Here is a 57,067-nt window from a genome sequence, read left to right as displayed (position 1 = left end):
CTTACCTGTGCCTGTGTAGTATGTAATTTATACCAATAACGTGTGCTTGGAGAACCTCTGTCAGCTAAGCAGTACTCAAGCAGCATAGCTTAGCAAAAGATGCTTGCGGACCTTAGCTTTCAAATTCTAAAGCCTTGTTGCCCAATTCAAAGTTTTTGCAGACTCTCTGTGACATCACAGCAGGTAAGCTAATGGTATTAAGAGAGTGGGCAGAGAGAACATAGAGGTTGAGTCAGCCACTGACTATAAAAACACTGCTACTACAGGCTCCAAAGACTGTGTGAATGAGCCCAAATTCAAACGAATTTCATAGTCACTGGTTCTCAGCTAGGGAACTCACAGCCTATCTGTATTCTCACAAAACTATTGTCTGCAGAATTTTGGGGGGAGAGCAGAACTTTGATCGTTGAACAGCTTTAAACTGAAGTATATGGCTATGGTTTAATCATAGAATCACAGAATTGCAGAGTTGGAAGGGACCATGAGGGTCATCTAGTCCAACCCCCAGCAATGCAAAAATCCAGTTGCCCAACATTGCTCATTTAAGAATTGTAAGGCATGAGAAAACCAGAGCAAGAGAGAAAGCAAGTACAGGCTCCTCTTCCTAGCAATTAAACACGTCAGGATAGACAGTGAGAGAAAATCCTTGCCCTAGTCTTGAGCATTAATTTGCTTTTGGCAAGGGGATTACTGCCTCTTTTCCTTTTGGTGGTTTTAATACCTGCCTGGCACTGAGAAGTTCAACAGATTTAGATTTTTCTTAGGAAAACAGCACTTGTTGAATTCCTCACCACCATGCAGCTGGTAAATGCATAGAAATCTTCATCAGGAAATGCACTTCATATTACAAAAACAACAACTATGCCAAGCCAATATAGTTTCTGTCTGCCACAACTGTGTGGGCAAGGATAATGTAATAGATCTTGAGGAAAGCAAGCTGTTTACATCGTTCCACTTGATGTACTTAAGCGTCAACTAAAGGAACACGGTTTGGAAGGTGTTATAATGCAGCTCAGCTGGTTGGAAAGCCACACCCAAACAGGTAATGAAGCAGCGTCTGGTTGGGAGGAGTTACCTGGTCCTGAGTTCAATGACCTTCAACATATACACTGATGGATGAGCTTCTGAACGATTGGGAGGGATTTACTCACCCACTTGAACGTGACATAAAACTGTAAACATTTAGAAGACAGGATTAGAATTCAAACCAACCTCACTTAAACCAGAGCTTTGGGCAGTAAATCATAAAGGGAAATTTATGGAAGTCAAAAGTGAAGTACACTACAATATGTGCTTTTTTTTCAAAGCTAGAATGAAACTGTCTAGAACCTGTGCCCTCCAGATGTTGTTTGACTTCCGTCCCCATCACCCCTGACCATTGGCAATGCTGGCAGGTACTGATGGGAGCTCTAGTCCAGGCATAGGCAAACTCGGCCCTCCAGATGTTTTGAGACTACAATTCCCATCATCACTGACCACTGGTCCTGTTAGCTAGGGATGATGGGAGTTGTCCCAAAACATCTGGAGGGCTGAGTTTGCCCATGCCTGCTGTAGTCTAACATCATCAGGAGGGCCACAGGTCTAGACTAAAGACCCAGCCAATGGGATCTTCAGGCAATGCTAATAATAAAGAATTAGTGGTACAAGGCAGCAACATGTCACTGTTGCAAAAGGGACAGGTTACTGTCAACAACGCTGTGTGCAGGATATGGGATACAACTGAAATGACTCAGAAATTAAGCTCACTTTTCTTGCAGTACCTTAAAAACTAGCAAGTCTGTTATGGTATAAGCTTCAGGAGATTCAAACCCACTTCATCGGATGAATGAACTGAATTCTTAAATGGCAACTCCATTCCTGTTAGTGTAGTTGCAAGGCCTTGATTTCTGGTGGGCATCAAGAAGTGGGGATGCTCTGGCACCACAGCAGTCCTGCCCCACTGGTATTCTGCATCTGCCATCCTAATTCTGCTGAAGGTGAACTCGCCACCAGCTTTTGAGGAAGCACCATAGCCCAGCAGTGGAATATATGCTCTGCACATGAAAGGTCCCAGATTCAACCCCTGGCTTCTCAGGTAGATCTGGAGCCTGGGAAGCTGCTGCCAGTCAAGTGTCAACAGCTAGATGGAGTGGCAGTCTGACTTCAGATAAGGCAGCTTTCTCCGCTGCACTCATGCCAGGCTGAGGCTCTTACTCTTGACCAGTGGCTATGAAGGCTGGGCAACTAAAGGACGAAGGCAAGGTAGCACTAATAAGTGGCCAGGCCAGAAAGAAAACATAAGCCTTTGGTAACTGTTTGCATACTTCCCTAAACAACTCGACTGCGTGCCTGTAATCATGCCTTTTCTACTGCTGTATTTTACTGGCATTGGCAAGGAGCCCAGGCATGTGATGATAATCTCAATGTGTCGAAGCCAAGTTTATGTGTACTGTGTAAATTAACCTTCCAAAGAAAAGAGTTTCAAAGGAGACTATTCTTCAGCAGGTCCCTACCTGCTACACCTCAGTATATCTACACAGAAAACAAGAGCCAGGGAGGTGTGGTGGTTTGAGTGATGGACTGTGGCTCAGTGCTAGAGCATCTGCTCCAGGTTCAATCCCCAACATCTCCAAGCCCAGCAGGCAGAGACCTATGCCTGCAACCCTGGAGAGCTGCTCTCAGTCAGAGCTAGATGGAGCAACAGTCTGGTTCGGCTTCCTGTGTTCCTATGACCCGCAGGTTCAAATCCTCACTCAACTACAAAGTTCACTTGTAAGCCAACAAGCACTATCTCTCATTGTAATCTATCTCACGGGGTCGCTCTGTAGATAAAATTGTGGGTGTGGGTAAGAACTCTGCATGCTCCTTGGAGGAAAGCCTGGCTATAAATGGAATAAGTAAATCTATATTTATTTGTGGGACACTGATGTTTTCAAAGGGGAAAACAGCAAAACAAGACCCTGTCCCCCTTCCAACTGACACAAACTTTCTGGCCCAGTTGCCTAATGGTAATTCCCACGTGACTAATATGATAAGCCAAGCAGCCATATTGGATGTAAAAGGCTTGGTGTACAGTGGTACCTCGGGTTAAGTACTTAATTCGTTCCGGAGGTCCGTTCTTAACCTGAAATTGTTCTTAACCTGAAGCACCACTTTAGCTAATGGGGCCTCCTGCTGCTGCTGTGCCGCTGGAGCACGATTTCTGTTCTCATCCTGAAGCAAAGTTCTTAACCCGAGGTACTATTTCTGGGTTAGTGGAGTCTGTAACCTGAAGCGTATGGAACCCGAGGTACCACTGTATTTAAAAGCTGTTTGGCTGGTCAAAATGTGACTGGGTGGCAGCTTTCAGGATGGACTACTCTGCATTGTCAAGGCCTTAACTGGAACAAACTGGAATATGATGCTAAGTTTTGATTGCCACACTTAAAGGACAACACAGACACAGTGGATTAGCGTGGGGGGTGCAGGGGGGGCTGGCCGCACCGGGCGCAACATCTGGGGGTTAGGGTTAGGGTGCGCAAATCCACGGGTTAGGGGGCACAAATTACTTGCCTTGCCCCGGGTGCTGACAACCCATGCTACGCCACTGCACAGACAACGTGGAGATCTAGAGTGTTTCCAAACAGGAGCCTTATATTACAAGAGCTAAGCTCCTAATAATTTATTTTTTCTGGGTATGTTACACTTGGTATGTTAGAGCACTTTCGGACTGTCAGCATTTTGGGGTGGGATTCAGTCACAGACCAGCAAACTGAGGCTGGCAGTTAAAGCTGGAACTCTTGCGAAAGAAACCCGCTTGCCTGAAAGATTGGGAAATGAGGAAAGTGACAGGAAAAATGCGCTGGAAAGTGTGGGATAACGCAATTGCTTGACGCATTGGCTAATCTATCCTCAAACAAATCAAGATGAGTGCTCATTAAATAGCTAACATTGTCTAATCTGTCTACAAACAAATCAGGATGAATGCTCATTCAAACAGGTCTGGAAGTAACCTTAGTTTCCACAAACACTTGATGTCCCCCCCCCCCGTCATGGATATTCCTTGCTATTCCATTGCTTGTCATCCACACCAGTGGCCAAACCATGACAGGATGTTACCTGGGTGGTATCATTTGTCCTTCTCATTCACTCATTTCCTGCCCTCTGCTACTTTTTCCCATGCTGAACTTGTTCACATGTATTTATGTACCTATGCTTGCACACACTATATATATATATATCTATATATAGATATCACAGGAAGTGTACAAAAGCAGATGTTACCTACCCTAGCTATCAAAGTTCACAGTGGCCAAGAAGGAGGCTGGTGGTTTTAGTGGAGAACAATATCCATTTCCTTTTTTAAAAAAAATACTGAGGTTTGCACAAGAGCAATATTTACATGAATTATATAAGACTTGTCCAAGAGTGAGAGGTCTTGCATAAGACATCTGTATTAATTTTTTTTAAAAGACTGATCTTGTGTTCGTACGATCACAGTCTCTGAGGTAATCCCTCACATGTGCTTGAGGTAACAGTTTCTACAATCCGAGTTGTTGAAATTTGGATGTGGCTTCAACATGCTGCAGTCAATGTAGATTGACACATGTACAGTGGTGCCCCGCAAGACGAATGCCTCGCAAGACGGAAAACCCGCTAGACGAAAGGGTTTTCCATTTTGGAGGTGCTTCGCAAAACGAATTTCCTATGGGCTTGCTTTGCAAGACGACAATGTCTTGCGAGTTCCTGCTGGTTCCCCCCCCTTTTCTAAGCCGCTAAGCCGCTTATCAGCTGATCCGATCAGCAGATAAGCCGCTAAAAGCCGCTAATAGCGCTAATCCGCTAATCCGTCAATGGGCTTGCTTCGCAAGACGAAAAAACCGCTAGACGAAGAGAATCACAGAACGGATTCTTTTCGTCTTGCGAGGCACCACTGTATACCATTTGGGCCACTTGAAACAAAGTGTCTTGCGCTCAGAATCAAACCGAGGAGCAAACAGAAGTAAGGGTTTGAGAGACAAACTGCCCTCCCCTCCAAGATATGTGTTAATGAGCTCCCACGCCAGTGGTATCGTTGGATGTATAACAGCTTATTTTTACTTATTGGATTTTCTGCATTAAAGGGAAAGAGATTAAATGCAAACAAAGTGCATGCTAGCAATTTGATGACATTGTGTGGTTGCTGTGAAAAACATTTGTGCATGAGCGGCACAGATTCCACAATAAATTCCTATCTGGAAGCACCCCTGGTAAGGATGGAGCAGGGTTTGACACACACACACACACAAAGTGGTTAAAAGGAACCAGGCATATTTAGCTTAAAGAGAAAAGAAAACGAAGCAGGGATAGGACGGCAGTTTTCAAGAATCTGAAAAGCAGGTTGTGTAGCTTTGCATGCCAAGAACGACTAAATCATGTGCCAAGGAAAACTAAGCTAGAAAGCGCATGCTGCATATTAAAGCTCAATTAAACAAAATGTAGGACATTTCCCCTCACCGATCATTCTTAGCACAGCCTTTGGAAAAAAAAAAAAAGAGTCAACAAAAAGACGACTGTCATGAAGAGGGTATATTTGCTACAGCACTGAATAGAGATAGAAAGTCCATTAAAGTGACAGGGGCATTGTGAAGCAGGTTGGGGAGGGCAAACAAGAGGTATTTTGAGCCGGGCCCTAGATTTTCTGCTGCTTTCCTTCTCTTTTTAAAACATTTAAAAAAACCAAAAACTTTGCTGGCAGGGGATCTGGGCTCAGAGTGCTGTTGAGACCCCAGCAATGTCTGTGATGACTGACCTTGTTGCCCCTCAAACAGAAGACAAAGTTCACCACCTGCATACTGTGGCCTGGCCAGGAGCCAAACAGATTCATGTGACTTGCAGGCCTGGTCTATGCACAGCTTTTATAAAAGTAGACAAACTTGTCTTTTTTTCTTTTTCTTTTTTGAGAGAGGGGAAAACCTGTTTTTGAAAACAGCAAATAAAGAGAGCAATGGTTTCTCAGGGTCACAGACAGAACAAGGATCAGCCGGTCCAACTGACAAGAAAGTAGCTCATTAGGCTGCAAGTTGGGTCACACTCACTTGGAACTGGGTGAGACTCTGAGGAAACATGCATAGGCGCAGGCCTTGAAAACTGGGACGGCTGAAGTCTGGGGAGGCCCATTATTGAATACATTTGGAGCAGATAACTCTTGAAAGTATAGATCCTTGGTATTTAAGACAAGAGGTGCCAGAGTCTTCCGAGCAATTCTCTGTAACATGCCATGTAACATCCCTCTGCAAAAAAACTCCCCGGCCTCCTAGGAACTAGCAAAAGCAGTCACTTCATGTGAAGAGCTTTGGCTAGGCCTTCAGCCTTCAGCTGATGTGCTGAGATCTGCTACTGGGCTGCAGTCTGGTGGGGAGAGGCTGTAGCTCAACGGCAGACCATCTGCTTTGCCTGCCTGCAGAAGGTCTCAAATTCAATCTCCAGGGAGAGCTGGGAGAATCCTGTCTGAAACCCAAGAGAGCCACCAGGAGTGTAGATATTACAGTACTGAGCTAGGCAGGCCAATGGTCTGACTCAGTGCAAGACAGCTTGCTGTGTTTCTCAGTACCAAAGTCATCAACATCACCATGGGGGGACGGGACCATACAATATGTATGTTGTGGTTAAAGCTGGACTGAAGACTGCTGAAGGAAGCCCACCAGAATGCAGAACTGAGGAAACCACTGGGCAGCTTAGGATTTTCACGAGGCATCCTCACTAATAAAATATTCCAGGCGTGTGCACTTGAAGGGTGTCCAACTCCTGTTTTGCACTGTGCCTTTCAGCCATGAGCCATAAATAAGGCCAAGGAAAATCACTCTGCTTGTGACACTGAGCAGCTCAGATGGTCCATGTAGGATAGCTATGTGGTCCTACTTAACAAAGGACCGTCCTCTATTTGAAAGGGTGCCTGGTCCAAGTCTGGTATAAAGATACACAAACCATGTGGGGATCTTGAAGTTGCCAATCAACAATTAGCTCCTGAGTAGCAGAAACGAGGCCACCTGGTCAGTCATCTGTATTTCTATTTGAATTATAGTAATTATTTATAAATCTGCCTTCTCTATTTATATTTATGCAAATATTTTCCTTTTATTACTGATGCATTTTCACTTTTCTGGAGAGGTACAAGTGGCCACCCTAGTAGGTTGGCTGCATACAGCAGAGAACAGAATTCCCACACCTTAATAACCATTGTGCAGGAGAGGGGATTTAAGCAGGAGTCGCTGGCATGACAAACTACATTTGCTGAAATTCCCTCTCCTACCCACTATAAAAGGAGCAGGAGGCCTGCCTTCTGCATTTAGCCACCTTAGGGTACAACTACATTACGTGGGCTCACAAGTTACTGAAATTATCTTGTCCTCAGGGAAGGCATTTTATTTGATCTCCCACACTCAAATTCTTTGACCAGCTTAAGCGAGCTTTGGCAAAGTTTTCCTCCTATCAGCTGTGTGGAGGAACTGCCCGTGAAATGTGGCACCCAATTGCAGTAGGAGTTTCAGGTAGGAATCCCATTCTGGTTGCTTTCACAGTTGTTTGATTAGGAAATCAGCCCTGAGTGCTCACTGGAAGGACAGATCGTGAAGCTGAGGCTCCAATCCTTTGGCCACCTCATGAGAAGAGAAGTCTCCCTGAAAAAGACCCTGATGTTGGGAAAGATGGAGAAGGGGACGACAGAGGATGAGATGGTTGGATAGTGTTCTCGAAGCTACCAGCATGAGTTTGACCAAACTGCGGGAGGCAGTGCAAGACAGAAGTGCCTGGCGTGCTCTGGTCCATGGGGTCACGAAGAGTTGGACACGACTAAATGACTAAACAACAACAACAATTGTGGAGGAACAGAAGAGGGAACACAAGGGGATATAGAATATATAGATCTTAAGGAACTTGGAGAAGGGTGGGAGGAATGGGGTGCAAGGAAAGCTAACACATAAACTTCCCATTCAACCTGCTGAGTACTGGACCACGCTGGATGTATGCACAAATGGTTGGGCTTGTTTTTCTCTTAAGTTCTGGTATCTCAAGAGTTGGTTATGCAAAGTATTCCTGTTCATGCCCAGGACACTTTAACAGCTACATCTTTCTGTCTTCATATACTTGTGATCCCCGTGTTCTCCAGGCACAGAGTGCCATCTGGTGGTCCAAGCAATGCTTGCCTGCTTGGCATACAATTTATTCTAGCCCGATCAATTCAGCGGTCTCTGTGCGGAAAAAGTTTGCTTGACAAAAAAGCATAAGAGGAAGTTATACCTTTCAATATGACCCAGTTCCAGTCCTTGGTAAGAGTAAAATTAGAACAAAATACCATCACAGGTTGATGGCGAGACTTTGCTCTGTCTGAATCCATCTCAATTTACAGACAGGGTCATGCTACAGCTACACCATCTATTACAAACCAGCCCCATTCTGCAAAACAGCTCTGCTCAGCTGAAAAGATACAAAGTATCTGCTTATCTGTAAATCACACTACAGGATTTGTCAATTGCTTGCAGATACTTTCAGTCAGTCCCTTTCCCCTCAATGAAAGCTTTGTCTGTTGACAGCAGAGCCTGAACATGGGAATACCTGCATCACTGGGCAATTACCCTTTCCCCAATTTGCAAACTTAAAATTGAAAGGTTACAAAATGCAGATCAAAAACTCAAAACTCAAAAGACTGTAACAGTACAAGAAAACATTATAGGTGTCAAAAAGACCATAATGCAAATGGTAGGCAAATCCCTCGGAGGACACTTCATAATCAGGGCATCACCACTGAAAAGGCTCTCTCTGGCCATCATCTGTCTTGCCTCATTAGGTGGGGAAACCTGGAGAAAGGGTTCTCTGATGACCTTAAGGACTAGGCACATAGAGCTACAGAAGACAGTCCTTCAGGTAACCTGGCCCAAATCCATTTGGGGCTTTAAAGGTTAATGACAGCACTTTAATTGGGCTTGGAAACTGACTGAGCTGCTTCATATGTAACACTAAGTCGAACTATGGCTGGCCATGAGGATTTCTGGGGAGATGGCAGCTGCTGATCTGTCCTGCTGCTGTGAGCTAAGTAATGGTTTGGGGCTCAGCAGGTCATTCAAACATGCTGCTGTGAATTAAGCCATGGTTTAGGTCAGTGGGTTGTTCAAATGTGGCCTCATGGTTTGTCTCGCCCCAGACCAACCGCAAGCTGTTACTCTAAGGTTGATCTCAGTTTAGTAGCTCGTGGTTTGTTTGAAGAAGAGAGACTATGTGCTTGGGCTTGGACAACACACTAAGCCAAATCAGAACTCAGAACAGTGTAGCAGCAGCAGCAGGAGTGTAGCAGCCACAATTTCCTCTCCAGGAACTCTCACATTCCCACTTACATGTTGAAGAGAATTGTTGCTTCCACAATGAATGACTTTCAGCACCCACCTATACAACATTCATTCTCTTTTTTTAAAATTAATTTTTATTGAGTTTTCCATATTTATCATAATCACATTTTGTTACATACAACAATAACCTTAAACATTGCTCAAATGAGCACAGACTTCCTTCCCTCCCTCCTTCTGACTTCCGAACATCTTTACTAAATTCTTAGCATCTCTATAACCCCCTTTTTACTTTCTGACTTCCTATTAACATTTCACACAGCTTGGGATTGATGACACCCTAGTGGGAATACAGCTGGGTACACTTGGAGGGGGGGGGGGAGAAGAGTGAAGCAGAAACTTCAGTTTTAAAAGGCACAGAGAGAAAATTGCAGAGAGAAACTCAGATTTCAAAAACGTCCGGGCTCACACCACTTCCAAGCATTGCATTGCCGGCCTTTACACACTCAGCCAGCTGAGGCCCTGCAGACAAACAAATAAGCAGTTAGCTAGGATTAATCAGTGCCACTCACCTCACTGCAGCCTGTGCACAAGTAGCTTTCAAACAGGCCTGTTCATTTCTCTCCATTCTATGCCCTCCCCATGATGGAAAAGTGGGGACATATCCACCTCCGAGCTGGAGATGAAGAGTGTGTGCCATGCTAATGGTACCACTGCCTTCTGCATTAGCATTTGTTTGGAGAAAATCTCTATGGTGGGAGCTAGGGAGTAGCAAGTTATGCTGCCCAGACTGGAGCTCTAGTGGTGGGGCAAGATTTTTTCTTTTTAGTGTGGATGCTAAATTCACAAGAAAGAGGATCGGGCTGGACCCAAGTAGGGATCAAATAAAAGTTTAAATGAAGCATTGGTTGGACTGGGGAACAGAAGTGCTGTCTCATCTTCAAGCTTCAGCCTCTCCATCATTCTTCCTCACACCATCCTAAGCCCGCCCGCATCCAGCTGCCCACAACTCACCTGTGGTTGCATGGAGCCAACTGAGAGCTTTTGCTTCCAGTAACTCCCACTCATCCTTCTGCTCCATGGCATTGATGTGGAGCCATAGGATGGCCAGCACTGTCGCCCATGCGTTTGGGGCCACCTGGTAGCGAGAATCAGGAGTCAAAAGAGAGAAACATTGGACCCTGGTCACTCACTGGTCCTGCACATGCATGGCAATGCTTAAGCAAAATAAAACCATGGTTAAGTGTGACATGTTGGAACTATGGTTACAATTTAGCGACAACCCAGGTTATGAAGCTATGGTTTGAAGCAGGTTTGAAAACCATCGTTTACCTTACTGCTCATTCAAACATCATTTCTATGGAGGAAGCCATAGTTAAGGCAGTTTCTCCAACCTTTCTGCTTATAAGATGAGAAATAAGCCTCTCCTGCATCTCATTCTACATGATCTCTATAGAGGGGCTTTTGCCTGGCAATCTAAACCCTATAGCTTCATATGTATTTATGTATGTATGTGTGGCAGAAAATTATGGTTAGTGCTACCACATCCCCTTGTTACACGCCCCAAAATCATGGGTGGCCATTTATATCCATGGACATCCAGTCAGATTGCTGTTGCCACTCTGCTCCCAGTAGATGCCACTGGTTCTGCCACAAAACCTACCTGGGCAGGTGATTTGCTTGAGATCTCAGCCTCACTCAGGCCTAGGATGCTGGCCAGGTCAGAATCAAGTGGCCAGGAGCCATCAGCATTCTGCAGAGATACCAGGTTCAAGAAAGGGGATTCCTCTTTCTTGGGGGTGGGCTCAATGTCCTCTGCAAAAGAGCCATTAAAAATATGATCAACTTTAAGGCAGCTAGTTTCAAAGTGAGTCGGCTGAATGCAATCTCCCTTGAACAGCTGACACTGAGGAATAAAGAACAAGGGAGCTCCATTGCACTCGGTACCCCGTTTGAAAGTTTTGTGAAACTCTCTGGCTGGAAGCAGAATGCTGGACATTTCATCTGACACAGAAGTGTTACTAAGGGCTTGATGGGTTGACCACTTGGGCTTGCATGCTTGCTGGAACAAGCACAGTTGCAGTATACTATGTTCTCATTATGTCCAATTTCTATCAAAAGATGGGAGGAGGTATTCTGTACCAGCTGAAGCTTCTCAGCTCCTGTACAAAAGGCAGCCCCACAGTGTGTAGAGAAGGCTTCAATCTCAAGGTTGCTGAGAAAAGCGTGGATGGTACTTCCTTCATTGCACTGGCAGGACAAGTGCATTCCTTTCCATCAGTATACATAGGACAATAAATAGCTGAGCCAATGGGCATATTGTTTCTGAGAGCTCATCCACACCTTGTTCTTCTTGCTGCTTTCCTCTGGGAAAACCCATGGTTTAGTACTGAATCAGAACAAATGGAAACTGAGTTTTCCATGGATTGCTGTTTGTTCCGATTTACCACTAGAGAGTGGGTTTTCTGGGGAAAAGTGGCAGAACTGTTGCCTTTGTAGGAAGCACAGGACAAGCAGAAAACCGCTCAGACTCATGTTTTCTGGGCATGGGGCAAGCAGGAGTGTGGATGAACACTGACTCTCCCTCCTAACTGGACACCTTATCACCACCTGACAGAGAAGCCCTCGTCCTGCGTTTAAGGAAATTCATCAACATCGAGACTTCCGATATGTGTTGCCACATATCCAGATTTTCCCAACTTTCAAGTGATTCCCATCCAGACACTGCTTTAGACGGCCGAATCCTGGCAATGTTCAGGAAATTCCAGATGTATGGCAACCCTAACATAGCTTGTCTATTACAGGGGTGGCCAACTCCCGAGGGACTGCAATCTACTTTCAGAATTAAAACCTGACAGTGATCTCTGGTCAAAGTTGTTGAGCTTTTTTTGGAAGTATGAGATAGCCCATTTTATAGGGCTTTTTTTTTTTGGGGGGGGGACTTTTAAGGGATTAGTTGCTCACCAAAACAATGCTATGAAAGCACTTTTCCATTACAGATATCAGGAGAAAATCCAGGCAGGGGAGAGGGGGCGGGGCTGGGTGCTCTTAGGCAAAAGCAAAGGGAAATGAGCCCGCAATCAACAGCCATCGACTGCAACCTCCCGGGGATCGACCTGTTGGACATCCCTGGTCATTAGTTTGACAGATGTTTCCAGTTTCCACTGTTTCCAGTATCTGCCCTGCATCCATTACATGAGGACTGACCGCAAAGAGACTCCGAACATAAGATGTCTTCACTCTCATTCATGCAAACACCAGAGCAAGGGACGGGAGGACTTGGCATACTGCACATCATATACATAGGTGCTCCTCCTCCTACTAGTCTTCTGCTCATGCTGCTCATGCCAACTGAATGTATCATAGCAGGTCCACCAGGTGCTGAAAAGGGCAATAGATCTAGCAGGAAAAGAAAAGACATAGCTCATGTGATTTTTTTGGTTGCTACCTTCCAGGATATAGCAAGTTTATTTGTATCCTCCCAGTCTTCCAACAAGCTCAGGGTTGTCTAGACCTTGACAGCAACTGCAATGAAAGCCCACCTCTCTTACAATAAGTGTGCGGTGGGGACGCTGGAAAAAGTTCCAAAAGAATAGTTCAGACTTCACAACAGAAGATTTGTTATCTATCTACTCCTATCTTTACACTGGCCTAGGAGCACACTCCTCCATCTCTTGAACATCTATATCTTACTATCTGCATTAAAATGTAAGGCCGTCACCATGCAGTCCCCATTAGAGGATTCGCAGTGCCTCATCACAATCCTGGATTTGCATGGAGTCAGGGTGGGGTAGGGGAGCAAAGGAGAAGACAGGATAAGCAACACCAGTGGCTATTGCACAGGGGCGAGAAGGCATGAATACTAACAGGGGGAAAGTGGTTCTAAATAACAGAGGTTTGAGTAAAGCAGGGATGGAGAATAACTGAAAGGAAAAAGGTTATTTTAAACAATGGCAGAGGTTTGAGTAGCATGAAGGGGAGTAAGCTGCAGTTTAAAACAAGGTTTGAGTACAGTGAGAAGGGGCAGAAGGGAGAAGAGAAAGGCTCTGTTCTGTATAGAACCCATCTGTTATTTCTTCTTGTTAAAACTTAAAAAAAATTAAAACCCTCAGTGCTCCTCCATCCCTGCTTTACTCAAATATCTAAGGGAGGTATGAAGGGTGGTGGCCTTTTCAATGGTGGCCCCCCTCATTTATTGAATGCTCTCCCCAGGGAGGCATAACTATCACTAGCTGTTTGTAGGTGCCAGAGAAAAACATTCTTATTCATTGAGGCCAACAGATCTTAATTTTAGTGAGGTGTATGGTAGAGTTGGGTGTGAATTTTTAGCTGTATTGTTCTTGTTTTTAAAGTTGCTTTGAGTTTCATGTTTGGAGAAAAACAGCTGATAAATAATGATAATAACGATGATAATTTTATGTGCAAAATGCTAAACAACTGATGATTTGAAAGGGAACTGATTTGAAACTGATCACAGTACAGTGGTACCTCGGGTTAAGAACTTAATTCGTTCTGGAGGTCCGTTCTTAACCTGAAACTGTTCTTAAGCTGAGGTACCACTTTAGCTAATGGGGCCTCCCGCTGCCGCCCTGCGATTTCTGTTCTCATCCTGAAGTACCTCTTAACCCGAGGTACTATTTCTAGGTTAGCAGAGTCTGTAACCTGAAGCGTCTGTAACCCGAGGTACCACTGTATTTGAAATGAGCTCCCTGAAAGCACAATCAAATCAGCTCCTAGTCATCTGGACAGGTTCTGCTAGATGGCACTAAATAGATGTGATGGCATTCAACCAAACTCTCCCTTAGTGACCAGGGCTCTCCCACAATACATCTCCTTGAACTTACACGGATGGGGAACGTCTCGGCGGGTGAGAGGCCCTTGAAGTGGCGTGCCCAGCTCTGTGTTAATTCCCACATAGGCGGTCTGTGAACACACCACGCCTGAACTCAGGCTCGTCTCCAGAGCCAGGCGTTGTTTTTCCTTTTCCTTCTCCCCGACCCCCTCCAGTTCCTGCAGGAGGGCCTGAGCTGCCAGACGGTGAACAGGGAGCCTGCAGAGAGGGAAAACAGGGAGCATGGAGAGAAATGCTGGGACCATTTGGCATGCTGTAACCCCCTTAATATATTCTATAATCCAGATTTGCCAATGGACAGGGAAGACTGGATTTGGATGGCCAACTCGCTTGTGAATCAGAGGAGAGCATTCCACAAACTGGGGGCCACAGAAGAAAAGGTCTGTTCTCGTGTTGCCACCTTCTGGATCTCTCATGAAGGAGGCACATAAAAAAGGGTGTCAGAAGATAATCTCAGAGTCCAGGCCGGTTCATATGGAAAGCGGAGGTCCTTGAGGTATTGTGGTCCTGAGCTGCTTAAAGCTTTATAGGTCAAAATCAGCACTTTGAATTGGGCCTGGGAAGTAAATTGGTAGCCAGTGCAGTAAGACCAGAATCGGTGTAATAATAATAATAATAATAAGAATAAGGATAATAATAATTTATTATTATTTGTACCCCGCCCATCTGGCTGGGTTTCCCCAGCCACTCTGGGCGGCTTCCATAGAAACCAAAAATACACTAAAATATTACACATTAAAAACTTCCCTGAACAGGGCTGCCTTAAGATGTCTTCTGAATGTCAGGTAGTTGTTTATCGCTTTGACATCTGTTGGGAGGGCGTTCCACAGGGTGGGCGCCACTACCGAGAAGGCCCTCTGCCTGGTTCCCTGTAGCTTTGCTTCTCGCAATGAGGGAACCGCCAGAAGGCCCTCGGCGCTGGACCTCAGCGTCCGGGCAGAACGATGGGGGTGGAGACGCTCCTTTAGGTATACTGGGCCGAGGCCGTTTAGGGCTTTAAAGGTCAACACCAGCACTTTGAATTGTGCTCGGAAACGTACTGGGAGCCAATGTAGGTCTTTCAAGACCGGTGTTATGTGGTCTCGGCGGCCGCCCCCAGTCACCAGTCCAGCTGCCGCATTCTGGATTAGTTGTAGTTTCCGAGTGACCTTCAAAGATAGCCCCATGTAGAGCGCATTGCAGTAGTCCAAGCGGGAGATAACTAGAGCATGCACCACTCTGGCGAGACAGTCTGCGGGCAGGTAGGGTCTCAGCCTGCGTACCAGGTGGAGTTGGTAGACAGCTGCCCTGGATACAGAATTGACCTGCGCCTCCATGGACAGCTGTGAGTCCAAAATGACTCCCAGGCTGTGCCCCTGGTCCTTCAGGGGCACAGTTACCCCATTCAGGACCAGAGAGTCCTCCACACCAGCCCGCCCCCTGTCCCCCAAAAACAGTACTTCTGTCTTGTCAGGATTCAACCTCAATCCATTAGCCACCATCCATCCTCCAACCGCCTCCAGGCACTCACACAGGACCTTCACCGCCTTCACTGGTTCTGATTTGAAAGAGAGGTAGAGCTGGGTATCATCTGCATATTGATGGACACCCAGTCCAACCCCCCTGATGATCTCTCCCAGCGGCTTCATATAGATGTTAAAAAGCATGGGGGAGAGGACGGAACCCTGAGGCACCCCACAAGTGAGGGCCCAGGGGTCTGAACACTCATCCCCCCCACCACTTTCTGAACACGGCCCAGGAGGAAGGAGCGAAACCACTGTATAACAGTGCCCCCAGCTCCCAGCCCCTCTAGACTGTCCAGAAGGATGTTACGGTCGATTGTATCAAAGGCCGCTGAGAGATCCAGCAGAACTAGGAAACAACTCTCACCTTTATCCCTAGCTTGCCGGAGATCATCAACCAGTGCGACCAAGGCAGTTTCAGTCCCATGATGAGGCCTGAAGGGATCCAAATGGTCCGCATCCTCCAGGCATGCCTGGAGTTGTTCAGCAACCACATGCTCAATCACCTTGCCCAAGAATGGAAGATTTGAGACTGGGCGATAGTTGGCCATACTGGCCGGGTCTAAAGATGGTTTTTTAAGAAGCGGTTTAATGACCGCCTCTTTCAGCGGATATGGGAATGTTCCCTCACGGAGGGAAGCATTCACCACCCCGCAGAGCCCATCGCCCAGCCCTTGCCGGCTTGCTTTTATTAGCCAGGATGGGCAAGGATCAAGGAGACAGGTGGTTGGTTTCACGCGTCCAAGCAGCCTGTCCACATCCTCGGGGGTAACAGATTGAAATTGATTCCATGCAACTTGACCAGACAGGGCTCTAGAACTCTCCTGCCCCGGCCCTGCTCCCACGGTGGTGTCTAGCTCCTTCCGAATATGAGTGATTTTATCTGCAAAAAACTTTGCAAAATCGTTGCAGGAGATCTTGGGGTCTTTACAAGGCCCCGGTGGTAAAGGTGGTTCCGTTAAATTGCGGACCACCTGAAAGAGTCTCCTGCTGCTATTTTCTGCAGATGCAATAGAGGTGGTGAAGAAAGTCTTCTTCGCCATCGCTATCGCCACTTGGTAGGCTCGACGTTGAGCTCTAACCTGTGTCCGGTCAGATTCGGAGTGAGTTTTCTGCCACCAACGCTCTAGCCGTCTCAACGATTGTTTCATCGCCCTCAGCTCCGAAGAAAACCACGGGGCTGTCCGGGCTCCATGCAATCGGAGAGGGCGCTTCGGAGCCAGACAGTCGATAGCCCTGGTTAACTCCGCATTCCAGCGGGCCACCAGGGAATCAGCTGAAAGGCCATCAACATGGGATAAAGCATCCCCTACCACTCTCTGGAAACCATTTGGATCCATTAAGTGGCGGGGGCGGACCATCCGAATTGGTCCCACCTCCCTGCAGAGGGGAAGGGTCGCGGAGAAGTCCAGTTGCACCAGGAAGTGATCTGACCATGGCACTTCTTTTGTTTCACTATTACTTGGTGTCAGATCACCCACGTCACTAGAGGTGAACACCAGGTCTAAGGCATGTCCATGACTATGAGTTGGGCCAAACTTATTCAGGGACAGCCCCATGGAGGCCATGCTTTCCACGAAGTCCCAAGCGGCCCCTTGTAAGGTCGTGTCGGCATGGATGTTAAAATCCCCTAGGACAACCAAACTAGGTGTCTCCAGGAGAACATCCGCCACGACCAGAAGCAGCTCGGACAGGGAATCCTTGGTGCAGCGGGGAGGTCGGTACACCAAAAGGAATCCTGTACTGCCCCCTATTGCCCAACTTCTAGAACATGCACTCAGAAAACTGGATCTTCCCAGTAGGACACCTGATGCAAGCTAATGACTTCCTAAAAATCACTGCAACCCCCCCTCCCCGCCCACATGACCTGGGTTGCTGTGCATAAGAGAAACCTGGTGGGCAAGGAGCGGCAAGGACAGGCCCATCTGCTTCCTCCAACCAGGTCTCTGTCACACATGCCAGGTCAAATCCTCCATCCACAATCAGGTCGTCGACGGCAGTGGTTTTATTCATAATTGACCTGGCATTACACAGCAACACCTTCAGGTCATGTGGGTTTCCCCTGTTGATTCCAGTATCCATCCAGTCAAGGCCAGACCCGGAGGCAGGGATAGTCCTCAAACGACTAAATCTGCCTCCTCAGTAATGACATGGTCTGGTCTTAGCGTAACTCCTCCTCCTGCCCATGATCACTGAGATCGGGTGTCCCAGTGCTTCCCCCCCTGTGGAACTTGTCCCAGCCATCGTGTGGTCAAACCGTCTTGCCATGGTGAATTCTGCACTAGCTGATTTTTAAAACTGTGTCTGTTTTAAAGTAAGGCTGTGAAATTTTCTTGGTTTTCTTGTTTTATCTTTTGTAAACTGCTTGGAGGGTTGCTGTTGTTTTTGTTTTTTACAATCAAGTAGTGTATAAATTAAATTAAGCAAGCAAACAAATAGTAAGATGAGAGCTTTCCAAGTCAGCCTGTAATTACACAAAGCACATCGTGTTTGTCAAAAGCTATGGAGTGGAGGGCAGAGGCAATATAATAGGAGAAGTCTTACCTGTCACTCTCCTGAGCCTGGAGTGAGAACTTCATTGTTTCTTTGAAAGTCTGGTCTTGGAACTGGTACTGAAGAACAACAGTCCCTTCATTGGAGCCTGAAGACTGGAGCAGAAGAGAAAGCATCAGAACTGGGAAAGGGCGAGAAGCCTTCGGAACAATACCTTCTGACATTAAAAACCACAAATAAAGCCAAGTTTTGGTATTCAGGATAGGAGAGAGGCATTATTCAGTAGTTAAGGTCCTGGTGGTCATTGCTTACCTGATGCTGCCCACGGATCTGGGCATAAATGAGGCAGCGCTGGCCCTGGAAGATGACCTGTGGGCCTGACCCCACAAGCTCAGCCTTCAGACCAGGAGGCAAGTCCCAGCTCAGAGAGATCCTGGTCACGGCTGGCTGCAGGGCCTTCTTCAAAGACTGCAGGGCCTATGGGAAAGCAAGAATTTTGCAATGACATTAAGAGAATATCAAAGTTCCTGTTCAACTATCGCTTAAAAATAAGTTTCTATGTGAAATTGTTTTGAAACTGTGTGAACAGTGCTTGCAAAGGAGTCAGGAGAGGGGCTGGTGAAGATGCCATCTTGGTTTCTCCAAAAGCCACTGAACATAGAATAGAAACCCACTGGACAGACTCTGAGCAATGCAATGACCCTGCCACATAGGGGACGCTAAAAAAGAACGGAATTGATAAGGAGACAAGAGATGCTATGAGAAACCAATTTCTTTATTCCAGAAAAACTATGGCATTGAGATGGTGTGATGGACAGGAATTGGGTCTACTTGTGACCCAACGACCAGTGTCAGTTGGGGAGTAGATCAGCCAATTGGGAGAGAGAAATAATGGAATTTAAGTCTGAAACTGACAGTTACTGTCAGGACTGTCAGAAATTGCTCAGGTAGGGATTGCCTAAGGGTTAGATAGGGACCTGGGTTTAGAGATTAGGGTCTTTCTGTCTGGGTGGGCAGAAGGGGTTTCTGGCTCTCTGAGCAGGCTCACCATAGGGCTTGTCTGTTAGAGAGAACAGATTGCTTTCAGTAGCTTTCAGTTATAATTAAGAGATTGAACCTTCTCTGCCCACAGACAATCTATGTGATGGGCAGGGTATAAATAACAAAATTATTATTGTTGTTATTATGGATAGGGGAAAACAATGGCCAACCTAGAAATGATTACTCTGTCCAGTGACAGATTGAAAGTGTTAAGGCAGTTATTAACCATCTTTGAAACAAAGTACTGTACCTTGCAAAGGAAACCACTAAGCTACAACAACCCCTTTGCATAGAAACCACTAGGCCCTTCTACACTCGCCATTTTGTGGGTAGATTCAGCAGCATACTGGCAGATTCAGGTTGCACAATTGTGGTTGATTTGTGTAACAAACTCACTTCCTCCCTAAATGATTGGATTTCTTGCAATAAGGAAAACAACAGGAAAATGCACTGGGAAGCGTGAAGTAGCAATGGCTTGATGCAACGGTCATCCAACCTCCCCATTAACAAAGCAGAAGGAAGGTTCAACCAAAAAGGAATCTGGAGGCAACCTATGTTGCTTTTTCACAATGTGTTTTCCAAATGTCCCATAAAGAAACTCCAGCTGTAACTCTAGCTGGGCGCTGCTAGCTGTGTAAGGTTTCAACATGCAGTCTAGGAGGAGAGTAGAAGGCTGAGCAAATGATCAATCCAAGGGTGCAGCCCTTATGACAACGCCTTATGAATCTGGGCTTCATGGATGCTTTGCAGAAGTAAGAAAATGTGCTATTTTGGTGAGGAGGGAGCTGAGATTCCATGCTCTGATGGCAGGGAGGGATCTAGCAGTGTCCCTGCCTGGTAAGGACAGGCAGAAGAGGAATGTGGAGCTCCTGAGCCTCACCTTGGCCTGCATGCGCTCCTTGCCTGTGATGAATTCAGCACTGCCTCCGGCTGCACGGGCAATTCCTTTGATGAGGGCTGTGGAGGCCCCTTCACCAATGCCAAAGGAGAAGCACCTGTCAGAGAAAGAGGAGGTGAACCTAGGCCAGGTGCAGAGAGCTGCGAAAAGCTGCTTTCCCTCTCCCTTGCCTTACCTGTGGGAGGTGCTGTGACGTCGAACTTCAGCAATGACCTCATCTGTATTAAACACCTCTCCATCCGTGAACACAAAGAGCTAGAGAGAGAGAGAGGGGGAGGGAGGGAGGACAGAGAGGTATCAGAACCTATCCTATTCCCCTTTTGAAGTCCATTTTCAGGGCCCGGTTGGATTCAAATCCTACATGTAAACAGGGAAAACCAGCCTCACTAACAGCGACCCCCTCCATAGTGCAGCTGACCCTAGTAGCGCACACCATTGGTGCCAACCAACTGCTTGCAATGAAACAATCAGGGGCTCCTGGTAGCTTCTATGTAGCTACATCTTATATGATGTCAGATATGGGGCAGTTGGGCATGATATTGGGGGTGAAATGGCCTTGGGAGCCAAATTATGGCAATGCTGGGTGGAATGAGATGCACCGGTTGAGGGTTCCTTCACCCCTGCCATAAAGGAAACTTCTGAGATCCGGCAAAAGAAATCTCATTTCAGTAACTCTATTCCCAGGCCAGCCCTGAATACAGGAGAACAATGCCAATAACTACAGGACTCAATACCTGGCGAGGATACCCTTCTCGGCATGGCTGACTGTAAATGGCCTGCAGCGGCTGCAGAATCTCTGTACCCCCCAGATCGGCTTGCAGCTCCTTCACCCGTTGGAGGGACTTGGACATGGTCTCCTGGGTGTATTCTACACTCTGCCTGTAGAGAGTTTCAGAGAGTCAAGGAGGCAAAGGACCTATTTTCCTCCCAAGCTCAGCCAGTTCCCCACCAGGCTTTTTTTTTTACCTCCCACAACACTCCACGTTTCCACCAGAACCAGCTGTTTAATTGCTCCCCTAAAACTCACCCACTCAGATGCATACCCTTCCTCTCATCAGTCAGTACTCAGACTGTGCTATGCCTCATCAAAGTTAGAGAAAAGCTATGTTTACTCTGCAGCTAGCACGGAGGAAGAGAAACAGCAGGACTTGGAAGGTACACATGGGGAAGAGGAAGATTTGAGGTAGCCAGAGAGGAGGACAGAATTTCTAGGGGTCCAGGATGTACTGCTTTGCAGATGAAGTTTAGAAGGCAGCTTGCGAAAACATCCCTTCTGGTTGGGAGAATTTTTTTCAATTCCTTGGTTAAATCTTTTGGGGTGCACATGTGCACACACATTGACATCAAAGGTCAAGTAATGTATCTAGCACCTTGTTTTATTCTTTACCAGTGACCAAACATATAAACAGGTGGAGAAGTCGGAAAGTAAAAGGTCTGTGACAGTACACTCACGGGTAGAAGGAGTCATAGGTGGATCCAAAGCCATAGATGTTGAAGTAACATCCCAGAGGGAGACTCTTCAGCAGGAGAATCAGGGTCTCCTAAAATAAGGTAAAAGATGAAGCTACGGGGATATCCCAACCCACCCTTTGCAAAGGGCTGGACTAGATGACCCTCAGGGTCCCTGCCAACTCTCCAATTCTATTTTTTTATATAATCTTTATTTATAGTTTTCAGTTATGTGAGTGTTTCTACAACTCATGAATTCCAAAACTTTAAACATTAAATCCCAGGAGACACTGTCAAATGCCAACTTTATAATTCTATAATTATAGGCCTTCCCACAAGGATCCTCCCACCTCCAGGCTTCCATTACCCTGCCTTCTCCAAAGCACAGCACCGTCCCTCCCTATGCATCCAAACATGTGGGTACCTTGGCGCTCTGAATGCGCATAGGTGAATCAGGTGAATCAGAGCTATACTCGGTGTTGCACTCCATGCTGCCAGAGCGATCCAGCAGGAAGAGGAATTCTCCAGTTGCCTTCTGGCTTGGCTTTGGGGCAGGGGCGCTGGGGTACAGAGTAAGCAGGAGAGCCGGGTCCCCCATCAGCGAGGCTGTGTTTCATTGGAAAACAGTAGATCCAGTAGGTACTTGGCAATATCCCCTCTTTCTTTCTTTTTTAATATAATTTTTATTTGCATTTTTAATAAAGAAACAAAAACACACACATCCTAACCCCCTTCCCTCCACCCACCAATTATACAACTTTCATATCAATCACAACATACACCTAAATACAGTGGTACCTCGCAAGACGAATGCCTCGCAAGACAAAAAACGCGCAAGACGAAAGAGTTTTCTGCAAGACAAATTTCCCCATGGGCTTGCTTCGCAAGACGAAACGTCTTGCGTGTTCTTGCGAGTTTGTTTCCTTTTTCTTAAAGCCGCTAAGCCGTTAATAGCCGTGCTTTGCAAGATGAAAAAACCGCAAGACGAAGAGACTCGCGGAACGGATTAATTTCGTCTTGCGAGGCACCACTGTACCTAATGACTCTCTCTTCTACCCTTTTCCTGGTTTATTTACTTTTCTACTAAATCATGTATTATTCCAAATTTTTAATGTTCAAATTTCTTTCTCTGTTAATTTCTATTAGCTCCTATTCTGCTGGATTTACTCAAAACCTGCTAGGTTATTTACTTGTTTATACTGTTTCTTAAAATATTCAATAAACATTTTCCAATCCTCCTTATTTATCATCCTTTTATCCTAACCTGTCCGTTATACCTGCAAATTCAGCATATTCAAGCAGTTTAATCTGCCACTCTTCCCTAGTGGGTACCGTACTTGATCTCCACCTTTGTGACAATAAGATTCTAGCCGCAGTGGTGGCATATTGTAATAAATTCTTTTGTTTTTTAGGGACTTCTGTTGTTACAATTCCCAAGAGGAATGTCTCAGGCTTTTTAGGGAAGGTTTTTTTTTAATACCTTATTTAATTAATTGTAAATTACTTCCCAGAATCCCCTGATTACTTTACAGGACAACCACATGTGGAAAAAAGATCCCTCTACTTCATTGCATTTACAACATTTGCCTTTTTCATTTTTAAACATTTTTGCTAGTTTGGCAGGTGTTAAGTACCATCTATGGGTCATTTTTGTCGTATTTTCTTTTAATGCTTAACACGCCGTACGGTTCATATTTACTGTCCATAAATTCTCCCATAGAACATAATTAATATTATGACTCACATCCAGTCCTTTCACCTCTCAGCACCCTTTTGAGTTTCTGACCCCACGTCCTCTGTTGCCTTAGGCTTTGCTCACCTGGGGCAGCCCCAGGCTTCCCAGCCTCTAGGAGGGCGCTGGGCTTGTGAACATCCTCGTAATATACCAGCAGCTCCACATCTCTGTCAAATTGGTGCCCTTCAGCCAAGGAGACCTTTGGGGTGGCAAAAAGAAGCAGAGCTTGAATGCTGGGCAGAGTTTAAACCACTCCCCTCTAAAGAGCTCCCACATATATTTATGTGTGCAACGCAACACATTTTAAAATATTGTTACCGATTGAGATCTTTAATTCTAAAATAGTGTGTCATGAGAGATCACTGAGGTTACAATAATCTATTAAAGAACAGATGGTGGAATAAGTATTGGGTAGAGACAGCTGCCTGCTTTTACTCATGCACAGAAAGCTCTTGTTTCCTTTACTTTCAAATCTTCTTCTCAATGTTGGTTTCAAAGGGACCATTCAGTAACTCCCACTACAGACACAGAGTAAAAAAAAACCTTTCCCATCCTAAGGGGAATTCTGGGACTTCTTGTTTTTGGTGAGTTTGGCTCTTCAGGTTGACAGTGAAGGCCAGAACCTAGGCTAAAGAGGAAGACCAACTTGTGAGGAAGTGGGGAATACAGAAGGATGTATTCCTTCAAGTTTGGGAGACAACATGGGAGTAGCAGAGCAGGCAAAAGTGGCCAAGGCAGCCATTGTGAACTTCTCTTTGTACATTAGGAAGCAAAGCTAGAGATCTCACAATATATATATATGCACGTATGTGTGCACAAAGATGTATCCATCACAAACTTAAGTAAGATTAGGTTTGTAAAGTAGAACTAGAAAAAAGTAATATATTAAGAATGAAACACCAAAGATGCAATGTTAATAAGAACTCAAAGATTAAGGGATGACGAGTATTGGGGGAGGGAAGTCACATGGGTGTATTATTTGTTTTCTTTGTATCATTATTTTGTGTTTTGCATTTTTGATTAATCAGTGTACTGTATATCTTTGGAATTACACACACACACACACACACACACACACACACAGATGTATCCATCACAGTTCAAGGGCATAGTTCATCCAGGCAAAAGCACACAAAATGGTCACCAAACTGCAGTTCCCAGTCCGCTTTCAAAGCTTGTAACATGGGTTGCAGGGGAAGATGCCTACAGCTTGTATTCTTAAGCCACAGGAATGCACTCAAGGATCAGACCTTTTCTCCTCCTTCTATTTGCACTGTAAGGCTTGTGTTCCATCCCGTGGTTACACTACAGTGAAGTTTGCTCATGCATATAGCAAGTTAACGTTTGCATCCACTGAGGTTATCACCCCATGACACAGTAAGTGTGGGTGGGGATTTCTGCTTAAAGACAAGTGGCCAGACTTACTGAGCTAGCCTTGTCACATGACAATGAAAGAAAGGGCTACACTGATCCCACCATAGCATGGCCCACCTGATCCAGATCTCCTCATCCTGCCCTCAAGAGCACCATACCATGTTATGTATTTTCATGTTTTTATTCATTAAAATTCTATCCTACCCTTTCCCCCAAAAGGAGCTGAGGGCATGAAATGAAGCAACAATGCAATATTAGAAAAATAAAGAACACTTAAAAGCATTAACAGCATCTAAAACCAGTTATATATCCCCGTAGCAAGGAACCCTAAATGTTAATCGCAAGGAAGTCGTGATGCACCTCACCAGAGAGGAAATTCTATAAATGGGGAACCACCACCCAAAACACTTTGTCATGGGTCAGGGCCCACCAGGCAGTACTCAGTGATGATGTCACCAACAGGGCCGACAGCAGCGCCTGAGGTAGTCCATATTGGGCAAGATGCTCTTTTAGGTACATGGGTCCTAAGCTGTGAAGAACTTTGTATGCTAATATTGACACTTTGAATTAGGCTTGGGGGCTCACTGGCAGTCAGTGACTCACACATTATTATTAAAAGGTGCACTTATAGTACATATATTCAGATTATAGGTTCATCATGAGCTCATTCAGGATTCAAGGCCGCACCAGACATGGCATTATAAACATTGTTTAAAAATCAAACCAGCCATGCAAGGCCAAAGAAAGAGCCAGTGGTGTTGAAGGAAAGCCATATTCAGACAAACAAAAACAATACTGTTTCCTGCCAAATGGTGGTCTCAGTTAGAATTGCCCCCTGCCCACAGCTCCCACCTCACAAACTGCAAGGATGGGGAGCAAGATTCCAAACAGGGCTTGTAGTGGTGTGGCAAGGCCACCTGAAGAAGGTATAACAGGTATACCATTGTGCCTCATATGCTACCATGTCCCTTAATAATGCTTAATGTGAATGCTAAGAGTGCCCAAATGCTAATAATCAATTGCTGTGTCTCTCTCTTGCTGCTGTGCCTGCAGAAAGCAGAAAGCTGCGTTTGCAATCTGTAAAGAACATTCCTCGTGCTCATGCGATGGTCACCATGACCTGACAAAGCAGGATGTCCGAAGTTGGATACTTTCCATTTTACGCAGATGACTGATAACAAAAGGGGGGATTTTGGCTTTGCCTGCCAAAAGGGAATTTTTTAGCTCGCTTGCTGATAATAAGGTAGAAGCAATTAGTAACATCCTGAGTACATATATGGAAAAAGCAGAATGATCTTTAAATGGATCTTTAAAAGCAGTGATCTTTAAATGGACATAGGAGAATTTAGGAAGGGTTGTGTCCAAGCTCATTGGTTTGATTTTGCTGCAATTTATGAATATGTAATGCTTAATGATGTTTGGAAAAAGGTATATAAACCCAAAGCCCCAGAGCTCCACACCCAGTCTTTGGAAACCATTCCGCTGGGTCTTACTGCTGCCAGCAATAAAACTTTACTTTCTTTTTCTCTATTGCTGTGTTTGTGATTTTTGAGCACACCTTGAAGGTATCAGGTATTCATTTAACCCTTCACAACAGTGGTTGCGAGAGTCAAATGCTCCCTTTCACAAGCCATGGCCCCAATCCACCTTAGCCTTCCCTTCCCTTCTTTTTGTTTACAAAAGAAAACCTGTCGTGCGAGGCTACGTATGTACAATGGCACATCTACGTCAGCCATTCGACCTAACCACAGATTTCTTGTACAGTTTCCAGTGGAGAATGAAAGGAAACAAATACACCCCTTTCAGAAGCTGTTCCATTCACTATCGCACCTGGGCAATCGTACGGTCTTCTGCCCTGTAGCGCAAGGGTTCAAGGGTGCATTTGGACTCCACACGGTTGATGCCATAAGGCGACTCCAGCGTAGCACTGAGGCTGAGGGTGTAAGGAAGTGTCCCCTTGGGCACTCGTGGTATGCTCTTGGTGACATTGGCCCCTCCTGAACCTGCAGACGAGAGAACGAGAGTGTCATGGGTTATGGAACACAGTGGGCAAGCTCTCATGAGGAAAATGTTGCAAAAACAACATTAGCTACCATTACATGATATGGTGCTATAGCACACAAGGGAGGAAGAATTAGGCTGCTGGAAGTGTCACCATGAAGTGGGAACACAGCCGGGATAAGAGTGACACTACACTTTGGCTTAGTCTACATATGCAGCAGAATGAAGATTCAGAATCCTGAGTGTGTACTGTATAACTTCAGGCAGCCAATCTGAATGTTCTTCCCCATTTATCTATCATCTATCTATCAATCAATCTATCTATCTATCTATCTATCTATCATCTATCTATCATCTATCATAATTTTTAAGAGGCTTGTACATGAAAGAGAAAGGTTGACAGATGAAGCCCAGCTGGGGATGAAGTACAAATTTTACTATATGGTCAAAGGCCTGGTAAAACAACTTAAAACACCGAAATCATGCAGCTTCTAAAACACAGAGTTAAACTATATGGTGACCTCTATAAACCAAGACACAAGTACAGTGGTACCTCAGGTAAAGTACTTAATTCGTTCCGGAGGTCTGTTCCTAACCTGAAGCACCACTTTAGCTAATGAGGCCTCCTGCTGCTGCTGTGCTGCCGGAGCCCGATTTCTGTTCTTATCCTGAAGCAAAGTTCTTAACCTGAAGCACTATTTCTGGGTTAGATGAGTGTGTAACCTGAAGCGTATGTAACCTGAAGCGTATGTAACCCGAGGTACCACTGTAATTGTAACAAAACACATTCATGGGTCTTTCCAGCAGGAAAGAGGAATCTAGCATGTTTCTGTTATTATTTTGTTTGTGTCAGCCAATAAGGAGGTCAAACCCAATTCAAAAGTCTTTCCTGAGTAATTTGGTAGGATGGGAGTAAAAAATAACTAATCTCATGCTTATATAAGTTGCATACAAAGCAGCATATTAGTATTCCTAATGTTCCAAATCCACAGAGCTTAGGTATAACAAAACAGCATTGCAAGAGGCTTGTATGTGGGGCTAGTTAGTGTGTTTGGGGGTGCAGGAGCTTACCCTGAGGTGCATAGCGGGGGTTGAGGACAGCGGGCAGGACAAAGCGGATGGCCCCGTCAGGCTCTGGAGCCAAGGCCTGGACATAGGAGAGTTTCAGCGTGGCCTCCCCATCTGGAGGGAGGTTACCCAGGCTGCAGGTGAAAATGTCACTGGTGTTTTCTTCTCTTTCAAGCAGGAAAGCCTGCTGGCCTTCACTCAAGGCATCCTCATATTCCTGCTCTGCCTGCATTGGGTGGTGAAGAGAAGAGAAGAACATCAGGAGTGAGGAAGGCAAGGACACAAGCAGGTGTGGTCCCAAGAAAGGATTCCCGTTTTAAAAACAGCTGTCAACCAATTGGTTACCTACCAGCGAAGCTTCCATGCTTTTGTAACTTTACCTTGTGAAAGTAAACTATAAGCACTGTAGTATCTACACTGTGACTTTAGAATTCATGCATTAGGTTAAAATTACACCAAGCTGCAGTAGAGGAAGCCAGGAAGCCAGGCTCCCCACTACAGCAACTGGGTGTTGTTAGGCACTCATGTGAGTTTCTTGACACAAAATCTGCTTGTAGGCACAGAGTCCTCTCTAGGGAAGTCTCTGCCTCCCTTCTCAAACTGGCCACCCAATGCCAAAGGCCCTGATTCTCCTCAGACCTTCCATACCTGTTTCTTCTCTCGGATCTGGGCCTCAATCCGCGTCCCACCAATCAGGCCCTCGAAGGCATATACGGCGGCTTCATCATCCAGAGGGAAGACAAACACAACCTCCACTGGAGACTTCTCCTCATTGTGGTAGCGAAGCTCAGACACTACGTCAGCCACAAAGCCACGGACCACCACATCCACAGAGATGCTCTTCAAGGGCACTGGGGCAAGGAGAGAACAAGGAAGGCTCAATGTCTGGCCCTGTGTATACTTTGGAGAAACCCTCTCCAGTCATCTTGGCTCCCACTGCCAGGCCAGCCAGTTATTTAGGATACCTGAACCTACATCATCACATACCCTAAACTAGAAAGCTGTACATTGGCTATTTAGACTTCTTACTGCTTTGCACCAGCTTAGCTGAATAACCAAATGCAGGTAACTTACCAGGTTCCTCAGACTTTGTGACAAGGCCACAGATAATCATGACTGATGACGATGATGATCTTTGTGAAAGAATTGGTTTCCCAACAATTCAGCACAACTGTAGAAAACAAAGAATTTTTGGCTAAAGCGACGGAGAGGTCAAGTGAGCGAAGCTGACCCTCTATCAGAAAATTGCTGGGTGTAATTAGGAAAAACGGATTAATAAGCAATGAAGATATGATAGAATACAGGTTGCCAAGGTTAAAGAGCGGGTGGGAGCTGAGTGTTTATCTCGACGAACTAAAGACGGAAAGAGTTCAAGTGAGCGAAGTGGACCCTCTTATTATTTCAATATGGCCATTTTTATACTGTACCAGCAGAAAATACCTGGCATTGCTCAAAAATTGTACGGGAACTTAAAACATTATAATGCTGTTGGATGAAAGAGAATGCTGTATACAGTTCTGGGAAAAAATGGTAAAAATGTTTAGCCTTTAGTGGTACACAAAGGCTTTCATTGTGAATTCATTACTTGGGAATAAGAACTCTTGTTGGTTCTTGCAAACGCTATCTCATCATCTGTCCTAACACTAATCTTGTTTCTCAAGACTCTGGTCCTTCCTTATGTAGCCAAAATGGGACCCCCTGTGCTCAAAAGGGAGGTGTCAACAGACCCAAGGGAAGCTCAAGGTTTGCAGAAGTTCAAAACACCAGTACAGAACCTACGACACACACTGAAGTGAAACCAACCTCCAACAGCACTCAGGAAGGAAGAGATAATACAGTACAGACTTCCTTTCTCACGTTCTCTTAGACACTCACATGATGTATACAATCATAGTACCACTCGCTGGAGCAGCTGGGATAGATAAAAATCCTAACGGCTTCCAGGCCATGTGGCCAGCATGACTAAGCCACTTCTGGCAAATCACAGCAGTGCACGGAAACGCTGGGGCGGTACCTATTTATCTACTTGCACTTTGACATGCTTTTGAACTGCTAGGTTGGCAGGAGCTGGGACCGAGCAACGGAAGCTCACCTCACTGCGGAGATTCGAACCGCCTACCTTCTGATCGGCAAGCCCTAGGCTCAGTGGTTTAGACACAGCACCACCCACGTTCTCATTTACCTCTCTTTAAACACAGGACTGTGAGTCTAGGGAAGGTTAAAGGACCTCAAGGGGTTACAGTGAAATTCTGTGTTTACTGAGATTTCTTGCCTGCTCCCTGGAGGGGCCAGCAGCATTAGCACTGGATTACAGCGAGTGTTGGGAAATGCCTTCGAATTTCCACTGCACAAGGAAGGGTAGGGCTTGGGGTCAGCTACGGAACAATGCAAATCACTACTCCAAATAACTACTCCATAATGCAAAACCACAGGCACGCCTCATGAATACTGAGTCACTCTTGACATCAATATGACAGAATTAACTGTTCCATAGAAGAGCTGGTCAAAAGTGTTTGGGTTCCTGGGTGGAGCTGCAACAAACACTCCCCACCCTTAGTCAAGATGTGCTATTGCCCAGGCAAGGTACTGTGGCACCCAAAGGAGAAAACCGCATAAGCAGAAATAGGTGCAGCTGCAGTCTCTCCCTGGCCATTTTTTTTAAAAAAACTAACAACTTGCTGTCTTTCTATGGCACACAAATCCAGCTGCCTGAGGTGCCTGCCTCACTCTGCCTAATGGTAGGGCCACTCTGCAACTTTCCCCCCACCCACTGCAGGGCACAGGTGTCTAACCCTAGTTGTACCACAGGAAAAACATCCACAAGCTTAGGAGAGGAAGAAGAGGCCATGAAGAACTTATGAAGTTCTGAAGTCTCACCCGACTACATCACAGTCCCAAAACATCTCTTCAGAACAGCAGCAGCAGCAACAAAGAATGCACCTCTGAGCACATGCAGAGTGCCCGTTGGTGCAACCAGCTTTCTCAGGCTCCGGAATTAGGATGCAGAGTTTTAGGATGAGATTACCAGGCTTCTAGGCAGAGTTGTCCACACACGCTACATTTAGAAAATAAAACGGGAGGAGAGAGAGGAGGGAGGAGACCTACCAACCACTTTGGTACCTCCCTAGGAAGGGAGGTTCCTAGTAGCAGAACGAAATCGCTGGCTGTAATAAGGCAAAATGGCCCAACAAGCAATAAAGATATGATAGAATATTGATCGCCAGGGTTAAAGAGCGGGTGAGTGGTGAGTGTTTATTCAGAGGGAACAAAGATGCGGGAAGTTGGGAAGCAAAAGGGGATTTGAGTCCCAAACAGATCCAGACGCAAATACTTAACGTAACGGTGATCCAGATAATCTAGTCGGGGCTGCATTTTTGTTTACAGGAAAGAGAGAGCGAGAGAGCGATGCTATGAAGATGCGGCAGAGACGAGCCCATTCAGAAATCAAACGCAGTAAATCATTTTCTTACCTCAAAGCGCCAGCAGACCTCAATGGACGTCCTTCCTCCTCGCCTTGCTCTGCAAACAGCGGAGCTAAACCGAAAGTAAACCTTTCTGAGCTGAATGCAGAGGGACTTCCCGTTACTCCCGCCCCCAGCCAGGGAGTGTCCACAAATTCCTTACTAGATACTGGTGCGAATTTTTCCATTCCATCTTTAAGCCATTAATCTTAAAGTCATGGTGTCCTCTTGTTTTTGTTGTAATCAAAAACTGCTACCTTTCCCTTATGGGGTACACATCAGCCCTGTCCTTTGTAGGTTCTCCTTCGGAAGGAGAAAATAAGAGAGGCCAACCAGAGAATATTGAGAAGCAAAGCAGCTAGTAAGCCTGATCTTTATTAAAGCTGTTGCAACAGGGTGCTCCTCTCATACGTAGGAGAGAGGAGGAGGACTTGCTATATTAGAACGTGGAGTCGCTAGAGGAAGCATCGATTTGAGCTCTGCGTCAGTTGTGTGGTTTTTATCAGTTTTATCAGCTTTTTATTAGCTTTGATCAATTCTAGAATTTTATCGCTCGGTATCTTTTTCTTAATTATTATAAACACAAGTTTAAGCTAAAAGTTTTAGAGAAAGCCCTGGAAAGTCTCGGAGAAAGCCTTAATTAGCTCCAGGTTGACTCAATCTACCAACTACTTATCAGCAGGAGAGGAGATCAAACGCCCTAACCCAGGGGTCTGCAACCTTTAAGACAAAAAGAGCCACTTGGACCCGTTTCCGAAGGGAAAAAAACTGGGAGCCGCAAAACCATTGCGACATTTAAAGCATGCACGCCACTGCCCTCCGATCTGATAGCGGGCGGGAAGGTGACGTCGGGACGGTGCGTGACTAACGCACGCAACGCCCCCATGCGACGTCACAGCCAGTACAGCACCCGCCACAGTGGGGAGTGTCGGGGTGCACAATGCGCCTCCTCCCCTCGCTAGTATCCGCCCTGGAGCCATGGCAAAGGTGTAAAAGAGCCACATGCGGCTCCGGAGCCGCGGGTTGCAGACCCCTGCCCTAACCTAATCGTGGAAGGACACTAGTAGCTGCTGCATCTCCGTGAAAATGTCTTAAGAAAAAGAAGTGATCAGCTTCATCTCCACAAGTGAGCCCACAGCAGAAGTGCAAGCAAAGCAAACTGGATGATTTTGTCCAGAATCCAGAACCTACCACATCAAACAGAGTTCATTCCCATGTGGGGACGCTTAATGGGTGGAGACCACCCAGGGGAGAACGCTGAGATGAGCGCCCATGAACCATCTCATGAACTACTATCCGAGAGGGCACCACTCTATGTGGAAATACTCGCGGACCACTGCCTGCTGACTGCAAGAACAGTGGAGGAAATTAACACCAAACTAGAAAAGGTAACATCACTCCTGGCTGAGTTGGTGCTTTTGGCGGCCAGAAATAGCACCCTCAATACTAAAGAGACTGACCGTAGCGTTGCCCTCCAAGACCACTGTGCACAGGGGTGTAACTGGTCTGGATCTGACAACTGAGAGACTACTAATAGCCTTTCACTTTGCTGCATAGCCACCACATATGGTAGAAGTCGTCTTCTACCTCTCCACATTTCCAGCACCTTTTATTTTTCAGCCTGTACATCTTAGCCAGCTTCACTGGCGTGTGGTACCACCTGTAAATCATTTTCCACAGATTTTCCTTTAGTGCCATACACGCCGTGAACTTCATATTGGTATTCCACAATTCCAGCCACCTCTCAAAGTTGATGTTATAGCCATTGTCTATCGCCCATTTGGTCATAGCCTCCTCCACCTCCTCATCTATTGTATGCCACTCCAGTAAAATATCATATATTCTAGACAGTATTTTGTTCTTACCTTCTATAATTTCCACGTTAAATTTGGATTTTTTATCTTCAAATTCTAATTTCTTTTTATCTTCTTTTAGCAAATCATTTACCTGGTGGTATTGCAGCCACCCTGTAAATGAGTTTTTTATCTCTTCATATGGTCTAAGTTTTATGCCTTGATCAGTTTTCCATGTAAGCTCTTCATAGGTGGCATTCTTCCCTTCCATGTTAATTTTTTTAACAGTTAATACCTCTATTGGTGAAATCCACCAAGGGGTCTTCCTTTCCAATAGATTTTTATTTCTTTCCCATGCTTGGAATAGTGGTCCTCTAAAAATATGGTTTAGAAAGCCTCTGTGTACTTTCACCTTTTCATACCACAGGTACGAGTGCCACCTGTACCTGTTATCAAAGCCCTCCAAGTCCAAGATATCCTTATTCTCCAATCTTATCCACTCTCTCAACCACAGTATACACGCCGCTTCATAATATAAACTTAAATCCGGTAGGGAAAAGCCCCCTCTTTCTTTTTTATCTACCAGTACTTTCATTTTTATTCGCGGTCTTTTTCCCTGCCAGATATACCTCGCCAAGGCTCTTTGCCATTCTTTACACTGCTTTAACCCTTTAAGTACAGGGATGGTTTGGAATAAGAATAGCATTCTGGGCAGGACATTCATTTTAATAACCGCAATCCTCCCCAAGAAGGATAGTCTCATTCTCTCCCAGATTTCTAAATCTTTTTTGATATCCTTCCAGGTAGTCTCATAGTTATCCTTGTATAAGTTGATATTTTAAGGTGTAATCCACACTCCGAGATACTTCACTTTCTTTGCTATCATAATTCCCATCTTTTCTCTATCTTTTCTCTATCTTTCTCTATCATGTCTTCTTTAGTTAAATTTTTAGTTAGCATTTTGGTCTTATTCTTATTGATTTTAAGGCCTGACACAGCACCAAACTCTTCAAATTTTTGTAAGGCTTCTTTTACGCTGTATTTTGGATCCTCTAGTGTTAATACAATATCATCCGCAAAAGCTTTGATTTTGTGTTCCTTAGTTCCTACCTTGACTCCTTTAACTTCTGCTGTTTCCCTCAGTTTCTTAGTAAATACTTCCAATACTGTTATAAACAACAAAGGAGACAAGGGACATCCTTGTCTAGTCCCTTTAGATATGTCAAGGAATTCTGATGTGGTATTATTTATTACCAACTTTGCTTTTTGCTCATGAGATAGCTTCGATGCCTTTTCTGAATCTTTCTCTGAAATTGTTCTTAACCTGAAGCACCACTTTAGCTAATGGGGCCTCCTGCTGTTGTCGTGCCGCTGGAGCACGATTTCTGTTCTCATCCTGAAGCAAAGTTCTTAACCTGAAGCACTCTTTCTGGGTTAGTGGAGTCTGTAACCTGAAGCGTATGTAACCTGAAGCATATCTAACCTGAGGTACCACTGTAGTCAATTATTGAATCCAGGTCACAGGTCACAGGCTCACTCTATTCATATCTTAACTGTGCCCTTGAGACAGGATTTGTGAGTAGAGAAAATGAGGAGGCTTCCCATTTCCTTTGACCTTGCAGAGAAATATTTGAGGTCAATTTGGAAGAGACAAATGGTTTCACGACTTTTTCTGTGGGTCTCAGACATGTGGTTTATACATTTATGTATGTGCTTGCTTGGTACATTTATGAACATCTATTTTAAAATTCTTATAACATTTTTATTAACACTGTTGGAACACTTGATGACCCCACTGGCCATCTATTTTATGTGATTCCCAGGAAACCAAATTTAATATGGGTCTAGCAGAGAAATACTCAGCTAGTGTTTTCCCAGTCCTACCATTCTTGAGATTATCATTTGAGCATGCAGGCAGTGTTGGTGGCCAAGCTATTTTGATTGCTAGGCAAGGCTACTTTTTAAAAGATGTGACTATAATATTTAAAATTAACTGCCACACACACACACACAACCTTCAATCAACTCTATAATCCATTTCATATATATATTTATTCAAAATTGAACCAAGTGACACACCCAAGAATTCTCTTAAAAGCAGTTTTATTTCTTGCTCCAGCAGAATATAGCAAGCAATCAGAGAAGGCAATCAGAGGCTGAACCCTGATCCCCAATTACACAGATATAAACCATAAAGCCACAAAGATAGGTCAAACCTAGGTCAGACCAACCAGAAACCTGTTATGGTCTACCTGTCAGCCTGCCAGCAAGGCATACATTTCCTGTTTTGCACTTGTTTATAAAGGTCATGGCTAAAGACACTTTCAGTTTTTTCCTTTACTCCGTTTGTGATTTGTACCATCTCTGTCATGATGCTGAAATGCAAACTTAAGAGAGGAACAATGAGAATACGTGATCAAGTATTCCAAAAGGACTGGAGTAAATTTATATGATATATATATATGATATATATGACATTTATATGATATGAAAGATTATTGTATGCAATTAACATCACTAGCAGGGGTGCCTGAAGACTTGTAATGAAAATTTTTTTACCTTTCTATATTTATTTAAATTTTGAGCTATTTTGTAATGAGTAATTAGAATTGGAAAATGTACAAAATGCAATGATACAAATGTTAATTTTGAAGGCCTGGGGCAGGAGGGAAGAAAGTCAATAGAGTCTTAAGAGCCAGGGAGGTAAAGTAGATAATAATGCTGTGAATGTATATTATTAAATGGAAAATAAAAATTATATAAAATAATATAAAATACATGATTATGGTGTCAGCCATCTGCACAAACCTTTCTTCTTAGGATTGCTGCTCTGAAGGCAAAACAGTCCACTTTTTTCAAAGGTGTAGGGGGACCTGTCCCCTAAAAAATAGTTAATGGGACACTCAACAGATCTCTCAGCTGAGAGTTTTAAATCTTTGAACAAGACTGCTCTTAAGTCCTTGTAGACTGGACAAACCAGTAGGCAGTAGGGTAAATCCTCAGGCACATTGGCAAACTCTCTCTTCATAAGGAATCTGGTGATAGCATCCTTCAGCTTTGGCAGAGTGCATAGACTAGAACTGCAGAGCTATAAAGGCTTTTATCCATCTGAGCTTTTAAAGGTCTGGAACACTGAAGAGAAATGTGGCTTTCCACTAAAAGACATATTCAGTACCCACCTGTCCAGTATTAACTCTCAAACTATTTGCTCCCCTTTTCTGCTGACAGCATGCATTTGGATGTAGGTGGATTATAAACTATTGTTTTAATCTGCTGGAACAAACAGTATAGAGAACAGATTGTGTTCAAAATTTAGGTAGTAATTTGGGTTTCTGGTTAAAGCAGAAAAGTGGCCAAACCTGGTTTGTAATAAAATTTCATTTAAGTATTGAATGGTTGTTTATTTTGTAGTTTGTAATTCCTTTCAGTGTTGTTGGGTTGTTGTTTTTTTTGCTCCCTCACTAGCACAGCGTGCTGGCTTAAAGCACAGCAGACCAATATAAGGCATCTCCATATGAGAGGAAACTCCAGCACTTCTTGCAGTGAAGACATGGAGGAATCAGAAGGAACTGCTCAGCTCAGGGACTGACAAGAGCTTTATGAGATGGCAGCCAGCTATACTTTGGCAGGAGAAGAAAAGAAGAGTGCAGCAGAAACTCCTGTTTTAAAAAGCACAAGGCTACAGAGCCAAACTCAGATCCCAAAAGCCTCTGGGCTCACGCTGCTACCCAGCATCTCATTGCCAGCTTTCACACACTGAGCCAGCTGGGACCCTGCAGACAAACAAAGAGGCAGAGTTAGGATCTACCAGCACCAAATATCACTTTTCAGCCTGCGCCCAACTCTTTTTCCAGGGCCAATAACTGATCACTCCATCTATGTGCGATGGGGAGGAAGACAGAAGGCTGCTGTTCATTCCATCTTTTACTCATTTTTTAAAGCGAAGTCTGAGTGTGCTCCAACACATTTTTTTCCAAAGGCCTGGAAGGGGAAACCAATCGCAAATCATACAAAAGGGCAACATTTTGAAGTGCAATTAACTGAATGGCAGAAAGGCAATCAGAGACCACTGGATGGTGCAGAAATGAATATTTTTTTTTGGGGGGGGGACACTGTTCTTATTTCAAAGCACAAATGTTCCTCATAGTGATTGCAAGCAGGAAGCGCTGCCTTCTGAATTGTTTAGGCAAGATCCAAGCAGGTGTGCTCTTTGCCCTGCAAGTCACCCTCATTCTACGCTCTCCTAGTTGGAACGATAGAGGAATAACCATCTTCCCCAGCCAAAATCTGAAGAAATCTCTAATGCAGGACCTGGAGACAGTTGTGCCTCCCAGTTTAACAGACTGGAACCCCTGTGGTGAGCCAGGATTATTTTATTTTTTAATGTACACTGTAAATTGTTGGGAAAGTGGATTGGTCTGAGATCAAGTAGGGGTGGAAAAACCCCAGCACCTCAAATGAAATACAGCATAGTTTAGACTGCTGTTGGAGACTCATCTTCAAACTCCAGCCTCTGTCTAGACTCCTTCATTCTTCCTCAGCTTACTGGGATCCAGCTGCCTAAAACTTTCTGCCTCCAGGAGAGCTGGGAAGCAGAGTTCATTCTTATCAGCTTTTCCCAAAGCCCTGCTCCATCAGGCACGTTCAACCCCTAAGCAGTGCCAGCTGGTCATTATCAGAACAACAGTTTAGGAAATGGTGTCAGTTTGATTCCTCCCTTTTTCTCTCCCTGTCCCTTTCCCCCTTGTGTTGTTGTTGTTTTAAGATTGTAAGCCTGCAGGTAAGCACTGTCTCGCTTTACCTGACTGTATTTAAGTCGCACTGAAGAGTGACTTATATACAGTCACTCTTTACTGAAGAGTGGAGTAAAGGTAAAGGGACCCCTGACCGTTAGGTCCAGTCACAGACGGCTCTGGGGTTGCAGCACTCATCTCGCTTTACTGGCCAAGGGAGCCGGCGTACATCTTCCGGGTCACGTGGCCAGCATGACTAAGCCGCTTCTGGTGAACCAGAGCAGCGCACGGAAACACTGTTTACCTTCCCGCTGGAGCGGTACCTATTTATCTACTGCACTATGACATGCTTTTGAACTGCTAGATTGGCAGGAGCACGGACTAAGCAACGGGAGCTCACCCTGTCACGGGGATTCAAACTGCTGACCTTCTGATCGGCAAGCCCTAGGCTCTAAATAAATAAAAGCACAATAAGCCTATTGTGCAATTCCCTTCCAAGAGAAGTTAGACTAGCTCCCTCTTTTGTTACCTTTATTCAGACAGGCCTTTGAAAACTAAGGCGCAGGTGATGTGGAATAATGGGCTGGTTAGGACAAGCTGAACTTCCATGATTGTCTCAAAGGCATTTTTAATGCATTTTCATTATTTTTGTTTTACTGCTCGGTGTTTTAAAGTGTTTTGAAACTGGGAGAAAAAAAGGGTATAAATACATTAAGCAAACAAACAAGTTTTTCACCTGCAGTCGCCTGGAGCCAGCTGAGAGCTTTAGTTTCCAGTAATTCCCATTCATCCCTCTGGTCTATGGCACTGGAGTGGAGCCAGAGAAGGGCCAGAACAGTCGCCCATGCATCTGGAGTCACCTGGCAATATGGAGCAGGAGTCAAAAGACAGATATGCATTGAGCCCTGCTCCCTCACTGGCTCTGTACAGAAATTACATTTGACAGTTCTTAAAGAAAAACAAAACAAAGGCTGAGTGTGACCTTTCAGTACCTGGTTACAATTTGGCCACAATCTGGGAAATAAAGACATGAATCAGATGAACCATCTGCTTTTGCAGATCTACTTTCTCTCTCTCCCTCTCTCGTTGAAAGCATAAAACATGGCCATAGTGGGGGGAAAACCCACAGAAGGAACTCCGATGCAGGAGAGATTTTTAATTAATTGCTTCCAACAACCACTTTAACAGAGCTTTTATTACAAAGGACAATGCCACTGATCCTGCCACAGACCTTACCTGGGCAGGTGATTTGCTTGAGATCTCAGCCTCGCTCAGGTCTAGGATGGTGGCCAGACCAGAATCAAGTGGCCAAGAGCCATTAGCATTTTGCAGAGACACCAAGCTCAAGAGAGGCGATTCCTTCTCCTTGGGAGTGGGCTCTGCAAGGGGCAATAAAAAGAAGATAAATTAAGACAGCTCATAGCCTCCACACCACATTCAGAACTCTCCCATCTACACTATTAGCTAGATTTTCCAAAGTTCTCAATAGACAGTCATGATGATACAAAGAGTGGTACTTCCTAATATGCTCCACCTTGATCACCGAGATCCTCTGAAGAGGCATTTCTGGAGGTTCCCCATGCCCCCGAGGTTTGGTTGGACTTCCGTAGAGACTGGGTCTTCAGTGTTGCATGCTCTGCCCCACAGGACTCCCTCCCAATTTGCAGGGAGAATATATCTTTTTGGATATCTTCTGTTAACTGTACTGTTCAGACAAGTCTTCATGTATGAATCTCTTTGTTTAAACAAACTAGTATCAAAGTTTTATTGGTGTTTTTTTGTTATGGTTTATGGATATTTTAAACACTGATTTTATTATAATTAGTATGTTGTAAGCTGCCTTCATATATCTTATGACTGTGTGGATTATATATTTTTTTTAAAAAAAAATTGCTGAACCAGAAAGACTACAGCTCCCATCACCCCTGTCCTTTAGGCATGTTATCTTCCATCAGGTGACAGAGTCCCCCTTCCTGTATTTTCATATTATTGGATTCTGGAATTCTGTCAGTTCCTGTAGTGAGTTCTTCCAAAGTATTCCTCCCCCCAATAGCTTAAAAACAACAATAAAGACCCAAATCCATGTAGGAATTAGCTAGCTATATACCGTATTTTCCCGTGTATAACACCCCCCCATGTATAAGAAACCCCCTATTTTGGGGAATAAAAATTAAAAAAATGGGGGAAGACTTGTTGAGTTTTTTGGGGGGAGGGGGATGCTGAAAAATCACTCACCCGCCTGAACGCTTCCTATCAGACGCAACAGAGAAGACACCAAACGCCTGATTACTCACTACCAGCCACCTGTCGCCCGCCCAATTGCCGCTGCAACAGCGAATCCAATAAAAACCTTGCCACAGCCACCAATCACTCGCACGACCACCACTGACAATCGTCGGCTCATAGCATCAAACAATCACCCGCCCCCCCCCTGCACTACCCGTGCATAAGACAACCCCGATTTTAAAACATTAGTTTCATGTAAAAAATACTCGTCTTACACATGGAAAAGTACAGTGGTTGTGTCAGCTGAATGGAATCTGCCCTGAATAGCTGACACAAGGAAACAAAGGAAAAGGGAGAGTGATTGCAATTGAAACTCTGCTTGCCAGTTTTGCACAAGGGAAAATGCTGGAACTTTGGTCTGACACAGAGGGGCAGTTCATATATTCTAAGGGCTTGAAGTGTTAAATACTTGGGCCTGGTTTACTTGCAGGAACCAGTGCAGTTGCTGTACATTATGTTCTCGTTATGTCTAGTTTCCATCAGGAGATGGGATGCGGCACTCTGCACCAGCCGATGCTTCTCAGCCTCACAGTGTGCCCATCAAACTTAAAGCTCAAGGTTACTGAGAAAAGTGCTGTAGGACAAAGCTTATCCCTGTCAATTTACACAGGACAGTAATTAAGGCAATGGGCTTGTAGTTCACTTGGTCTCCCACTCCTGGCAGCAAAGCCTCCTTCATAAATTCACCACACATGGTGGGTGAGGTTGTACTGCACCGGAACAAACATTTACGCTGACTGAGCCTATGCATGAGTAGCTTCTTACAAGGAGACTTCCACATCATCAGGATGGGAGCCCAGGCAGGGCCGTCTCCAGCAGGGGGTGCAAGGGGCGCTCGGGCACCACACTCCTGAGGGCGCCGGGTTGGGGAGTCCGGGGCTGAGTTGGAGTCATCTGGGAATGGGAAGAGCTGTGAAATGTTCTAGGGATAAGCATTTTTGTTGTTGTGAATTCTATTGATGTTAACAACTTTATCTGACGAGTAGTACCAAAATCTCTTAACTGGTATTTGAAGCATACAGTATGTGTTAATGAGATAAAAGCAAACTAACCGTGGCTCCAATTGAGAAAATGTTTGATATACGTTGACTTTTAGTGGGTTGATTCGTTTTCCACATTGATCAACGTTTTATGACCAACAAGTTTGCTAGAGAGAGATTTTCCAAAAAAAAAAAGTCAACAACTTTGGGGGCGCTGGGCGGATCTTTGCACCCCGGCGCCACATATGCTTAAGATGGCCCTGAGCCCAGGCAGAAGCAGCAGCTTAAATATTGTGTTTATAGACGTCCATGCTAAAAAGCATTGGCATCTGAGGATGGGGTCAGCAACATAGTCCTGTTCCCTGGTTTTCATGTGAGCACCAGTACTGACATGGCACATTCAAGAGGTTTAAAGTTCTGTTTTGAAGTGCAAGCTTCTAGACCTCACAGGGTCCAAAAACCAATACCACACACACTGAAAGTTGAATTGCTGGTACCCGATTGGAAATACAGAAGGGGTTGAATAACACTACATAATTGGGGGAGGGACTTGCCTAGGATCCATGCCCACTTTGGTCTCTACTATTTCCCCCTCAATCAACCTCCCTTTCTGCCTCCATCTCCCAGTCAGAAGAACTGACAAATGCAACTCAGATTGATTTCAAATTCTCCTTGTCATTTTTGCCAATTCAGTAGAGAATGGGATAAATAAGGTTATACTTAAAAGAACATTGTAATCATATGAAATCGTTGGCATGTTTTGAATGACTCCTGCAAAGTTATACAAATCATAGATATTTTGGGTAAACTGAAGTTAGGTAATAAATAATATGCAGTTGATAAAGAAAACTTGGAACCTATGATGGAGAGATTGGAAATCATAATAGGTGGAAGGAATTTGTTAAGTATAGAACTGTATTCTTTTATGTATGTTATTTGTTTTACTGTTGACTGGTGATATTAAAATATATATATTTTTAAAAAAAATACAAGTGCAACTCAAGCCAAGCATGCAATTCAATATCCCATTCACATTATTTCAGTTACATACTTATTGCAAGTAAGACCTATGTACAAAATGAATGCATTCAGTGTTTTAACTCTTCTATGCAGAACACAAACAGATTCAAGATGGTGGCAGTGTTTTTATTACCTGAGGAATTAGCAGAGTAAGAATTTTGAATGGGAGGAGGTGATGACAGCATCAGGGAGCCATATATCATTTTCGCAGCTTGTTTGCCCTGCAATAGACCAGCTAGATCAAGGTGGAAAAGACACAGAAATCTATTGTGATTTTGTATAAGGTATAGGTCCCAGGATTCTTTGGTGGCAAATGTACTTTAGATATGTGTTTATGCAGCCATTGACTCTACAGCAAAGAGCTGCCGCCCTGCTGTCTTCTCCCTATTCTATGCCTGCCTAGGACTGCTGCTCTCAAAGCCTAGGCTGGACCTCCATGTTTTTTAAGGACCGTAGTCCTTTTAGGTGGCTTTCCCAATTGATTTGACTCCAACTTCCATCTGCCCCAGTCAGCAATGGTCACATGTACAAGTTGTAGCCCAACAACATCTGGAGAGCCAGAGAGAGTGATTTAGAAGGGAAGAGGTTTTTAAGTAGTTTATAAAAGTTTAGAATGGTCTTCTAAATGGCTCCCTTTCACAGAGATTAAGGCCAAGCCACGTCTCAAATTAACCCAGATGATTAAAAGTTAAGGGAACCAGTATTGCAGATAAGGCCTATGTACAAAATGAATGCATTCAGTGTTTTAACTCTTCTATGCAGAACATGAACAGAGTTGAGATGGTGGCAGTGTTTTTATTACCTGAGTTAACCAAGCGAGGATGTTGCATGGGAGGAGCAGAGCAGGAAACCCTTGGGTTGCAACCCGGCGTTGGCATTGGTGAAAATGACATGCCTAGAGATGCAGATTGTGCATAGCACAAAGCCATTCCAGCTTGCACTAAACCAAGGAGGAAAACACACACAAATCTAATGAGATTTTGAACAAGCTACAGGTCCCAGGATTCTTTGGAGGGAAATGTTCTTTAGGCAAATGGCGTGTATGCAGCCATTGACTCTACAGCAAAAGAACTGCCGCCTTCAGGGGTGCCAACTTGAATAAAATATATGGGGGGCCCAGGTAAGCCCAGCCCCGCATAATCAATCATATGTCATGGTGCACACAAACAATTTGAATGGCAATGCCCATCAACTTTGCAGGGGTCCAGACCCTTCAAATATTTTATTGGGGCAGGGTGAATCCCCCCAAAGCCCCTAGGAGTTGGCTCCTATGGCCGCCTTGCTATCTGCTCCCCATTCGGACTGCAGCACCCGCAGCTGGGGCTGGACCTCCATTGTTTAAAAAATACTGTAGTCCTTTCTTGGCCAGGGAGCAAGTGGCTTTCCCAATTTGTTTGACTCCAGCATCCATCTGCCTCAGTCAGCAATCGTCACATTTTCAAGTTGTAGCCCAACAACATTCAGAGGGAGGGAGGGAGGGAGGGAGGGGGAGAAAGAGCGATTTAGAAGGGAAGAGACTTTTAAGTGGCTGATAAACACATCAGCAGGGCTCAAGGAAGTTCCTTTAAAAGTCTTCTCAATGGCTTCCTTCACATAGATTAGGGTCAAGCCATCTCAAGGAAGCACAAGCCACATTCTGGACCAAGATGATTACTCCCTCCTCCTGCTCAAGATGCTAAACGTTAAGGGCACAAATAATAGAAAACCCTTCTCCAAGCACCATCTTGGCTTTCTTGGGTTGTGACCATTGAAACTCATTGATATGAAGGAAATACATTGATATTGTGACCACATATCACTCTGCTCTAGCACTTAAAGCATTATTTTACCTAGGTTAAACAAAACTTGTCAGTTCTTGCGGTCTTAACAGTTTGTTATTAAACTTTGCTTCATGAATGGATTGTTGCCTAAGACCTAGAATATCTAGAAGACCTACTAAGACAGAATGAAAATGTGAGTTATATTCACTCTTTATATAGCTCGATATAGGTAACTTCTCACCTCAAGACCCCTGGTAGTTTCCAACACTGAACTCTTAGCTCAGTTTTTTCCTAAGTAACACCCTTGCTAAGGAGTACTTATCAAAAACCTTTTCAAGTTACGTATTATTAGCAAAGCTCATGAGTTTAAAGTTATACGTAATTGTTTGAACACAGCTGAGGAAAATATTTTAAGGAGACTTTTGATGCCTTAGGATTAAAGTTCAGCTCATCATATCATCACGGCTTCTTCTCTTCTCCATTGGAAGAACTCAGAAAGATACTCTATGGATGAATTATTTTTTAAATAAAAGGTGAGTTCTGCCTCCTTAGAATTCTTGATAACCGTTTGAAATGTTCTTGTGCTCATTCAACTTCCACTATTCACTTCTGTATGTATATTATTATTTAAATATTGTTTGATATTTTGAAGCATATTAGCTTTTTCTAACGATCTTTTATGAAATATTTTGCCTTAACTATTTCTTTTCAGTGTAAAGGCTGCCAGAATCCACAATTAATCAGGCAGGTGTACTTCCCTAATGGAATAGCTAATATTGCTTCATTAGCTTGTAACTCTAATATTTAGAGAACACCAAGTGATGGAACTTTCCTAAAAGAGCCAAAAATATGTCAATTGGATCTGAAAGTTCAAGCTGGAATGTTGTAAAGGTAAGCTAAGATTTAGACAGAAACAGATTTGAAACACACACACACACACACACACACACACACACACACACACTTAGAGTGGGATACCGGATATCTCCAAATTATCTTAATGAAGGCTGAGTAAAACCAACTCCAAGTCACCCCAAAATGTCTTTTCTAGAAGGTACTGAGCAGATGCAGTGACACTGAATCCAACATGGAATCCATGGTCATTGCCAAACACATCTCCTTGAACTCACATGCATGGGGAATGTCTCGGCGGCTGAGGGGCCCTTGAAGTGCTGTGCCCAGCTCCATGTTCACTCCCACAAAGGCCGTCTGTGAGCACACCACCCCAGAGCTCAGGCTTGTCTCCAGTGCCAGGCGCTGCTTTTCTTCTCCCTTCTCCCTGGCCCCCTCCAGTTCCTTTAGGAGGGTCTGAGCCGCCAGACGGTGAACAGGAAGCCTGCAGTATGGGAAAAAGGGGGCAGCGGGGAGATAAATGCAGGGACCACTTGGCATGATGTCAACCCCTTAATATAGGCCATCCAAACCCAATCTTCCTTGACTATTGGCAAATCTGGATTGTAACTTGATGGCTTCCAAATGCTATCTGTAATTAAATAAATCGTATCACGTTTGTCCAAGGTTGGGAGGGGGGGAAGACTTACAAAATGTGACAGTACTACCTGTCAGTCTCCTGAGAACTGAGTGAGAACTTCAACGTTTCATTGAAAGTCTGGTCTTGGAACTGGTACTGAAGAACAGCAGTCCCTTCTGTGGAGCCTGAAGACTGCAGAAGAAAAGAAAGCATCAAAACTGGGAAAGGGTAAGAAGCCTTCGGAACAATACATTCTGGGATTATAAAACACCAGGACTGGCAGGTTTTGGTATTTAGGATAGGAGGGAGGGATTATTCATTGGTTAAGGTCCTGGTGGTGGTTACTTGCCTGGTCCTGCCCATGGATCTGGGCATAAATGAGGCAGCGCTGCCCCTGGAAGATGACCTGTGGGCCTGACCCCACAAGCTCAGCCTTCAGGCCAGGAGGCAAGTCCCAGCTCAGAGAAATCCTGGTCACGGCTGGCTGCAGGGCCTTCTTCAAAGACTGCAGGGCCTATGGGAAAGCAAGAATTTTGCAATGACATTAAGAGAATATCAAAGTTCCTGTTCAACTATCACTTAAAAATAAGTTTCTATGTGAGATTGTTTTGAAACTGTGTGAACACTGCTTGCAAAGGAGTCAGGAGAGGGGCTGGTGAAGATGCCATCTTGGTTTCTCCAAAAGCCACTGAACATAGAACAGAAGCCTGCTGGACAGTCTCTGAGCAACACAATGACTGGGCCACATAGGTAAAGGGACCCCTGACCGTTAGGTCCAGTCGTGACAGACTCTGGGGTTGTGGCGCTCATCTTGCTTTATTGGCCGAGGGAGCCGGCATACAGCTTCTGGGTCATGTGGCCAGCATGACTAAGCTGCTTCTGGCGAACCAGAGCAGCGCACGGAAATGCCGTTTACCTTCCCTCCGGAGCGGTACCTATTTATCTACCTGCACTTTTACATGCTTTCGAACTGCTAGGTTGGCAGGAGCAGGGACCGAGCAACGGGAGCTCACCCTGTCGCAGGGATTCGAACCGCCGACCTTCTGACTGGCAAGTCCTAGACTCTGTGGTTTAACCCACAGCGCCACCCGCATTCCCGTGCCACATAGGGGGCACTAAAAAAGATTGGAATTCATAAGCAGATGATGTGTGCTATGAGAAACTGAAGTGTGTGTTTTTTTGTCAAGCAGAAACATGCAAATATAGGCACTTCCAGACTTGCTATTTCCCAGGTAGGATTCCACAGGACACTGGAAGATTCAGATTCTGCAACTGAAGCTTCCTCCTCAAAAGATAAGACTTTCTGCAGAATGGGAAGCAACAGGAAAATGCACCGGAAAGTGTGAAATAACCCTTGCTTGATACAACGTCATCTAACCTCCCTATAAACAGAGGAGGAATCCTCAATAAGCCAGGCAATCATGAAGGCAACCAATGTTTCTTTCCAGCGAAGTGGTTTAAAATGTCCCATAAAGAAAGCGTAGCTATTGGGCACTACTAGCAATGCAAGGTTTCCATATGCAGTTCAGGAGAAGTGTAGAAGGGTGAGCCAAATGATCAATCTTAGGGTGCAGTCCTTATGTATTATGGTTTCATGGATCTTTTCCAAAACTTAGTGGTTGTGCTGCGTGGGAGAGCTGGGATTCCATGCTCTGATGGATTGTCAGGGGGCTCCTGGCAGTTTACCCACAGCTCAGGAGAAACTGGTGGAGACCAGGAGAAGAGGAATGTGGAGCTCCTGAGCCTCACCTTGGCCTGCATGCGCTCCTTGCCTGTGATGAATTCAGCACTTCCTCCGGCCGCACGGGCAATTCCTTTGATGAGGGCTGTGGAGGCCCCTTCGCCAATGCCAAAGGAGAAGCACCTGTCAGGGAAAGAGGAGGTGAACCTAGGCCAGGTGCAGAAAGCTGTGAGATTAAGGTTTCCCTCTCCCATGCCTTACCTGTGGGAGCTGCTGTGATGTTGAACTTCAGCAATGACCTTATCTGTATTAGACACCTCTCCATCCGTGAACACAAAGAGCTAGAGAGAGAGAGAGGGAGGGAGAACAGAGAGGTATCAAAACCTATCCTATTTCCCCTTTGAAGTCCATTTGCAGGCCCCAATTGCATTCAAACCCCACATATAAATGGGGGAAATGCCTATCCTAGTGGTGGTGCAATTGTATAAAGTGTGTGAGGGAGTGGAAGACTGACTCTTTAATTCCTCCATACCGTGCAAGCTAACGTAAATGGCAGGAGATTGACATGTGGGGGGCCTCTCTTCTTTGACATCCATTTGCAGGCATTCATTGTCCATCTGCAAACAGACGAAATTGGCCCCAATAACTGTTCCCCTTCCCACTTCCAAAGGGAGGTCTCAACTCAAGTATCTTCCATGGGGTTGTACATTTTTCTATTTATTCAAAATAATTTTAGACTGCTCTGTATCCTCATGGACATCAGGGTGTTATGTAGAAAAAGCACAATGCACATAACTTAAAACCTTCACAAAAAACACCAACTTCATGTTTGTTCCACCACTCTTTGCAGGTCACTAAAAACCCTACTCTTGATACCTGGCGAGGATATCCTTCCCGGCACGGCTGGCTGTAAATGGCCTTCAGTGGCCGCAGAATCTCTGTACCCCCCAGATCGGCTTGCAGCTCCTTCACCCGTTGGAGGGACTTGGACATGGTCTCCTGGGTGTATTCTACACTCTGCCTGTAGAGAGTTTCAGAGAGTCAAGGAAGTAAAGGACCTATTTTCCTCCCAAGCTCAGCCAATTCCCCATCAGGCTATTTTGTAAACCTCCCACAACATTCCACGTTTCCACTAGGACCACCCTTTTATTATTTGTTACATGGTCTAATTGCTCCCCTAAAACTCATCCAGTCAGATTCAAACTTCTCCTCTTCTCATCATTCGGTGCTCAGAATGCGCGAAGCCACATCAAGGATAGAAAAAGCCTATGTTTACTGTGCAGGTAACAAGGAGGAAAGGGTAATAGCAGAACAAATAAGGGAAGAGGAGGTGAGAAATGTTTAGGGGTCCAGAATGTGCCTTGCAGGAGATGCTGGGAAGCTAGCTTGTGAAAATACCCCATCTAGCTTGGACAGATCTTCTAACTCCTTGGGTCAAATCTCTTGACACTTTTAAAAACCCTTCCATTTCATTGACCTATAAAAGCAAGGGTGAGGAACCTTTGGCCTTCCAGATGTTGATGAACTACAAGTCCCGACAGCCCTAGCAGGCAATGATCCAAGAGGCAGGGATTATGGAGCTGTAGTTCAGCAACATCTGAAGATAAAGAAGTGTGTTCAGATTCCTGTGTCAACCATTGCCAGTGATACAGCATAGGAGCAAATGGAGGAGCAGAGAAGTAATGAGTCTGACAACACTGGACACTCTTTTGACACTCACGGGTAGAATGAGTCATGGGTCGATCCAAATCCATAGATGTTGAAGTAACTTCCCAGAGGGAGACTCTTCAGCAAGAAAATCAGGGTTTCCTGAAATGTGGGGTTGGGGAGGGGGGAGAGAAAAGCAGGAATCACCCTAGGTGCCCCAGCCCAACCTCTAGCATTTATTTCAACATTACGGGCCCAGCCTCCTTCAAGGAACCATTCACCTGCAGTCTTCAATTACCCTCCCTTCTACCACTCCATCCTATTCTTCAAAACAGGTTTGCCCCTTGGGTACCTTGGCACTCTGAATCCGCGTTGGGGAATCAGGGTTCCGATCGGTCCAGGAACCCATGCTTCCAGAGCGGTCCAGCAGGAAGAGAAATTCTCCAGTTGCCTTCTGGCCTGGTTTGGGGGCAGGGACACTGGGGTACAGGGTGAGCAGGAGTGCTGGGTCCCCCATCAGAGAGCCTGTGCAATGCGGGAGGAAAGGAGATCCATGAGGCATTTTCACCCAAGGCAGCACCCTTTCACCTCCCAGTACCCTTTTGAGTTTCTGCCCCCATGTCCTCCATTGCCTTAGGCTTTGCTCACCTGGGGCAGCCCCAGGCTTCCCAGCCTCTAGGAGGGTGCTGGGCTTGTGAACATCCTCATAATATATCAGCAGCTCCACGTCTTGGTCGAACTGGTGCCCTTCGGCCAAGGAGACCTTTGGTGTTAGAAGGAAAAGCAGAGTTTGAATGCGGAGCTCTGTTCCTATTCCTCCCAAAGATGTTTATGTGTGTAACACTTTCGAAAACGTTGCTATGGAATTTGGCCATTTATTCCAAAACTGTGCAAAATGAGAGAATTCTAGGTTGTGCCATTTGATTCAATAACAGGCAGCAAAATAAATGATCAACTGCAGGACCTCCCCTGCCAAATGTAGAACCTGAGATACTGAGAGAAGCTCTCTTGGGTCCCAATAGCTCACAGTTAGTCGATATTATTAAAATGTGCCCTTAGAGTAAGCATATCCGCATTATTACTGATCAAAAGGAAAGGATTTGAGGCCAAAACCAAACCCTACTGTTTGGTTTTACATGACTGGTTTTATTTGTAAACCAATAGCCAAAGGTGACAAAGAGTCATATTCAAGCTGCAGGGTAGCAAGAGATTTTAAAAAACCTTCCCGCCCCCCACAGTCCATCTTTTAGTGGGGTAGCATCCACACTTTGGAACTCCCTATGTATTGACATCAGGCAGGCTCCTTCGCCATATGCTTTTGGACACCTGCTGAAAACATTTCTGCATAGGCAAGCCTATCCATGAATGTAGAGTACTGACATATGTTTTAATCAATTTTTAAATCCCTGGTTTTAACTATTCCTGAATGTTTTAAATAGCTGTTTTTTAAACTTTGCTAGTGGTAATTTTATCGCTGCTTTCCCTTTCGCAAACCGCTTTGAGTGTGTGTTTATTTTAATTTTACAATCAAGTGGCATATAAATTCTGTGAAATATAAACAAACAAACAGTGGCCTCAATAGAAATCCTGCCCCTAGGCTGCCTATTCGTAGTGGGAGGGCGGCTCCCACCTGCCCTTGTTACCAGTAATGCCCAGCATGGGAGTGGGATTCTGGTAGAGGCAACAGAGTTAAAACTCTCCTCTCCCATACCAAAGCCAAGATCCAGCTTGCCCCCTTCACCTTATTTGTTCAACCAGCCAAGCAAGGCCAATATACCTCTGTGTACAGGGTGGTATATAAATTCAATAAATAATAATAAATATAATACCTGGTGGCTATTCACAGTGGAAGGACAGCTCCCCTCTCACAAACTGCAAGCATGGGGAGGGAGATTCCAAACAGGACTGTAGGGGTCGCAAGAGTCAAATGCTCCTCTTCCCAAGCCATGGCCCCAATCTAGCTTACTCTTCCCTTTCCAGTTATTTGTTTACAAAAGAAAGCAAATAGCACGTCTATGTCGGCCATTAGACCTAGGCACAGATTTTGGGATGTGTGTGCAACTTCAAATGGAGAATGACAAATACACCCCTTTTCAGAAGCTGTTCCTTTCACTATTGTACCTGGGCAATTGTACGGTCTTCTGCCCTGTAGTGCAAAGGCTCAAGGGTGCATTTGGACTCCACACGGTTGATGCCATAAGGCGACTCCAGCGTAGCACTGAGGCAGAGGGTGTAAGGAAGCTGCCCCTTGGGCACTCGTGGTATGCTCTTGGTGACATTGCCCCCTTCTGAACCTGTACATGAGAGAGCGAGAGAATCATAGAACCACAGAATTGTAAAATACCATGAGAATCATCTCATCTGACTCCCTGCAATGCAGGAATGCTCAGCTGTGCCATATGGGGATTGAAACCGCAACCTTGGTGTTATCAGCACCATGCTCTAACCAACTGAGCTATCCAGCACACCATGGTTATTGAACACAGTGGGCAAGCTCTCATGAGGAGGAAGACACTGTAACACAACCCCATGTGGGAGGAAGAATTAGGCTGTTGGAGGCGAAGGCACCATGAAACAGTAATGTACAACACGCCACCCTCAATCCCCAGGCAATTACCCAGGGTTTGAGTTTCCTGTTGGAAATGAGACACAGTGGGGACTGTCGTGTCTTATGATATGTGGTTTTATTTACACATATATACAACCTGAGTCTGGACGGAGCAAAATCCCAGCGCTCACATCCCAAGAGGGTCCTGCTCCTTCTATTGCTGCAGCCGCCAATTCAAAGAGAAATCAGCCCTGCTCTCGGGGTCCTTTCTTGAGGCTGCCTCATGTCAGCCCACATGGCTTCAGCCCCCCTCCATCTTACCAGAAACCCTTGCCAAAAAATGCAGCCAACCCTCCTTTCACTTACATCACCCCTTCTAACAAGCACACTTATGGCACTTCTCCAATTGAGTTAATGTCACAAAATACCTTCCTGGGCCTTTCCAGCAGAAAAGAGGAACCTAGGAACTGTTTCTTTTAGTATTTTATTTGTGTCAGCTGATAAGTCGGACAAACCCAATTCAAAGCTCCTTCCTGGGCAATTTGGTAGGATGGGAGTAAATAATCTATTTTGCTCTTCTCTGTAAAGGTTGCACATATGAAATGAGCATGCATTAATGATTCTGTTGCTCCAAATCCACAGAGCTTAGGTATAACAAAACAGCATTGCAAGAGGCTTGTATGTGGGGCTAGTTAGTGTGTTTGGGGGTGCAGGAGCTTACCCTGAGGTGCATAGCGGGGGTTGAGGACAGCGGGCAGGACAAAGCGGATGGCCCCGTCGGACTCCGGAGCCAAGGCCTGGACATAGGAGAGCTTCAGCGTGGCCTCCCCATCCGGAGGGAGGTTACCCAGGCTGCAGGTGAAAATGTCACTGGTGTTTTCTTCTCTTTCAAGCAGGAAAGCCTGCCGGCGTTCACTCAAGGCATCCTCATATTCCTGCTCTGCCTGCATTGGGTGGTGAAGAGAAGAGAAGAACATCAGGAGTGAGGAAGGCAAGGACACAGGCAGGTGTGGTCCCAAGAAAGGATTCCCATTTTAAAAACAGCTGTCAACCAATTGGTTACTTACCAGCGAAGCTTCCATGCTTTTGTAATTTTACCTTGTGAAAGTAAATTATAAGCACTGTAGTATCTACACTGTGACTTTAGAATTCATGCATTAGGTTAAAATTACACCAAGCTGCAGCAGAAGAGGCCAGGAAGCCAGGCTCCCCACTACAGCAACTGGGTGTTGTTAGGCACTCTTTCTTTTAAGCACAACATGTGAGCTTCTTGACACAAAATCTGCTTGTAGGCACAGAGTCCTCTCTAGGGAAGTCTCCGCCTCCCTTCTCAAACAGGCCACCCAATGCCAAAGGCCCCGATTCTCCTCAGACCTTCCATACCTGTTTCTTCTCTCGGATCTGGGCCTCAATCCGCGTCCCACCAATCAGGCCCTCGAAGGCATACACGGCGGCTTCATCATCCAGAGGGAAGACAAACACCACCTCCACTGGGGACTTCTCCTCATTGTGGTAGCGAAGCTCAGACACCACGTCAGCCACAAAGCCTCGGACCACCACATCCACAGAGATGCTCTTCAAGGGCACTGGGGCAAGGAGAGAACAAGGAAGGCTCAATGTATGGCCCTGTGTACACTTTGGAGAAACCATCTCCAGTCATCTTGGCTCCCCACTGCTAGGCCTGCCAGTTACTTAGGACCTCCCAACCTACACGGTTACATACCATAAACAAGAAAGCTATATTTTGGCAATTTATAGCAGTATGTGGCTTATTGCCATTTTGCACTCACTTAGCTGAATAACCGTATGCAGGTAACTTACCAGGTTCCCGAGAGTTTGTGACAAGGCCACAGACAGTCATGGCCAACAGCAATAGTCTTTGCCGAGGAATTGGTTTCCCAGAGATTCACCCCAACTGCAGAAAACAGAGATTAATTTTTGGCTAGAGGGGAACCATACGTAGAACAACTCTGTATTTTATTTTCCTTTGATTTAATGGAAATGGTAACCCCCACTTATTCGTATGAAATATTGTTCCCATTTAAAATAATACTGTTTACCCAACATTATTACACAATTGCTCTTATAAGGATATTTGTTTGTCATTGTTTTCTGTTTCATCTCTGAATGCGGAAGAATGAGGGGATGCTAAAATGACAGATGGAAGGAAGGTGAGATTTGAAGCCAGGTTTAACCAATCTTCTCTCAGCCCATGCCTCTCCCTATACTCCCCACCCCAATTTCTGGCAGCCAATCTCACTTGACATGAAAAAGTTTGCTGAGCATGGGTAGGCAAACTAAGGCCTGTGGGCCGGATCCGGCCCAATCACCTTCTAAATTCGGCCCGCGGATGGTCTGAGAAACAGTGTGTTTTTACATGAGTAGAATGTGTGCTTTTATTTAAAATGCATCTCTGGGTTATTTGTGGGGCATAGGATTTTGTTCATTCTCCTCCCCTAAATATAGTCCGGCACCCCACAAGGTCTGAGGGACAGTGGACCGGCCCCCTGCTGAAAAAGTTTGCTGACCCCTGTTCTACCCAGAGGGACCAAAGGTGAGGGGAGGAGGGAAGCAAAGGGGGATTTTGCTCCCCAACAGATCAGACGCAAATAGTTAAGGTAACGGGGATCTCTAGTTGGGGGTGAAGTTTTGTTTACGAGAGAGAGAGCGATCCTATGAGTGGGCTGTAGAGAGGAGCCCACTCATAAATCATTTGCTGTAGATCATTTTCTTACCTCAAAGCGTCCCCAAAACTCGACGTCCTTCCCCCCTCGCCTTGCTCTGCAAACAGCGGAGCAAAAGCGAAAGTGAACCTTTTTGAGCAGAATGCAGAGGGACTTCCCGTTACTCCCGCCTCCAGCCAGGGAGGGTCCACAAATTCCTTACTGGACACTGGTGCTTCTATTTTTCCATTGCATCTTTGGGTACAGGTGGAATATGAACTGAAATATTACATAGATATTAACACACACACACATGCCGTACCACTTTTAGCACTAACTGAGGGTTAGTAGTCCTATTTTAGACATAATAAAGGGCTTTAGCCACACTTTTCTTTTGCCCCACTCTTTCCAGACAGACACTGTATGTCAGAGGGGCTCCCCCCCGGAAAACCGGCTCTTTCAAGCTGAATCGGAGCAAAGGAAAAGAGCACTGGGACAAAGAGCTTTAAATCGCAGATCATGGATGGAAAAATCAGAGGAAAGGTAAACGTGGATAAGCCCAAAGATGGTTCCTTTTATGAGTGCTAGGCTCCAGATTGTTACTGAACCCTTTTGGCCTATTTTTCTGCCTGTCTTGTCTTGCTGCTGTATGGAAAAACACATGAATCTTATCTGACCTTTGAAAAGTTTGTGAGTAAACATATTTTAACGTGTGTTCTCTTTCTATGCTACCTGTAAGGGAAAGTGGGAAACTTTGGAATAAAATTAGAAGTGGCTATTTTAAAGTTCTAAAAGCCTATATTTTCACACTTAACTTTGCTGCATGTTTTGTAATTTTAAATCTCTGCTGGGGCTCTCTCACCAAAGAGTATATGCCCCAATTGATCCCAGCATCCAGGGAATTATGTTTTAGTCTTTAAGCAAAGTGTCAAAAATACCACATTATAAGTCACTGTTTGTTTTATTGCACTGAATTTTATAATATGTTTTGAAATGTTGCTAGCCACCTGGAATCCCAGTTTGGGAGAAATGTGGAATATAAATATATTAAATTAACAAATAAACAAGTCTCTCGCCTGCAGTTGCCTGGAGTCAGCTGAGAGCTTTAGCTTCCATAACTTCCACTCATCCCTCTGGCCTGTGGCCCTGGAGTGGAGCCAGAGAAGGGCCAGAACTGTCGCCCACGCAGCCGGCAATTTGGAGTGGGAGTCAAAGAGAGAGAGACATGTATTAAGCCCTGCTCCCCCACTGGCTCTGTACACTTGGCAGTTCTTAAAGGAAAATAAAACAATGGTTGAATGCAACATTTCAATACCTGAACCGTGGTTACAATTTACCACAATCCGGGAAATAAAGCCATGGTTTGATGTGGGTCTGCAGACCATTACTGCTCATTCCAGCATTATTTCCATAGAGGAAGTTATAGTGAGGACAGTTTCTCCAGCCTTCCTGCTTATAAAATGAGAAGCAGGCTTCTACTGCACCCTGGATGCTAGGTGCTAACTCCCTGGGGCCCTGGGTGCCTGAGCACCAACGAAATTCCCCATAAATTTCAGGGCTAGGGCCATGCATGCTGCATAGCACCCATGAAACCGGGCACCCACAGTCACAAGACCAAGCTGACACACTTGACTGCATCTTATTCTGCATGCCCTGCACAGAGAGGACTTTGCCTGGCAGTTGAAACTCTGTGGTTTCATGAGAGTGTATAGAATCTTAAACTTGGCTTAAGGCACAAAACCATTGTTAGAACTATGCAGTAACACCCCACCCGTGTCCAGAGTAGGTGAAGAGAGACCAAAGACAGACATTTCCATCCACCGACACAGAATTAGAAATACAATGCCACTGATTGTGCCAGAAACCTTACCTGGGCAGGTGTTTTTGGCTTGATATCTCAGCCTCATTCAGGCCTAGGATGCTGGCCAGGAGGACAGAACCAAGTGGCCAAGAGCCATTATTAGCATTTTGCATAGACACCAGGCTCAAAAGTGGTGATTCCTGTTCTGCAAGGGTTAGTAAAAATAAAATGAATTAAGACAGCTTGCAGCCTCCACACTGCATTCAGAACCCATCCATCTAAATTATTAGCTAGCATTTTCTCTCTGGGCCTCCTTTTTTTCGTTCTTAGCACAGTATCCTATCTGCCATTCTCTTTCCCAGTCGACTATTTCTTGTTCAATCTTTTCAAAGCTCTCAATAGACAGGCATTGATCAGACTACAGCTCAGCAGTAGGCCCCACACCCTACCTGTCAGGCGATGACTGGTGCTCTGGGCCATTAAAGTTGGGAAGCAATAGTTACTAGTTAAGTTATGCAACTCTTTACGACATGGCATGGTGACCATTGCTTTTTAGAAAACACAAAATGAACTACAATTAATGTTAGCTAAAAGGCTGCATAGCTTAACGCATAAAGACAAATTGCCACGTATATGCCCTTGTGTAACTTGGTTTTGCAATTCTGTCACTTGCTGCAGTGAGTTCTTCCAAAGTATTAATCCTCCCCTCAATAAAAGAGCTTTGAAAAAGGAATCAACAGATCAAAAAGGAACTAGCTAGCTATTTAATTGTGTCAGCTGAATGGAATCTGCGCTGAATAGGTGACACAAGGAAACAAAGGAAAAGGGGGAGTGATTGCAATTTAAACTCTGCTTGCCAGTTTTGCAGAAGCACCCCTGCTGGCGTGGGGGGGGGTATGCTGGGGCTTGGGTCTGATTCAGATGTGCAGTTCATAAGGGCTTGATGGGCTGGAGAGCTTGCAGGAACCAGTGCAGTTGCAGTGCGTACTATTCTCATTATGTTTCTTTTCCACCAGAAGATAGGATGTGGCACTCTGCACCAGCAGAGGCTTCTCAGCTCTGTACTAAGGCAGCGTCACAGTGTGTCACAGACTTAAAGTCACAGACTTAAAGCTGGGTGGTGCTTTCCTCATTTCTCTGGCAGGACAAGCGTATCCCTATCCCTCAATTTGCATAGGGCTATCATTCTCTGCATCTCTCTCCCTATTTGTCACCTTATTACCACCTGACAGATTAGCCCTCTTCATCATGTGATGGGATGCTCTTACTTTGGGTGAGACTGTGTTGGACTGATGAAGCCTATATATTAATAGCTGCTTACCCATAGGCTTCCATGCAGTCAAGACTCCCAGCTGCAGAAGAGCTCCAGTTACATGGGAGACCACACATAAACAGCTGCTGGATGCATGGGGAGAAAGATTGACACTGGGATTTGCTGCCCCTGGTGGACCCTGCCAACTGAGGTGGTTGCCTCGCCTTGCCTCATGGGCGAGCTGACCCTGCTGTAGGGCATCTTAAAGATTTTTACAAAAAGA

The 57,067-nt window shown here is 45.1% G+C and overlaps 2 protein-coding genes across 11 annotated transcripts; both read right to left on the bottom strand.

Moving 5' to 3' along the window:
- Nucleotides 1–9,610: 9,610 nt before the first annotated feature.
- Nucleotides 9,611–31,523, bottom strand: LOC310691967 (von Willebrand factor A domain-containing protein 5A-like). 2 transcript variants are annotated; one of them, XM_083472286.1, is made up of 18 exons: nt 31,159–31,523; nt 28,763–28,859; nt 28,337–28,539; nt 27,692–27,914; nt 26,450–26,622; nt 23,330–23,444; nt 21,935–22,116; nt 21,514–21,602; nt 20,796–20,940; nt 20,237–20,316; nt 20,044–20,158; nt 18,435–18,599; nt 18,174–18,277; nt 14,120–14,325; nt 12,483–12,674; nt 10,939–11,090; nt 10,290–10,413; nt 9,611–9,797 (listed from the first exon to the last, which is right to left on the bottom strand). In XM_083472286.1, exons 2-18 carry the CDS (start codon nt 28,800–28,802, stop codon nt 9,718–9,720), a joined length of 2,388 nt encoding a protein of 795 aa, XP_083328412.1. In that variant the 5' UTR covers nt 28,803–28,859; nt 31,159–31,523; the 3' UTR covers nt 9,611–9,717. The 2 variants fall into 2 exon arrangements, with proteins under 2 accessions (XP_083328412.1, XP_083328411.1); XM_083472285.1 differs by having other exon boundaries at nt 23,255–23,444; nt 31,159–31,301.
- Nucleotides 31,524–35,028: 3,505 nt separating this feature from the next.
- Nucleotides 35,029–53,942, bottom strand: LOC310691965 (von Willebrand factor A domain-containing protein 5A-like). Of its 9 annotated transcripts, none has more exons than XR_014518629.1 (20): nt 53,804–53,942; nt 52,890–52,983; nt 52,452–52,654; nt 51,790–52,012; nt 50,642–50,814; nt 49,169–49,283; nt 48,873–49,045; nt 48,594–48,682; nt 47,750–47,894; nt 47,135–47,214; nt 46,942–47,056; nt 45,542–45,706; nt 45,281–45,384; nt 44,852–45,057; nt 42,764–42,901; nt 42,108–42,310; nt 38,912–39,054; nt 38,412–38,535; nt 35,502–36,715; nt 35,029–35,098 (listed from the first exon to the last, which is right to left on the bottom strand). XR_014518629.1 is itself a non-coding variant. In XM_083472282.1 (19 exons), the coding sequence occupies exons 2-19, from the start codon at nt 52,927–52,929 to the stop codon at nt 36,636–36,638; spliced, it is 2,418 nt and encodes an 805-aa protein (XP_083328408.1). In that variant the 5' UTR covers nt 52,930–52,983; nt 53,804–53,942; the 3' UTR covers nt 35,029–36,635. The 9 variants fall into 9 exon arrangements, 3 of the variants coding, with proteins under 3 accessions (XP_083328408.1, XP_083328406.1, XP_083328407.1); XR_014518631.1 differs by having other exon boundaries at nt 42,108–42,196; XR_014518626.1 differs by having other exon boundaries at nt 48,873–49,283.
- Nucleotides 53,943–57,067: the final 3,125 nt, after the last annotated feature.

Source organism: Podarcis liolepis (assembly GCF_965112155.1).
Source record: "Podarcis liolepis genome assembly, chromosome: 13".
Classification (NCBI taxonomy): Eukaryota; Metazoa; Chordata; class Lepidosauria; order Squamata; family Lacertidae; genus Podarcis; species Podarcis liolepis.
Note: the sequence above shows the minus strand (reverse complement) of the source record. Positions and strands in the feature narration are given on the sequence as shown.

Excerpts from the sequence above, each read along its gene's own strand:
- LOC310691967 (XM_083472285.1), bottom strand. The coding sequence starts at position 28,802 with ATGATTATCTGTGGCCTTGTCACAAAGTCTGAGGAACCTG. Across the intron at positions 28,540-28,762 it reads CACAAAGTCTGAGGAACCTG|TGCCCTTGAAGAGCATCTCT; the intron begins GTAAGTTACCTG and ends TCCTTGCCCCAG. Across the intron at positions 21,603-21,934 it reads TGCGCATTCAGAGCGCCAAG|GAGACCCTGATTCTCCTGCT; the intron begins GTACCCACATGT and ends ACCTTATTTTAG.
- LOC310691965 (XM_083472280.1), bottom strand. The coding sequence starts at position 52,929 with ATGACTGTCTGTGGCCTTGTCACAAACTCTCGGGAACCTG. Across the intron at positions 47,057-47,134 it reads CATCACAGCAGCTCCCACAG|GTGCTTCTCCTTTGGCATTG; the intron begins GTAAGGCATGGG and ends TTTCCCTGACAG. Across the intron at positions 45,707-46,941 it reads AGGAGCGCATGCAGGCCAAG|GCCCTGCAGTCTTTGAAGAA; the intron begins GTGAGGCTCAGG and ends GCTTTCCCATAG.